Source organism: Myxine glutinosa, chromosome 1 (genome assembly GCF_964187855.1).
Source record: "Myxine glutinosa chromosome 1, kmMyxGlut1.1, whole genome shotgun sequence".
NCBI lineage: Eukaryota > Metazoa > Chordata > Myxini > Myxiniformes > Myxinidae > Myxine > Myxine glutinosa.
The window spans coordinates 388,953,604-389,015,850 of NC_136261.1; the positions used below are offsets into that span (position 1 = coordinate 388,953,604).

A 62,247-nucleotide genomic window follows, 5' to 3' on the forward strand; every position below is an offset into this window, starting at 1 on the left:
AACCCGATTATAAAGCAGTTTGGCCAAAATCGCGCCACAGGTACTCAATCGAAAGAAGGGACTAAAGCGATCGGATGAGAATGAAACCAAAGAATAAGGAGGAACAGGTATTTATTAATTATTTACACAAAACCAAAGAAAGAGAAACGAAAGTAATTTACAGAAGAGAAAGCAGATACACAGGGCAAGTCTTAAACAGTCTTAATTATGGAACCCCAGACAACACAAAGGACAGACCACGGACTTACACGACAAAGGGAATTGCAATGGTAGGGATGCGCCAGGGAGCGAATGGTCCAGGTCGATGGTAAGGGTGCGCCTGGGAGAGAAGGGTCCAGGCAGCGGTAAGCGTTGAGGTTCACGCTCCGGGCTCGAAGCGAACAGCAGCCGGCAGCTCCGCGTCTCAACAACCGGCGACAATAGGGCCCTAGAGGGTCTCGGTCTATTGCCGCAATACGAGCACCCTCTCACGTCTCCCTCTCTCTTCTCTGGTTTGGCTGGATCACTCATCTGCGTAAGCAGTCCCTCGCAGTCGCTTTTATCATTCGTGGCCGTATCAAGCCGCGGGCTGCGAGGGCACTCCTACCGGATCGCTCACCGCGGTGCTGGTTGGCGCTGGCCGACTCCACCTCCGATGACGAGTTGATGCCACGCCCGTGATCCGGCGGCTCCTCCCCCTTTTTCCTGTTCTTGGCCTCGTGCGCAATGGGGTTTTTGCTGCTGCCAACGACGTACCACAATTTGGAGAGGGAGAGCAAATGGATCGAATGGGGCCTATCTTATTTGATTAATGCAACGTAGAGTCAAACTATTGGAAACACAGCCTTACCTGAAACACATAATAATGAAATAACTACGAAGAGGGCCTATGGTTCGCTACGTGTTGTTCTTGGACTAATTAGGGGACGACCTTTGACCTTAACAAGAAATGGAGGTATTTACAAAGATAATTATTTACAAAGGGTATATTTACAACAACTTACAAAGTGCAGGGTTCTCAAAACCCCAACACAGCACCCTCATTCCTCCAGGCACGACCCGGGCCGAAAAAACTTTAACTTAATGTGACACTCAGATGTTGTTACCCTCTACGATTAACCTCACCCTTGAGTGCGACAGTTTTAAACACAATTAAGTATGTCCCCTGCTACATTGCATCCTACCGAACATATTCACACCCACAGGATAACCGAATTACGGAATTATTTTCAAGCTAAACATTTACGGTGGGGAGCATTATTTACAAGACACTATTTGTATTTACATGGCAAACCCAGGACCTGTCATTCTGGGAAGCAAAAAAAGAATCCTGTGGGAGGGAGGAAAAACATGCACTGCACTGCACCGATACACCACCCCCACATGCCCGGGGATGCAGAATTGATATTGCAATGCATCCCCGAGCATGCAAGCACCAGAAAAACACCAATAACAAGCACCATCCAGTGCACAGTCATACATTTCAATAAAAACAACACAAACTGTTGCCCGGTTCTTCTTCCTGCTCCCTCTGCTGGCCGATGTTCCTGATGTTGTTCTTTTTCTTCCTGTTGACTCTTGCGACGTGCTGCCTATTTGACAATAATAATAAAATGCACAAAACGTGTACAATTTTATTTATGGCCCACAGGGGCCAACTATGGGTGGTCCACCTGTAGGGCAAAAGGGGCCACCTCACCGTGGTCCGCAAGCCAACTCTTCCCAAGCCATCATGGCCGGTCCCAGCAGAGGGGCCAGGCCCCAACATGTGGGGTCCATATGGATGTGGTGCTTAGCCACAAACGTGTGGTCCATAAGGTGGTGCTAGGCCGCAAGTCGTGCGGTCCATAAAGTGGTGCATCGGTCCAGGCAGCTGGCAGCGGGAATGCGGGCACACAACTGTGGCTCCCGCACGCTTTCCCCTCAGTGCCCAGAGAGTACGGTCCATGGGTGGGGAAGGAGGACAAAGCAAAGTTAGCGGGGTGCAAGGGCGCAAGGGTACACATCAACACAAGGCAATGCAGAGGTGAGATGCGTATGGAGAGTGAGCGGAGAAAGCTCGTCCCTATCGTACATCACCCTCCCCCCCCTGTCACCTAATCTACCCTTGCCCCTTACCCCATATTTACACAACTCTACACATTTACAAATTCCGTCTCTACTGTCTCGTCTTCCCCATATCTCCCCTAATTCCAAATTCGTCCACAATCCCAATTCCTAACCAAATTTACCATCATTCAATACATCATCAATCCCTCTTAAGGAGGAAGAGATGGAATACCAAGCACAATGTCTCACCCACGTCATGATGCGTCTTACATCCCCAAAACATTTGCAACAAAAAATAACAAAACCATGGTATGTTGTGGAGTTATGTCACCCCAGGTGAGTGGATGCATATGGTGCGAAGGGTTTTTTAATCCTAACTACTTTCTAGATGACATTAACACACTTTACACTACCCATTGTCTTTCCCTGCAAAACCATTGGCCATCTTACTCTATGCGGTTCTAAAAACCAATTCCCACTGATCATCTGTGGCGCTCACCAATTTGAGGTCTCACTCCCTCGATTCAACTCCCTGTGCCTTTGCACAATTTCAGGACTGGGTCGTGTGGCGCTCCCAGCAGGTCCGCTCACCTGCACATCTCCGCCACTGTAGTTGCCTCCGAGCTTACCTGCTCCTTACCCTAATCTATTTACCTGGGGAAGGCCCTCTGGCGCTCTCCCCACTTGGTGCCCTCTCTGGCACTGGGCTACCCGGGTCCGTCCTCCGGATCCTCGTGCCCCATTTGCAACTCTACTGGCTCCCAGAGCCCACCTGCGGCCTCACCTGGCCGACATCCTCACAGTGGCGGAGTGCCCAATTAACCATACACACTAACAGGCCACACGCCCAGCCATTTCCACTTCACTAATGCACCCATCCAAACACCATTCTACCACACGCACCACAGATGCCAATATCCACCACAATTTACCTATACCCTCTACCAAACTCTTAAACTAGCCTCCCCGGGTATTCGTGAAGGGGGTCCATCTTCCCCATCCACTTCTTTCGCACCAACCTCTCCACTCCACGTATTCCACACTACTCACTCCACACCATCCATTCCATACTCCATGTATCCCAGACCATTCCTTTCATTCAACCATTCTCCATACACCTGTTCACTTGCACACCTGTTCACTTGCACACCTGTTCCATCACACCTGGTGCTCCCTGCACCCTCCTTCCTCCAGGACCATTCGCTCAATACAACTCACAATTGCACTTTTCACCATACGCTGCTCCATCACCTCCTTCACACACACTGCACCATTCACGAGCAGTGCCTCTCAATTCCTCATTTCAATATGCTCACCAGCAAGAACTTCCATACCCAATGCCTCATTCAATTAAAACCACAAACACACTGCATCGTCTAAGCTACCTACCCCCCTACTGAAACTCGCGCTACCCAGTCGCCCCTTATACTATTGCGCTCCCTCATCGTTATAATCCACGTAATCTATTCTACGTACCCACTACTTGTACAATGTCACTACTTAATTCTACAGTTACCTATGGTCATTTTTCTAGATCCTATCAATAACCTAACCCTCCCTGGCTATGTTTTCACTGCCATAACCCCATAATCTATAGCTCATGTGCCCGGGCTGATGGGAGGGATGGCAGAGTTACCATCCCTTTACCCATATACCATTCGCCAATCAAAGGCATAAAATTTCAACCAAATTCGCCCATCCAATTTTGCCAATCACATCTGCCAATCAATTTACCCATCAAATTTTGCCAATACAATTTCACTGCTGCTATCACCATCACATGTCCACTCACTTGAGCCTCTCGGTGCGTCGTTACATCATTAAAAACTCGGCTTCGCAAAGCCGAGCAATGAATTCGGGTGGTTTGGTCGCCTGCAGGGTGGGTCCGTCCGGCATTCGGTTCAGGGGAGGAGGTTTGGTTGGGCCGAGGTTCAAAGCACCATCCCTGCGCGGGGCCTTTCGCTCCCAAGCGTGATGGGCCAACCTTGCCCGGGTGGAACGCCGTCACCACAAGGGGGCGCCGCTCCGGTCCCTCCTACCTTCCCTCGGACCAGACCGGTCGCCTTGCCCGGCAAAGCCCAGACTCGACCGTGCGGGGCGGGGCCCGGCCCAGATCGTGCACGACGCTCCGAAGAGAAGCGACGCTGCACTGATCCCCGCCGGCTCCCGCAATACCCACAGCCCGGCACGGACCGAGAGCTCGCGTCGGTTAAACATCGGTCTAACCGCTATCCCGTTTAACGTCGATGCTCCCCAGACATGCTCACACCATGCGTTCCTTTTTACATTCACCAACCCCGGCGGCTCAGCGCCTCTCATAAATCCCATGCACTCCGTCACATCACTCGCTCGTGCATTCTCTCCCGCTCCATACTCCGGTCTACTCATAGCGCTCACCACACACTCTCGCGCACATTCTTGCGCACCCATTCTCCTCGCACACTCTATCATCACGCACACCACCGTTCCACACCTCTCCTCCGTTACGTCCTCCGTAACACTCACCATGAGTGTGCACCCCTGCAGATACACACTCACATGCTCCGGTGTGCTCTCCCGCACTCGCGCCACCAACAACTCACTCTTCGTGTCACCCTCCGTACACTCTGTTTCACACACACCCTCCTACGTGCATTCGCTCTCGCACCCGGTATCACTCCCATACTCTGTCACACTCACTCTCCGATGCACACTTTTTCCTCACAAGCACGCCATTTCCACTCACACCACTCACAAGGGACCCTCCACCAACACCCGGGTGCTTTCTTGATCCCAAGCGCGCGAAAATTCTTTTTGCGCCAAACATCCTCCTGCAAAATCTCCCCGCACAATATACAGCACGACTCACCTGGGCGCTTCTTCTCCTTAGCTCCAACACCACCTGCAAATATTCATTGGTGTTAATAAGCACAGCATCATGATGCGAATCCAGACTATGTGCATTTTCCATTTCTCCCTGCCGCAAGTGCTTTTCTACATCTGCGATCTCTCCAATTCCAATTTCCACTACTGCTTCGATTGATTCGGACTTAATTTCTTTTTTCTTTCCCTCGACGACCGCTGGTCCGAATAAAATTTCCTTTTCTACCTCGGTGGTCGCCGACTTCCCCATACCCCGGGTCGCGATTTCTACCCCCGGTCCAGTTACCTGTGCTTTGCTCCACCTCGCTTCTCCCGCGCTCCTCGAGTTGCGCTACCTCGTCGTGCACAAATGCGCCTCTCCGCCTGCCATGGCACCATGCGGTCTATGTTCTCCCCACATTTTTGTATGCGGTCACCCATTCTATTACAACACCCTTCCATTAGATTTCCCAATTCTTTCCTTTCCCGGATGGCTCTATCCCCCTTTTTTTCAGGAATGCTTGGAATTGTGCCAGGAGTAATTGCATGAACTCGTGCATTGCGGGCTCCGCAGCCGCGACCACGTGTGAGGTGCCGCCATCTTGTGCACCTGCAACCCCCTTGACCACACCTTCTTCAACCCCCTCTTCCATTACCCCCAATTGTTCCCTGGGGTCCTGGGTTGCCTCTAACTCCTCTTCTACCTCCCCTACCGGCATCCGATCACCTTGATCATCCATGGCATGACTTCAATTTAGGATGTTAAACAAAATTTCGGCCGCACATAATTTCGACCAATTTTTTTTAGGTGTTTTAAAATTTTGGTTCGGGCCTCAAATCCCACTCCCCGACACCAAATGTTACGGCCAATAGTACAATTGGTGTCCAAAATTTGGGCTAAATAATTTTAGTCCCAGGTTCGAGATCCCAACTCCTGACTACCAATTGTTACGGATCTGGGGGACGGCACTCCCGTTAGCAAGGGGGGGGGGGGCTAATCCCCCTGTCCTGTCAAGCTGGCCGTCCGACCGGTCCTGGGGGTATGACGTCACTTCCGGTTGATGGTAAGTAGGGTTGTAAGCCCAATTTGTCTTAATACCTAAGTACTACCGCCGGCTGTAAGCGAGGAAATACTCCCACCCGGGCCGCAGCGTGATTGGATTGCGCCGAGCGAAGCGAGCTGCGACTCAAGCCGTTACCAAGAGACTAAACCCGATTATAAAGCAGTTTGGCCAAAATTGCGCCACAGGTACTCAATCGAAAGAAGGGACTAAAGCGATCGGATGAGAATGAAACCAAAGAATAAGGAGGAACAGGTATTTATTAATTATTTACACAAAACCAAAGAAAGAGAAACGAAAGTAATTTACAGAAGAGAAAGCAGATACACAGTGCAAGTCTTAAACAGTCTTAATTATGGAATCCCAGACAACACAAAGGACAGACCACGGACTTACACGACAAAGGGAATTGCAATGGTAGGGATGCGCCAGGGAGCGAATGGTCCAGGCTGATGGTAAGGGTGCGCCAGGGAGAGAAGGGTCCAGGCAGCGGTAAGCATTGAGGTTCACACTCCGGGCTCGAAGCGAACAGCAGCCGGCAGCTCCGCGTCTCAACAACCGGCGGCAATAGGGCCCTAGAGGGTCTCGGTCTATTGCCGCAATACGAGCACCCCCTCACGTCTCCCTCTCTCTTCTCTGGTTCGGCTGGATCACTCATCTGCGTAAGCAGTCCCTCACAGTCGCTTTTATCACTCGTGGCCGTATCAAGCCGCGGGCTGCAAGGGCACGCCTACCGGGTCGCTCACCGCGGTGCTGGTTGGCGCTGGCTGACTCCACCTCCGATGACCAGTTGATGCCACACCCGTGATCCGGCCGCTCCTCCCCCTTTTTCCTGTTCTTGGCCTCGTGCGCAATGGAGTTTTGGCTGCTGCAAACGACGTACCACAGTTTGTAGAGGGAGAGCAAATGGATCGAATGGGGCCTATCTTATTTGATTAATGCAACATAGAGTCAAACTATTGGAAACACAGCCTTACCTGAAACACATAATAACGAAATAACTTCGAAGAGGGCCTATGGTTCGCTACGTGTTGTTCATGGACTAACTAGGGGACGACCTTTGACCTTAACAAGAAATGGAGGTATTTACAAAGAGAATTATTTACAAAGGGTATATTTACAACAATTTACAAAGTGCAGGGTTTTGAAAACCACAACAATATAATGAAAGTATTTTGGTTGGTCTGTAGGTTTTCAGACCAGTTAACTCCAATGGTTTATATTGGTTTATATTGTTTTTATATGGTTTTCAGACCAGCTGCATCTCATGGTCCCTGTTGGTTTATATGGTTTTCAGACCAGCTGCATCTCATGGTTCCTATTGGTTTATATGGGTTTCAGACCAGCTGCATCTCATGGTTCCTATTGGTCTATACGGGTTTCAGACCAGCTCCATCTCCTGGTTCCTATTGGTTTATATGGGTTTCAGACCAGCTGCATCTCATGGTTCCTATTGGTTGATATGGGTTTCAGACCAGCTGCATCTCATGGTTCCTATTGGTTTATATGGGTTTCAGACCAGCTGCATCTCATAGTTCCTGTTGGTTTATATGGATTTCAGACCAGCTGCATCTCATGGTGGTTTATATGGGTTTCAGACCAGTTGCATCTCATGGATCATGTTGGTTTATATGGGTTTCAGACCAGTTGCATCTCATGGTTCCTATTGGTTTTTATGGGTTTCAGACCAGTTGCATCTCATGGTCCCTATTGGTTTATATGGGTTTCAGATCAGCTGCATCTCATGGTTCCTTTTGGTTCAGTTGGGTTTCAGACCAGTTGCATCTCATGGTTCCTATTGGTTTATATGGGTTTCAGACCAGTTGCATCTCATGGTTCCTATTGGTTTATATGGGTTTCAGACCAGTTGCATCTCATGGTTCCTTTTGGTTTATATGGGTTTCAGACCAGTTGCATCTCATGGTTCCTATTGGATTATATGGGTTTCAGACAAGTTGCATCTCATGGTTCCTATTGGTTTATATGGGTTTCAGACCAGTTGCATCTCATGGTTCCTTTTGGTATATTTGGATTTCAGACCAGCTGCATCTCATGGTTCCTATTGGTTTATATGGGTTTCAGACCAGTTGCATCTCATGGTTCCTATTGGTTTATATGGGTTTCAGACCAGCTGCATCTCATGGTTCCTATTGGTTTATATGGGTTTCAGACCAGTTGCATCTCATGGTTCCTGTTGGTTTTAACCGAATCTGGTTCCTGTAGAAACTGATAGAAACCCACAGAAATGTCATACTGGTTTCAATTTGTTTGTTTAGGATTTTTGACCGGGGTTTCATTGAAATCGTTTTACTCCAATAACATGTGAATCACAGGAGGGATTTCAGCCAAACTTCCTGCAGGTGTGGTCTGCGATACAAAGATGAACCGATTACATTTTCAGTTCAACAGGTTAGAGGTCACGGGTCTTTTGAAAACCAGTTTCCGGATCATAAGTCCAGTTAGAATCATTTGTTGTTTTCTCTCTTCTCCTTATCCCTTTTTCCGATCTCGCGCTCTCTGTCACGTGACCTTTAGTGGAACAGTGGGTTGACCTGTAACTCGGGCGGAGGCAAATCCATTGCGGCATTCGCGTCAAATTCTGTTTTCCAGTTTGTATTGGGATGAATTTCCTCCTTGAATACCATGCATGATGTGTGTACTTTAAGTATGTTGTGAGTAATGTATGTTTACATGTTATACATGGTGTATTTGGTTTAGTATGTGTGGAAACTGGGTGGAAGGGTTACAGTGTCCTTTCTGAGTTTGGGAGGTTGCTGGTTCGAACCATCAATGCATTAATTGGCAGATCTCATGACACTATGTAAATGCTGTGTGGTGCAATTGCTGTTATTAGCAAACCTGGAACGAAGTTCAGGGGAGCTTATGCGATGGGCTTATGCGATGGGTCCGTCCGTCCGTCCGTCAACGCTTGAAACTTCTTCCTCGAAACAAATGATATTTATTGTGTTGTGTCTAAAGTTTGTTCTCGGCATTAAAAAAATTGGGGTCTAACGGGGACGACGGGGGGTCAAAGTGGATCCAGGTTTAAACCCCAAAATGAAACTCTGAAACTACACACACTATTTCAATGAAACTTCAGCACAACCTTCACCACCAAAGATTGTTCAAGGTATTATAAAAATTGAGGTCTGAGGAGGTATACGGGGTTGGGGAGGGGAAGGGATTGCCCCCCAAAATAGGTATTTTATTGTTTATTTGTTTAAAGTCTTATGATTATGTTAGTATCTGGTATACATGCTGCCCATGGTAGACATTAAACATGATTCTACACGCTGCCCTGTCTTCTAGCAAGCATTGAAATTGGTTTAAAATACCTTTAGTCAGTGCAGTGTACTGTTTATTCCACCAGGTGAGTACCAGGGGTATTACCCCTATTTTTATATTCTTGGCCTACCAGTAAAAAGCCCGTCAAAGATGACGGGTTGGAAAAGTTTATTCGAGGGTACTGTCTCGTGAGTGTGCAAAGACTGAAGCCTCGGCCTAGTGTCAGGTGTGCTTCCATCTTCTTTATTTATGAGACATCATGTAGATGTAAATTAACACTTTCTTCTCTGCGCCCAATTTTTTAATTTAATACTGACACTGTTATCCAGGTGTGGTTTGCACTTTGGGGCATGTTGTCATTCTGCCCTCCAAGTGAGGGTGCAGCTTGAACAATGGTCGATCTAAACCTTTAACCACGGAACAAGAGTACGAAATACACCAAATGTATGTACGTATGTATGTATGTATGTATGTATGTATGTATGTATGTACACGTATCGTGTATGTGTATATTTACAGTACATTCAGAAAGTATTCACACCCCTTGACGTTTTTCACATTTTGTTGTTGCAGCCTGAATTTAAAATGGATTAGATTGACCTTCTTTTTTTGTATCTGATCTTCCCATAATGGGCCATAATGTCAAAGTGCAATGCATTTCATGGAATATATTCATAAATTAATTAAAAATGAAAAACTGAATGCTAATCTAGCAACAGGACTGTTTATGTTTCACCCTCACAGTTGAAATTTGGCAACTTGTTACTATCCTTTAGTGGAATGCAATCCAAAAAGAGATCTGGTTTCGCCAAAAAAATTAAACCTCTTTTCAATATTTACATTGATTCAAATCGTGTTCATTCCATCGTTATCCACCCACGTTCAAACAAACCAACCAGTTCTGACAAACCCTAATCCGAGCAACAAGTTTCAAAATAAAACAAGTAAATGTCATCGCAAAAGGTTATCATTGGCTTTGACAACAAGTTAAACAAGTCTTTGACAACAAGTCCAACAAGTTAAACTGTTCACAGATGACGTGTTTGCATTCCTGTGCTGGCGTCACAAAACTGAATAAATAACGTGCCTCGTTTTCAGGATCTTCGAGTGAAAATCTTCATCACAAGCGTTAATTGTGGGTTCTGTTGCTCGATTTTGGAATCAACTTGTTTTCGACCAACAAGGGTTCATCAATATCTGTGGGTTTGTATAGAAGGATAAATGCTGGATAAGTGATGGTTCAGTTTAAAGGATACATTTGTTGGAAATGATTGTGGATATAGAAAAGTAGTTTCCTTCGTATCCATAGATCATCGAGCAGGTTTAACATAAATCTGGTTTAAACATGAGGGAAACATTTACCGGTAAAACAATGTCATGTTGTGTCGTGATTGTGATGTCTATGAATTCATCTCTTCCATAAGTAAAAATTCTGTACATTTTTGTTCCTCACCCTCAAATACTCATCCTGAAAGAGAAAAAAATAAACAACATAGTGATGTCCCTGTGCCTGCCCCCAGTGTACAGCTCTCCCACCCCCATCCTCTTCCCCCATTTATATGAAATTGATTAAAAGGTAACATGGGGTTAATATCAAGGAGAATGAATAAACTGATAATTTGAATTGATCGGGTGTGGATGAACCCCAGGCATGGTGGATTAACTGGTCTCCTGTGTCGAAGTTCCTTGTACTTCCTTTGTACAAAGAGACAATGTACAATTAACATGGAATTTAACTTGCGATTTATATATTTAAAAACAATGTACTCAGACACAAAATAAATAAAGACAAGATAAATGAACGAAAATCTGCCCCATGAGATGTGTTGGAAAAATAATGACAATTTCATCATATTTCATGAGAAGTTTTGAAATGGTATTGCAAGGTATGATATTCGTTTTGTTTTCCATATATTTTTTTTAGGTTGTTTTGTTTTTTTCCAAGTAAAGATAGTAATTGCTTCTCTCCTGTCTTCCTGACCAGCAGGTTCCACATCTCTGTTCGTGAAGAAATGGCCGCCGCCGATGTAGATGGTAAAAACGATCTCACTTTTGTCATCTGTTTGCAATTTTTTAAATCCCTGCTATATCTTTGGCCGAAGTCATCGTTGTTATCGGCAGCCGTTTCCATGCTTGCATGTGTAAGCCAACATTTATTTTATTTACTCATTTACAAGATCTCCAGATGAAGATCAATAATTCCTTCAGCATATATCCAGATCAATAAGTCTAAATAGCTGGAGCTCCAGATTTCTCCAGACATTCTGCGGAGTTCAAACGAGTAACTCCCATTCCATGGTTCTTGGTCTTTCATTTGCTAAAATCAAATGAGTTGTAAAACACAATATTCTTTACATTTTAAACACCCGTTCTATGGGATAGGGGAAGGTTTATTGCTGTTGTCGGGTTTGTTTCTACAATTAGTGCCCCAATTTTTAATGGTACCACAGAGTTTATTAGACCCCAAACCCCAGGAGATTCCAAGACGCCTCCCTCGCACCCCAAGTACTAATCCAACGTTTAGATAAAATATCTCACCTATTCAAATTTGACATATATGTAAAGAAAATATCGGAATCCACAAAAATCTTTTGATTTTCTTTAAACTCATCACAAACGAAAAAAAAATCGTCGAATTATGACGTCATAATTACGACACCAATGACATCATCGCTAACAACACCTATTCCCCATATGGAGTTCTTTACCATGAGCCAGCTTTCAATTTTTTCCATGAAGCGGTTTTGGAGATATAGAGGTGCAACGTTTTTAGGCTTTTCCAAGATGGCGCCTGCACCACGTGGACTTATAACGTCATAATTATCATTAAAAACAATTATACAGGAGGAGCCGCTCATATTCTGAAAATTTTCTGTCCATCGGACAAAGATTTGCAGAGGATTTTTTTTTTCATACCGTTCAGATCAAGGGCTTGTAGTTGTCGAATTATGATGTCATAATGAAGGCACCATTGACATCATCATCGACATATCTTATCTACCATGGAAAGTACTTGACAATTAGCCATGTTTCAATTCCTTCCATTGAGCAGTTTGGGAGATATAAAGGTGTAAAGTTTTTCCAAGATGGCGTGCATATCACGTGACCTATGACGTCATAATTATTAATAAAAAATTATACAGGCGGTGGCACTCCTATGGTGAAATTTCGCATCAATCGGACCAACGGTTGCCGAGAAATGAATTTTAAAAATGCAGACACATACGCCGCACGCACGGATGCACCCGAATGCCAAACACTGCTTTTTGCTTCGCGAGCGCAGAGTAACTAGAGGGTTTTCATAGAATACTTACCCTGCGCAATCCAACTTGTGGTGAGCCAACTCTTCTGTTTTTGAACATTTTTTTTTCTTTGATCCAAATGGCTGCCAGACAATGTGAGCAATGACATCATACATTTATATTCTCTAATATAATTGTTGCACAGATCATGCTCAATATATTTCAAACTGATCAGACTAAGCGTTGTCCCTGTCTTATTATGACGTCATAATTATGGCACCAATGATATAATCGTTAACAACACCTATTTCACAGATGGAGTTCTTTACAATGAGCCATGTTAAAATTTTTCCATGCAACGGTTTTGGAGATATAGAGGTGCAACATTTTTCAGTTTTTCCAAGATGGCGCCTGTACCACACGACCTATGACGTAATGATTATGATTATCATTAAAATATTCCAAAGGAGGAGGGGCTCCTCTGGTGAAAATTTCGCGTCCATCATACCAACAGTTGCTGAAAAAAGAATGAATAATGATTGGATGGATAAGTGTTGTATTTGTCGAATTATGACGTCATAACGAAGGCACTGATGACATCATGACGACCGATGACATCATTGACATATCTGATTCCCCAAGGGGAGTACTTGACAATGAGCCAGGTCTCAATTTTTCCATGGAGTGCTTTCAGAGATAGAGGTGTAACGTTTTTCCAAGATGGCGCCTGCACCACGTGACCGATGACGTCATAATAGTCATTGAAACATTCTACAGGAGGAGGCGCTCCGATGGTGAAAATTTCATGCCAATCGGACCAACGGTTGCCGAGAAAATGATTTTTTTTAAATGCAAACACCTCCGGCCCACGGCACACGGCACACGGCACACAACACTGAATGCTTAACTCCGCTTTTCGTTTCGCGAGCGCAGGGTCATAATATATTTATTTAGTAGCAGTTTACCCACTCCCCAGGTTAGGTGGAGTTTGCACATTATTTACTAAATGAAAGGTCTAAATGAAATGGTCTAGTGTAATATTTCCAAATTTTATGCATCAATGTGTCATGTACAGTGAAAAAGAAAGGAGGAAGATTGACAGTTTTGAAATGTGGTGTTCGAGATTTAAAATTTTTTAACTAGCATGGAGGCAAGAAAAACACAAATGTTATTCTTTCAGTCTGTGGAATTCTTCCACACAAAAACACCCCAACAACGAGACCTGATCAGCCAACCCCCTCTCTCTGTCTTCTTCCACCTCGTTTCTGCTCTTGCGCCCTCTGCCTTCTCCATGGTTTATTGAAGCATCGCATGAGCTGAAGATCGCTAAAGGCTACGGAGTGGCATCATTGGCTGAGGGTGCTGCTGTGCCCCTGATACAATGGCATCTGCTGGTTAGGGCAGGAATTAGGACCTGGCCATGGTGCCGGCGACAGCTTACCGATTCTTTATCGTCCAACAACTAATGTCAGCACACAGGATGCAATACCTATCCTCAGACAAGGTCACCAAGCAGGTCATCTCATAACAAATCTTCACAATGCACAACTAGAGAATGTAGCTCACTTCTTATATAATAAATTATATTGATGGTGAATTATAAATTGTTTATCAACACAAAGTTAATTCGTTTAACAAGGATAAAATCATTGAAATGAATTATTTGATGATTTGTTTGTTCCCGAATTTGCACAGATGCGGCTGCTGGAATTGATGACGTGGCCCTCGACGATGCGAACGGTAAGTGATGAGGGTGGGATCGTTGAGTGTTGTAATGATTGTGGAAATGAGGATTGATTAAATAATACTCGTCTTCATGTCTGTCTTTGATTATCGTGATATTTCCAAATACTCTGCTTTTCCATGCGCACCTCATGTTTTTCATTTTTATTCCATTCATTAATCTCTTGTCCCATATCATGTTAACATCATCGCTCTGTTCCACGTGGGTTCCCTCACTAGTTAGCTAACACCTCAGGTGATGATGAAATCGATATTAGATCTCACATCTCAATATTACAGTCACAAAATCCTTGTGATACAGCCCATGCTTGAGAAGCACCAGAATGGTGGTTTGCTTTTCGCATGAACCTTATTTAATTATGAATCAAAAGAACACAAAACAACTCAAGCACGAGTTCCTCATCTCGATGTTCATTTGGAAAATTCTCTTTCACTATCAGAGTACCCACCCTATGGGCGACCTTGTTCGAAGCATGCAACACGCTCTTATGACACATACCTTTATTTGGGTGGTGTATAGGCAACTAACAGCTGCCTCAATCGCTTCTGAAAATAAAAACAAAATAACCCGGGTTATGTGCATGAAGCAAAAACATGGCGACTGTTTACAATTCAAAAGACCTCACTTACACTGGAGAACTTACACTCAAAACTTACACTTACACTGAAAACCTGAAAACTTACAACTGAACAAAACTTACACTGAAAAAAAACAAACAAACAAAAAAACCTGGGGGCAGGAGTACTGTACATACTGTAAAGGGCATGGACTTGTAATACCCTCTCCCACCTTGAGGCGGCGCCACATAATACACATTTGCATTGAGAATTTGCACACCTCTCGCCCGCCCCCAAGACCACTGGCAAAGATAAAAACACGACTATGCACTAATTGGGACATGCTGATCCTACTATGTAGATAGTCTGGATGTAATCGAGACAGAACTGCAGGAGTAGCATGACAAACAAACAAACACACAAACAAAAACACCGGTCTGTGAGTTATATCAAGGATGTTCAAGCAACAGGGAAAACTCCACAAAATGATAAACAATATTATGCGGGGAAAGATCACAACATCAGAATATTTTATCAGAATTTCGAAGAAAAACTATTATATCTATGTATTTTTTAAAATGCATGTATGTTTTTTATTTTTTTGTATGTGCAAGATCGAGGCTCGAGTAAGAGCCAAGATTAATAACATAAAAACAAACTGACACAAAAGACATATGATCAATGGAGCGGGAGACAAGCTGGGGAAAGAGGGGGAAGCACACAAGTACAACAGGAGAGAACAGGGACATCGGGAGATCTGTGGGAGGGAGAGAGCTTGGGGGGAGCAGGCGTGGGAAGGGGGGTGGTGGTGGAGAGGTAAAAAAAACACATGGACACAGCTCGGACTTCCAGAAAAGAAGTCGGTATTTCAGAAAAGTGTATCTGGGGTGAATTAACGGGGGTAGAAAAGATCAAGGTTTTGGATGGGGGAAGATAAGAGATGGTGGTGAACAGCTGTTTTAAAGACCTGGAGGAAGGAGTGGGATTGAAGGGAGTGAGGGAGTTTGTTCCAGAGGCGGGAGAAAAGAGGATTGAAAGAGTGAAGGTGAGCAGAGAGCCTAGATTTTGGCAGATTAACCATAAGAGGGTCGCTGGTAGATCTTGTGCGACCTGCAGGAATATTTGGGGGACAGAGCACAGACAGAGCTGGGGGAACAAGGCCGGAGACGAGTCGGTGGAAGACAAAAAGACCACCAACCTGCCTGCGGTGAGTGAGTGAAAGGCCCTCGGAGTTAGCTTCATCGCAGGAGATTCCAATGATTCTGAAAGCTATCTACAGGAATTTCCAAACTTAGTTCACTCTGGATAAAGCATCAGCAACGACATTGTCCCTGGCCTTTACATGCTCAATTTCCAAGTTCAATTCCTGCAAAGCCAAACTCCATCTCATCAGCCTCTGATTTCCAACCCTTCATTTTTTGAATGAAGGTTAAGGGGTTGTGATCAAAAATCCAAAGCAAAGCAAATCTTCAGCACTTTTTGAAGGAGGCCGAGCTGAGAGCCAGGATTCATGGTGGTTGGGTGGTGATGCCTGGAAGTATTCACTGCATGGACGCATTTAGGGACGTGGGGTGTTACGGGTTAACCCGTGTAGGAATCTTGGCTCGGCTGCGCCTGAGCACTCAGTGCTTCCAACTCTTCTCTTGAACATAAAAATCATAATCACGGTTGCAGAGTCGGGTGCTGTAGTCATGTGAGTAGCAGTCCCCATCTTGGCTACCACAGTAATAGTCATCCCGCCGAGAGTTGCCAAAACAGCGCTGCTGCTGCTGGGAGCCTCCGTAGTAATCACGACTGCGGCCGCCACCAAAACTACTACTCCCAACCCGGGAGCCATCGCCACCCCTGAAACTACCTCCACGTTTTCCTCCTCTGTAGCCCCCTCGACGCCCATGGCCTGCCTTCTCTACTCATAAGGTCCGACCATCCAATACCTTGCCATTCAAATCCTTTTCTGCATCTTTGGCGTCCGTTGTGTTTTCAAATGTGACAAAGCCAAACCCTCTCGACGTTTGCGTCTCCCTGTGTTTTATCAGCAGCACTTCCAAGAGTGGTCCATATTTGCCAAAGATAGAGTCCAGAACATCTTCACTTGTGTCAAAGTTCAGTCCACCTACAAAGAGCTTGCCAACATTGCCTCCATCCATGACTTGTGTGTGCTGACACTTAGTTTCAGGGTACTCGACAAGAAGTGCCTGTGCAAAGCGTGACGTCAGTACCTTCTCCTTCTCTTCAGAGCGCTTCCTACCGAAAGCACGAGTCGCGGCACAGGATGGAAAGATACCCGGAATCTCCTCCTCTAACTGTGCGGTGTTATTTTCCAGACTAGGCTTTTCAACAAACATCGTATTACCAGAAACTCGACCACCGGCCAAATCATTCCCGATAACAAAAGATATTCCCTCTACAGGAAGAGTGGCTTGTAACCCCACAGTGACCGGTCCTGACACCAAATCAGACTTCAAATGGATGACATGAAGAGGAGCGTTAACACAGCCACCAACCCCCTGTAAAAGAACACTAACACCAGTTGCCGTCTTCTCTGACAATGGCAAAATCCCTTCAAGCATCAAAGATTGATGTGCTCCTGTGTCCCTCAATACCCTATCAGGTCTCTGGTTCGTTAAGTCTCCATCCAGTGACACAAACCCCTCTGAAATAAAAGGTATGTAACCCTCTTGAACAAGGTCGTTCTGTGATGCCGTAACTTTGGCATGGGAATCTTCACAAGGCACTGTCCTAGGACGATTTCTCGCATTGGCCAATGCATTCGGAGTTGCACTAGTATGACTCCACTCCTGATTTTTTCTTTTCAGGACGTAACATTGGGACATCAAATGCCCAGGTTTCTTGCAAAAAGCGCAAGTAGGCCCAGAGGAAAAACTCGTGGTCTGCCTCGCCCCCCCCCCCCCCCCCCCGGAAGATAAGTCTGTCTTGGAACTGTAGTCTTCTGATCCCTAAAAGTCGCGGTATCAGATTTGTCCCCATAGTCCTCTCAAGGCCGCCTCCATGAATATTTGTTCTCCGAACCTGATTTACCATAACTCCCCTGGCTAACTCTAGGCGGGAAGTTAGGTTTGTGGAACCCCATCCTGTGTGTCAAGGCATAGTCATCTGCCACTGTTGCTGCCTCATACAACTCTGGTCCTTTTTTTTCATCCAGTTGTACTTTAATGTCCACGTGGCCACACTGTTTGAATTCCTCCACCAAGATCAATTGTCGTAACAGGTTGAAGTCTTTCCCAATCTCCTTCGAGTCACACCACCTATCAAACATGGTTTCCTTCATTCTGGCAAACTCCACATGGGTCTCACTCTCCTTCTTCCTGGCATTCCTGAATTTTTGCCGGTAAGCTTCAGGGACCAATTCATAGGCTTTGAGAATGGTTTTATTCACTATCTCATAATCTGCACATTGGTCAATCGGTAAAGCCGAAAATATATCTTGAGCTTTACCCACCAGAACACTTTGCACTTACATAGTCCAGGACCCCACAGGCCATTTTAGCATTTGAGCCACTTTCTCAAAGTGTAAAAAAAACTTGGCTACCTCCTTTTCATTGAAGGGTGGAACCAGTCTCACGTGCCTACCAACATCCCAAGAGTTCTGACTAGTTGTCGAACGAGCCGGCATGGATACTACTTCTCTCCGTTCTCCCAGTAATTCCAGCTCCTTGAGTTTAAGTTCCTTCTGATACTCCATGTCCCATTCCTTTGACTCCCTTTCGGCTCTCCTTTCCTCTGCTCATTCCTCTACTCTTCTTTCTTCTTCAGCTCTCCTTTCCTCTGCTCTTCTCTCCTCGAGTTCTCGTTCCTGTTCTGCTCTTCTTTCCTCGAGTTCTCGTTCCTGTTCTGCTCTTTCCTTTTCTGTTTTCCTTTCCTCTGCTCTTTCCTCTGCTCTTTCCTCTGCTCTTCTTTCCTCGAGTTCTCGTTCCTGTTCTGCTCTTTCCTTTTCTGCTTTCCTTTCCTCTGCTTTTAACCTTTCCTGGCTCTGCAGTTGCATCGCCATTTTCCGGAGCTCCACATTTTCTTTTTCCTCGGGTAACCAATCCAAGGCTACCTCTTTTCATGTTCCTTGTCCCACCAGAGATTCTACCACCAATGTCTGCATCTCTGCTTTCTTCATATTAACTCGGACCTCCAAGTTAAAATATTTGGCCAATATCAAGAGTTCCGATCTTTTTAACGCTTGGAACTGTGCCTCATTAGCGGACGCCGCAAACTTTTCTGTGTCAAACACCATGGTGACTATCAGTTAGCACCTGTTAACCTTCACACAAAAATTTTCAAATTCTTTTGGAAAAATTTGGGATGAGAAAAATTCCAATTTTGGGAATTTTGGGAATGTTAGGGAATTCTATCCCAGACGAATGTTAGGGAATTTAATCCCGGACGAGGACTTGGGAATTTTGTCAGCAAAGACGAGCCCCCAATTTCTGTTACATGCTCCACCCCAAACCCCGGTCACGGTGTACCTCCGAGCCCCGAGAGGAGTCACGGCAGAAAGAAGTGTTATTCTGTATGTCAAAGATCAATGGTGAAACCACACCAATTGTTACCAACAAACAAATATTGTATTAAGGTCACACAAGAATAACAGTACAATAACAATAGTAATCAATTGTACAATCAATATATATATATATATATATCTCCTATGATGGTACCATCAGTATCGTACAATATAACTCACTGTGCTCCAAGTGGGTGAAAAAAGAACGATCCCCAATGTCTCTTTCCCGGCTTCAAGCCAAAGTCGATCCGCTCCAGTGATCTTCAGAACGATGTCTAATCGAGACCAGAATCCCGTTCGGATTGACAGTCACAGTCACGCGGCCAAAGCTGCGCAAAGGTGCCCTCAAGGCGACGGGGAAATCACACCCTCGGGTATGGACATTCCACGGCTCCCAATCGGCGAACCACAGATTTCCCACTCAAAAGCCACGTTACACATACACCAGGTTAATGTCTGGAGGTGGTGAAAATGGTTGAAGCAAGGTGAAAAACCTTGAGCGATGCGAACATCAGACGCGAGTCAAAATGGCCAACGGCCTGTTCTCGAGACGTAATGGCACTCTGATGATTCTCTTCGGAATCAACCTCAAAACCTGTCACGCAGGTTTATCTGTCACAGCGATAACAACTCTGTTGCAGGAATCCCTTTCCCAGGAAACCCCAAAGTTCACTCGTGAACCTCGTTCGCCAACGTTCGCTGAAGACCGCGAAGCAACTTGGCTTCTTGTCCGACTCACTCACTCCGCCTTCTCCTTCCTCTTCGTCGTTGTCCGGTTCCGGTTTCATTTAAAACATTAACTTTTTTACCTTTTGAAAATAATAATCTCTATTTCCCTCAAACGACAACAATAATAGTACATGGAACCAACAATGTCTACAGTGGATGAAAACCACAACAACGGAAGTGACGACTCCGTAACACTCATCACAAACTTTAAAAAATCGTCGAATTATGACGTCATAATTACGACACCAATGACATCATCGTTAACAACACCTATTCCCCATATTGAGTTCTTTACCATGAGCCAGCTTTAAATTTTTTCCATGAAGCGGTTTTGGAGATATAGAGGTGCAACGTTTTAAGGCTTTTCCAAGATGGCGCCTGTACCACGTTATGTATAACGTCATAATTATCATTAAAAACAATTATACAGGAGGAGCCGCTCATATTCTGAAAATTTTTTGACCATCGGACTAACAGTTGCAGAGGATTTTTTTTTTCATACCGTTCCGATCAAGGATTGTACTTGTCGAATTATGACGTCATAATGAAGGTACCATTGACATCATCACCAACATATCTTATCTACCATGGAAAGTACTTGACAATGAGCCATGTTTCAATTCTTTCCATTGAGCGGTTTGGGAGATATAGAGGTGTAAAATTTTTCTAAGATGGCGTCCATACCACGTGACCTATGACGTCATAATTATTAATAAAAAATTCTACAGGCGGAGGCACTCTATGGTAAAATTTCGCATCGATCGGACCAACTGTTGCCGAGAAATGAATTTTAAAAATGCAGACACATACGCCGCACGTCCAGACGCACCCGAATGCCAAACCCTGCTTTTTGCTTCGCGAGCGCAGGGTAACTAGAGGGTATTCATAGAATACTTACCCTGCGCAATACAACTTGGTGTGAGCCAACTCTTCTGTTTTTGAACATTTTTTTTCTTTGATCCAATATGGCTGCCAGACCACGTGAGCAATGACATCATAAATTTATATTCTCTAATATAATTGCTGCATAGATCATGCTCAATACATTTCAAACTGATCAGACTAAGCGTTGTCCTTGTCGAATTATGACGTCATAATTATGGCACCAATGATGTCATCGTTAACAACACCTATTCCACAGATGGAGTTCTTCACAATGAGCCATGTTTCAATTTTTCCATGCAACGGTTTTGGAGATATAGAGGTGCAACATTTTTCGGTTTTTCCAAGATGGCGCCTGTAACACATGACCTATGATATAATGATTATGATTATCATTAAAATATTCTAAAGGAGGAGGGGCTCGTCTGGTGAAAATTTCGCATCCATCAGACCAACAGTTGCTGAAAAAAAAGAATAATGATTACATGGTTAAGTGTTGTATTTGTCGAATTATGACGTCATAACGAAGGCACCGATGACATCATGATGACCGATGAAATCATTGACATATCTGATTCCCCATGGGGAGTACTTGACAATGAGCCAGGTCTCAATTTTTCCATGGAGTGCTTTCAGAGATAGAGGTGTAACGTTTTTCCAAGATGGCGCCTGCACCACGTGACCGATGACGTCATAATAGTCATTGAAACATTCTACAGGAGGAGGCGCTCCCATGGTGAAAATTTCATGCCAATCGGACCAATGGTTGCCGAGAAAATGATTTTTTTTAAATGCAAACACCTCCGGCACACGGCACACGGCACACGGCACACAACACTGAATGCTTAACTCCGCTTTTCGCTTCGCGAGCGCAGGGTAATAATATATTTATTTAGTAGCAGTTTACCCACTCCCCAGGTTTGGTGGAGTTTGTGCATTATTTACGAAATGAAAGGTCTAAATGAAATACTCTGGTGTAATATTTCCAAATTTAATGCGTCAATGTGTCATGTACAGTGAAAAAGAAAGGAGGAAGTTTGACAGTTTTGAAATGTGGTGTTCGAGATTTAAAAAATTAACTAGCATGGAGTGCAAGAAAAACACAAATGTTATTCTTTCAGTCCGTGGAATTCTTCCACACAAAAACACCCCAACAACGAGACCTGATCAGCCAACCTCCTCTCTCTGTCTTCTTCCACCTCGTTTCTGCTCTTGCGCCCTCTGCCTTCTCCATGGTTTATATCTCATGAGCTGAAGATCGCTAAAGGCTACGGAGTGGCATCATTGGCTGAGGGTGCTGCTGTGCCCCTGATACAATGGCATCTGCTGGTTAGGGCAGGAATTTGGACCTGGCCATGGGGCCGGCGATAGCTTACCGATTCTTTAACGTCCAACAACTAATGTCAGCACACAGGATGCAATACCTATCCTCAGACAAGGTCACCAAGCAGGTCATTTCATAACAAATCTTCACAATGCACAACTAGAGAATGTAGCTCACTTCTTATATCATAAATTATATTGATGGCGAATTATAAATTGTTTATCAACACAAAGTTAATTCGTTTAACAAGGATAAAATCATTGAAATGAATTATTTGATGATTTGTTTGTTCCCGAATTTGCATAGGACTGGGTGCTGCATTTGCTGACCTGGCCCTCGGCCATGCGAACGGTAAGTGATGAGGGTGGGATCGTTGAGTGTTGTAATGATTGTGGAAATGAGGATTGATTAAATAATACTCGTCTTCATGTCTGTCTTTGATTATCGTGATATTTCCAAATACTCTGCTTTCCCATGCGCACCTCATGTTTTTCATTTTTATTCCATTCATTAATCTCTTGTCCCATATCATGTTAACATCATCGCTCTGTTCCACGTGGGTTCCCTCACTAGTTAGCTAACACCTCAGGTGATGATGAAATCTATATTAGATCTCACATCTCAATATTACAGTCACAAAATCCTTGTGATACAGCCCATGCTTGAGAAGCACCAGAATGGTGGTTTGCTTTTCGCATAAACCTTATTTAATTATGAATCAAAAGAACACAAAACAACTCAAGCACGAGTTCCTCATCTCGATGTTCATTTGGAAAATTCTCTTTCACTATCAGAGTACCCACCCTATGGGCGACCTTGTTCGAAGCATGCAACACGCTCTTATGACACATACCTTTATTTGGGTGGTGTATAGGCAACTAACAGCTGCCTCAATCGCTTCTGAAAATAAAAACAAAATAACCCGGGTTGTGTGCATGAAGCAAAAACATGGCAACTGTTTACAATTCAAAACACCTCACTTACACTGGAGAACTTACACTGAAAACTTACACTTTCACTGAAACACTGAAAACTTACAACTGAACAAAACTAACACTGAAAAAAACAAACAAAAAAAAACTTGGGGGCAGGAGTACTGCATATACTGGAAAGGGCGTGGACTTGTAATACCCTCTCCCACCTGGAGGCGGCGCTACATAATACACATTTGCATTGAGAATTGGCGCACCCCTCGCCCGCCCCCAAGACCACTGGCAAAGATAAAAACACTACTATGCACTAATTGGGACATGCTGATCCTACTATGTAGATAGTCTGGATGTAATCGAGACAGAACTGCAGGAGTAGCATGACAAACAAACAAACACACAAACAAAAACACCGGTCTGTGAGTTATATCAAGGATGTTCAAGCAACAGGGAAAACTCCACAAAATGATAAACAACAAGTACAGATACATTCAAAGCACACTGCCCCCATGCCAAATAATTAAATATCCTACAGCGCGGCAATACCGCAGCGTAGCTCATAGAGGCTGCATTGGGAAGGAGAGGTGCACACGAATTGATTGATTAATTGTATAATTAAAATCAATAAAAGATTATCACAAAATATTTTCTTAATCAATTGGCTAATGGCACAACTAAACCACTCGTGCTTCATCCGAAGATGTATCTTTTAGAAATTTAATTAAATAACTCATTAATAAAGAATTAAATAATTAATTGATTAATCAATAAATAATTAATCGATTAATCAATAAATAATTAATCGATTAAATGATTAATCAATAAATCAAAAATATCCTTGACAGCCACATCACTATCATGTGATGATGTCCTCAATCATAATTGTGCCGAATCACACTGTCATGTCCAAATATTAGCTTCCCAGCTCAAAAGGTGCCTGAGATATTGGTCAAATGAGAAAGAAAATAAATAAATGATTAATAATGAAAATAAATAAATAATAATCATTAAAAAATTAAATTATTAATCAATTCGGTCAGAGAACACATAAACCACCACCATTTCATCAGAATCTGTAACTTAAAAAAAAAAAAATTGTCTCTTTTTTTTCTTTCTTTTTTTCTTTTTTTTGTGTACAGAGTCGAGGCTCGTGAAAGAGCTAACATTTATCAAACAAACAAATCAAACAAACAAGCAAACAAAGTATATAAAAAGGGGAGTGGTCGACAAGATGAGGAGAGAAGGGGAGGAAGCACACAAACACAACATTTGAGAGCAGGGACATCAGGAGATGTTTTTGGAGGGAGAGGGCCTGGGGGGAGGCAGGATAGGTATAAAACGCAAGGACACCAAGGACTTCCAGGAAAGAAGTCAAAAGTCACCTCAAAAAAAGTGGCTTTTGGGTGAAATTAGCGGGGGTAGAAAAGATGAAGGTTTTGGATTGGGGAAGATAAGAGATGGTGATGAACAGCCGTTTTAAAGACCTGGAGGGAGGAGTTGGATTGAAGAGAGTGAGGGAGTTTGTTTCAGAGGCGGGAGAAAAGAGGAATGAAGGAGTGAAGGTGAGCAGAGAGTCTTGATTTTGGCAGTTTAACCATAAGAGGGTTGCAGGCAGATCCTCTGCGACCTGCAGGTATATTTGGGGGACAGAGCCCAGAGAGAGCTGGGGGAGCAAGGCCGGAGAGGAGTCGGTAGAAGACGGAAAGACCACCAACCTGCCTGCGGTGATGAAGTGAAAGGCCCTCGGAGATAGCGTCATCGCGGGAGATTCCAATGATTCTGAACACTTTGGTTTCAACAGCATGAAGACGAGCTAGGTGTGAGGCAGGAGCACCAGCCCAGAGGGGAGAGCAGTACTCCATTGAGCTGCGGATGAAAGCCTTGTATGTGGTGAGGAGCTCAGGTGTGCCAAGGAAGGACTTCGCACGACGGAGGATGCCCAGTCGGCGACTGGCTTTGGAGGCCAGCTTGGAAATGTGGTTTTCCCAGGAAAGATCATGGCAGATAGTGAGACCCAAAAGCTTGAGTGACAGAACTTCTTGGAGAGGATTATTCAGAAAGTAGATGGGAGGGTTGTCCAGTCGGTCTTTTCAGAGAGACATCGTAAGAGTGTGAGATTTGTCAGGATTGAAAGACATGTTCCACTTGTTTGCCCAGTCTGTGATTTTGTCCAGGTCTGCAGAGAGTGAGGAGGCTGCAGACTGCCGATCTGAGGGATGAGTAATGGAGCGGCAGAGAGTGGAGTCATCAGCAAAGAGATAGAGAGGATTTTCAAGAGAGTCAGAGAGGTCATTGATGAAGACCAGAAAAAGCCCAGGGCCCAGAACACTGCCTTGGGGAACTCCAGCCTGAACAGGAAGAGGAGATGAGAGAAACCCATTCAGGGCCACACGTTGACGACGACTAGAGAGGAAGTCCGCCAGCCATGCGTGGAGATTTCCATGGATACCAAAGGAGGAGAGTTTGGTGAGCAGAGCGGGGTGCCAGACTGTATCGAAGGCACGTGATATGTCGAGGGAGACAGCTCTAATTTCCTGTTTGGCATTGAGGATACCGTCATTAATCGAATAATTAAATAATTAATTGATTAATTGATTAATGAATAAATCACAAATAGCCTTTGCAGCCAAATCACCTGGTTATTGGCATGTCCAAATATCAGCTTCGTAACTCAAAAGGTTCCTGAGTTAATGGTCAGAATAGAAAGGAAATTTAATTAATTAAATAAGCACTTAATTAATCGCTAATAATTAAATAAGTCCTCAATTAATTGATTAATCAAAAAACAAAAAATACGGTTTTTGAGAAAGGACTTGCTCACTATTGTGCCGAAATTTCAGCTTCCCAGCTCAAAGGATGGCTGAGATATCACCCGGAAAAACAAACAAACAAGAAAACAAACAAACAAACAGAGTGAAAACTGAGTACTCCCTTTCAGCGTGCGTCACTGTCGAGCCTCCTTCGGTGCCCAGCAATGACGATTTGCAATGCCTGGAGATGGCAAAGGAAAGGTGCAGTGTACAACAACGAAAGTGAAAACTGAGTACTCCCTTTCAGCGTGCGTCACTGCCGAGCTCCCTTCGGTGCCCGGCAAGGACGTTTCGCAATGCCTGGAGATGGCATAGGAAAGGTGCGGTGTACAATTAATAATGAAAATAAATAAATAATAATCATTAAAAAATTAAATTATTAATCAATTCGGTCATAGAACACATAAACCTCCACCATTTCATCAGAATCTGTAACTTTAAAAAAAAAAAGTTTTAGTCATTAATCGAATAATTAAATCATTAATCGATTAATTGATTAATTGATTAATTAATAAATCAAACATAGCCTTTGCAGCCAAATCACCTGGTCATTGGCATGTCCAAATATCAGCTTCCTAACTCAAAAGGTGCCTGAGTTAATGGTCAGAAGAGAAAGGAAATTTGATTAATTAAATAAGTACTTAATTAATCGCTAATAATTAAATAACTCCGTAATTATTTGATTATTCAAAAAACAAAAAATACCTTTTTTGATAAAGGACTTGCTCACTAGTGTGCCGAAATTTCAGCTTCCTAGCTCAAAGGATGGCTGAGATATCGTCCGGACAAACAAACAAACAAGAAAACAAACAAGAAAGAAAACAAACAAGTACACATACATTCAAAGTACACCGCCCCCATGCCAAATAATTAAATATCCCACAGCGCGGCATTGCCGGGACGCTTCCGGCGCCCGGCAATACCGCAGTGCAGCTCATTGAGGCTGCATTGGGTGGGAGAGGTGTACGCTAATTGATTGATTAATTGTATAATTAAAATCAATAAAAGATTATCACAAAATATTTTCTTAATCAATTGGCTAATAGCATAACTAAACCACTAGTGCTTCATCCGAAGATGTAGCTTTTAGAAATTTAATTAAACAAGTCATTAATAAAAAAATAATTAATTAATTGATTACTCAATATATAAATTAATCGATTAAATGATTAATCAATAAATCAAAAATATCCTTGATAGCGACATCACTTGGTCACTGTCCCCCTCTCTCCCCATCTTGTCTACCGCTCCCCTTGTTTTTTGTGTTTTGTGTGTCGGTTTGTCTTTTTGTGTGAATAATGTTAGCTCTTTCACGAGCCTCGATCTTGTCTACAAAAAAAAACAAAAAAAAACAAAAAACTGTCATGTCCAAATATTAGCTTCCCAGCTCAAAAGGTGCCTGAGATATTGGCCAAATAAGAAAGAAAATAAATAAAGAATTAATAATAAAAATAAATAAATAATAATCATTAAAACATTTAATTATTTATCAATTCGGTCAGAGAACACATAAACCACCACCATTTCATCAGAATCTGTAACTGAATTTGTTTTTATTTTTTTTAGTAATTAATCGAATAATTAAATAATTAATCGATACATTGATTAATTGATTAATCAATAAATCAAGAATATCCTTGATAGCCACATCACTTGGTCACTCATGTCCAAATATTAGCTTCTGAGCTCAAAAGGTGCCTGAGATATTGGCCAAATGAGAAAGAAGACAAATAAATGATTAATAATGAAAATACATAAATAATAATCATAAAAAAATTAAATTATTAATCAATTCGGTCAGAGAACACATAAACCACCACCATTTCATCAGAATCTGTAAGCTAAAAAAAAAAATTTTTTTTGGTCATTAATCAAATAATTAAATAATTAATCGATTAATTGATTAATTAATTAATTAATAAATCAAAAATAGGCTTTGCAGCGAAATCACCTGGTTATTGGCATGTCCAAATATCAGCTTCCTAACTCAAAAGGTTCCTGAGTTAATGGTCAGAATAGAAAGGAAATTTAATTAATTAAATAAGCACTTAATTAATCGCTAATAATTAAATAAGTCCTCAATTAATTGATTAATCAAAAAACAAAAAATAATGTTTTTGAGAAAGGACTTGCTCACTATTGTGCCGAAATTTCAGCTTCCCAGCTCAAAGGATGGCTGAGATATCGCCCGGAAAAACAAACAAACAAGAAAACAAACAAACAAACAGAGTGAAAACTGAGTACTCCCTTTCAGCGTGCGTCACTGTCGAGCCTCCTTCGGTGCCCAGCAATGACGATTTGCAATGCCTGGAGATGGCAAAGGAAAGGTGCGGTGTACAACAACGAAAGTGAAAACTGAGTACTCCCTTTCAGCGTGCGTCATTGCCCGGCAAGGACGTTTCGCAATGCCTGGAGATGGCATAGGAAAGGTGCGGTGTACAATTAAAAATGAAAATAAATAAATAATAATCATTAAAAAATTAAATTATTAATCAATTCGGTCATAGAACACATAAACCTCCACCATTTCATCAGAATCTGTAACTTTAAAAAAAAAAAGTTTTAGTCATTAATCGAATAATTAAATCATTAATCGATTAATTGATTAATTGATTAATTAATAAATCAAACATAGCCTTTGCAGCCAAATCACCTGGTCATTGGCATGTCCAAATATCAGCTTCCTAACTCAAAAGGTGCCTGAGTTAATGGTCAGAAGAGAAAGGAAATTTGATTAATTAAATAAGTACTTAATTAATCGCTAATAATTAAATAACTCCGTAATTATTTGATTATTCAAAAAACAAAAAATACCTTTTTTTATAAAGGACTTGCTCACTAGTGTGCCGAAATTTCAGCTTCCTAGCTCAAAGGATGGCTGAGATATCGTCCGGACAAACAAACAAACAAGAAAACAAACAAGAAAGAAAACAAGTACACATACATTCAAAGTACACCGCCCCATGCCAAATAATTAAATATGCTGCAGCGCGGCATTGCCGGGACGCCTCCGGCGCCCGGCAATACCGCAGTGCAGCTCATTGAGGCTGCATTGGGAGGGAGAGGTGTACACTAATTGATTGATTACTTGTATAATTAAAATCAATAAAAGATTATCACAAAATATTTTCATAATCAATTGGCTAATCGCATAACTAAACCACTAGTGCTTCATCCGAAGATGTATCTTTTAGAAATTTCATTAAATAAGTCATTTATAAAAAATTAAATAATTAATTGATTACTCAATAAATAATTAATCGATTAATCAATAAATAATTAATAGATGAAATGATTAATCAATAAATCAAAAATATCCTTGATAGCCACATCACTTGGTCACTCATGTCCAAATATTAGCTTCCCAGCTCAAAAGGTGCCTGAGATATTGGCCAAATGAGAAAGAAAATAAATAAATGATTAATAATGAAAATAAATAAATAATAATCATAAAAAAATTAAATTATTAATCAATTTGGTCAGAGAACACATAAACTACCACTATTTCATCAGAATCTGTAACTTTAAAAAAAAAAATTTTTTTGGTCATTAATCAAATAATTAAATAATTAATCGATTAATTGATTTATTAATAAATCAAAAATATCCTTTGCAGCCAAATCACCTGGTCATTGACATGTCCAAATATCAGCTTCCTAACTCAAAAGGTGCCTGAGTTAATGGTCAGAAGAGAAAGGAAATTTGATTAATTAAATAAGTACTTAATTAATCGCTAATAATTAAATAACTCCTCAATTTATTGATTAATCAAAAAACAAAAAATACCGTTTTTGACAAAGCACTTTCTCACTATTGTGCCGAAATTTCAGCTTCCTAGCTCAAAGGATGGCTGAGATATCGCCCGGACAACTAAACAAACAAGAAAGTAAGCAAGAAACCAGAGTGAAAACAAGTACACATACATTCAAAGTACACCGCCCCCATGCCAAATAATTAAATATCCTGCAGCGCGGCATTGCCGGGGCGCCTCAGGCGCCCGGCAATACCGCAGTGCAGCTCATTGAGGCTGCATTGGGAGGGAGAGGTGTACACGAATTGATTGATTAATTGTATAATTAAAATCAATAAAAGATTACCACAAAATATTTTCATAATCAATTGGCTAATAGCATAACTAAACCACTAGTGCTTCATCCGAAGATGTATCTTTTAAAAATTTAATTAAATAAATCAATAATAAAAAATTAAATAATTAATTGATTAATCAATAAATAATTAATCGATTAAATTATTAATCAATAAATCAAAAATATCCTTGATAGCGACATCACTTGGTCACTGTCCCCCTCTCTCCCCATCTTGTCTACCGCTCCCCTTGTTTTTTGTGTTTTGTGTGTCGGTTTGTCTTTTTGTGTGAATAATGTTAGCTCTTTCACGAGCCTCGATCTTATATACAAAAAAAAAAAAAAAAAAAAAAAAACTGTCATGTCCAAATATTAGCTTCCCAGCTCAAAAGGTGCCTGAGATATTGGCCAAATAAGAAAGAAAATATATAAAGAATTAATAATAAAAATAAATAAATAATAATCATTAAAACATTTAATTATTTATCAATTCGGTCAGAGAACACATAAACCACCACCATTTCATCAGAATCTGTAACTGAATTTTTTTTATTTTTTTTAGTAATTAATCGAATAATTAAATAATTAATCGATACATTGATTAATTGATTAATCAATAAATCAAGAATATCCTTGATAGCCACATCACTTGGTCACTCATGTCCAAATATTAGCTTCTGAGCTCAAAAGGTGCCTGAGATATTGGCCAAATGAGAAAGAAGACAAATAAATGATTAATAATGAAAATAAATAAATAATAATCATAAAAAAATTAAATTATTAATCAATTCGGTCAGAGAACACAGAAACCACCACCATTTCATCAGAATCTGTAAGTTAAAAAAAAAAATTTTTTTTGTCATTAATCAAATAATTAAATAATTAATCGATTAATTGATTAATTAATTAATTAATAAATCAAAAATAGGCTTTGCAGCCAAATCACCTGGTCATTGGCATGTCCAAATATCAGCTTCCTAACTCAAAAGGTGCCTGAGTTAATGGTCAGAAGAGAAATGAAATTTAATTTATTAAATAAGTACTTAATTAATCGCTAATAATTAAATAACTCATCAATTAATTGATTAATCAAAAAACAAAAATTACCGTTTTTGACAAAGGACTTGCTCACTATTGTGCCGAAATTTCAGCTTCCTAGCTCAAAGGATGGCTGAGATATCGCCCGGACAAACAACCAAGAAAACAAACAACCAGAGTGAAAACTGAGTACTCTCTTTCAGCGTGCGTCACTGCCGAGCCCCCTTCGGTGCCCGGCAATGACGATTTGCAATGCCTGGAGATGGCATAGGAAAGGAGTGGTGTGCAATTATCACAAATTATTTTCTTAATCAATTGGCTAATAGCATAACTAAACCACTCGTGCTTCATCCGAAGATGTATCTTTTAGAAATTTAATGAAATAAGCCATTAATAAAAAATTAAATAAATAATTAATCGATTAAATTATTAATCAATAAATCAAAAACAAGGACACATACATTCAAAGTACACCGCCCCCATGCCAAATTATTAAATATCCTACAGCGCGGCATTGCCGGGACGCCTCCGGCGCCCGGCAATACCGCAGTGCAGCTCATTGAGGCTGCATTGGGAGGGAGAGGTGTACACTAATTGATTGATTCATTGTATAATTAAAATCCATAAAAGCTTATCACAAAATATTTTCTTAATCAATTGGCTAATAGCATAACTAAACCACTAGTGCTTCATCCGAAGATGTATCTTTTAGAAATTTAATCAAACATGTCGTTAATAAAAAATTAAATAATTAATTGATTAATCAATAAATAATTAATCGATTAATCAATAAATAATTAATCGATTAAATGATTTATCAATAAATCAAAAATATCCTTGATAGCCACATCACTTGGTCACTGTCATGTCCAAATATTAGCTTCCCAGCTCAAAAGGTGCCTGAGATATTGGCTAAATGAGAAAGAAAATAAATAAATGATTAATAATGAAAATAAATAAATAATAATCATTAAAAAATAAAATTATTAATCAATTCGGTCAGAGAACACATAAACCACCACCATTTCATCAGAATCTGGAACATTAAAAAAAGATTTTTTTTTGTCATTAATCGAATAATTAAATAATTAATCGATTAATTGATTAATTAATAAATCAAAAATAGCGTTTGCAGCCAAATCACCTGGTCATTGGCATGTCCAAATATCAGCTTCCTAACTCAAAAGGTGCCTGAGTTAATGGTCAGAAGAGAAAGGAAATTTGATTAATTAAAAAAGTACTTAATTAATCGCTAATAATTAAATAACTCCTCAATTAATTGATTAATCAAAAAACAAAAAATACCGTTTTTGACAAAGCACTTTCTCACTATTGTGCCGAAATTTCAGCTTCCTAGCTCAAAGGATGGCTGAGATATCGCCCGGACAACTAAACAAACAAGAAAGTAAGCAAGAAACCAGAGTGAAAACAAGTACACATACATTCAAAGTACACCGCCCCCATGCCAAATAATTAAATATCCTACAGCGCGGCATTGCCGGGGCGCCTCTGGCGCCCGGCAATACCGCAGTGCAGCTCATAGAGGCTGCATTGGGAGGGAGAGGTGTCCACTAATTGATTGATTAATTGTATAATTAAAATCAATAAAAGATTATCACAAAATATTTTCTTAATCAATTGGCTAATACCATAACAAAACCACTCGTGCTTCATCCGAAGATGTATCTTTTAGAAATTTAATCAAATAAGTCATTAATAAAAATTTTAATAATTAATTGATTAATCAATAAGTAATTCATCGATTAATCAATAAATAATGAATCGATTAAATGATTAATCAATTAATCAAAAATATCCTTGATAGCCACATCACTTGGTCACTGTCATGTCCAAATATTAGCTTCCCAGCTCAAAAGGTGCCTGAGATATTGGCCAAATGAGAAATAAATAAATAAATGATTAATAATGAAAATAAATAAATAATAATCATAAAAAAATTAAATTATTAATCAATTTGGTCAGAGAACACATAAACTACCACTATTTCATCAGAATCTGTAACTTTCAAAAAAAAAATTTTTTTGTCATTAATCGAATAATTAAATAATTAATCGATTAATTGATTAATTAATAAATCAAAAATATCCTTTGCAGCCAAATCACCTGGTCATTGGCATGTCCAAATATCAGCTTCCTAACTCAAAAGGTGCCTGAGTTAATAATGGTCAGAAGAGAAATGAAATTTAATTAATTAAATAAGTACTTAATTAAACGCTAATAATTAAATAACTCCTCAATTAATTGATTATTCAAAAAACAAAAAATACCGTATTTGACAAAGGACTTGCTCACTACTGTGCCGAAATTTCAGCTTCCTCGCTCAAAGGATGGCTGAGATATCGTCCGGACAACCAAGAAAGAAAGAAAGAAAACAAGAAAGAAAGCAAGAAACCAGAGTGAAAACTGAGTACTCTCTTTCAGCGTGCGTCACTGCCGAGCCCCCTTTGGTGCCCGGCAATGACGATTTGCAATGCCTGGAGATGGCATAGGAAAGGAGCGGTGTACAACAAACAAGAAAGAAACCAGAGTGAAAACTGAGTACTCTCTTTCAGCGTGCGTCACTGCCGAGCCCCCTTTGGTGCCCGGCAATGACGATTTGCAATGCCTGGAGATGGCATAGGAAAGGAGCGGTGTACAACAAGTACACATACATTCAAAGTACACCGCCCCATGCCAAATAATTAAATATGCTGCAGCGCGGCATTGCCGGGACGCCTCCGGCGCCCGGCAATACCGCAGTGCAGCTCATTGAGGCTGCATTGGGAGGGAGAGGTGTACACTAATTGATTGATTACTTGTATAATTAAAATCAATAAAAGATTATCACAAAATATTTTCATAATCAATTGGCTAATCGCATAACTAAACCACTAGTGCTTCATCCGAAGATGTATCTTTTAGAAATTTCATTAAATAAGTCATTTATAAAAAATTAAATAATTAATTGATTACTCAATAAATAATTAATCGATTAATCAATAAATAATTAATAGATGAAATGATTAATCAATAAATCAAAAATATCCTTGATAGCCACATCACTTGGTCACTCTTGTCCAAATATTAGCTTCCCAGCTCAAAAGGTGCCTGAGATATTGGCCAAATGAGAAAGAAAATAAATAAATGATTAATAATGAAAATAAATAAATAATAATCATAAAAAAATTAAATTATTAATCAATTTGGTCAGAGAACACATAAACTACCACTATTTCATCAGAATCTGTAACTTAAAAAAAAAAAATTTTTTTTGTCATTAATCAAATAATTAAATAATTAATCGATTAATTGATTAATTAATAAATCAAAAATATCCTTTGCAGCCAAATCACCTGGTCATTGACATGTCCAAATATCAGCTTCCTAACTCAAAAGGTGCCTGAGTTAATGGTCAGAAGAGAAAGGAAATTTGATTAATTAAATAAGTACTTAATTAATCGCTAATAATTAAATAACTCCTCAATTTATTGATTAATCAAAAAACAAAAAATACCGTTTTTGACACAGCACTTTCTCACTATTGTGCCGAAATTTCAGCTTCCTAGCTCAAAGGATGGCTGAGATATCGCCCGGACAACCAAACAAACAAGAAAGTAAGCAAGAAACCAGAGTGAAAACTGAGTACTCTCTTTCAGCGTGCGTCACTGCCGAGCCCCCTTTGGTGCCCGGCAATGACGATTTGCAATGCCTGGAGATGGCATAGGAAAGGAGCGGTGTACAACAAGAAAACAAACAACCAGAGTGAAAACTGAGTACTCCCTTTCAGCGTGCGTCACTGCCAAGCCCCCTTCGGTGCCCAGCAATGACGATTTGCAATGCCTGGAGATGGCATAGGAAAGGTGCGGTGTACAACAAGTACAGATACATTCAAAGTACACCACCCACATGCCGAATAATTAAATATCCTACAGCGCGGCATTGCCGGGGCGCCTCAGGCGCCCGGCAATACCGCAGTGCAGCTCATTGAGGCTGCATTGGGAGGGAGAGGTGTACACGAATTGATTGATTAATTGTATAATTAAAATCAATAAAAGATTACCACAAAATATTTTCATAATCAATTGGCTAATAGCATAACTAAACCACTAGTGCTTCATCCGAAGATGTATCTTTTAAAAAATTAATTAAATAAATCATTAATAAAAAATTAAATAATTAATTGATTAATCAATAAATAATTAATCGATTAAATTATTAATCAATAAATCAAAAATATCCTTGATAGCGACATCACTTGGTCACTGTCCCCCTCTCTCCCCATCTTGTCTACCGCTCCCCTTGTTTTTTGTGTTTTGTGTGTCGGTTTGTCTTTTTGTGTGAATAATGTTAGCTCTTTCACAAGCCTCGATCTTATATACAAAAAAAAAAAAAAAAAAAAAAAAACTGTCATGTCCAAATATTAGCTTCCCAGCTCAAAAGGTGCCTGAGATATTGGCCAAATAAGAAAGAAAATATATAAAGAATTAATAATAAAAATAAATAAATAATAATCATTAAAACATTTAATTATTTATCAATTCGGTCAGAGAACACATAAACCACCACCATTTCATCAGAATCTGTAACTGAATTTTTTTTATTTTTTTTAGTAATTAATCGAATAATTAAATAATTAATCGATACATTGATTAATTGATTAATCAATAAATCAAGAATATCCTTGATAGCCACATCACTTGGTCACTCATGTCCAAATATTAGCTTCTGAGCTCAAAAGGTGCCTGAGATATTGGCCAAATGAGAAAGAAGACAAATAAATGATTAATAATGAAAATAAATAAATAATAATCATAAAAAAATTAAATTATTAATCAATTCGGTCAGAGAACACAGAAACCACCACCATTTCATCAGAATCTGTAAGTAAAAAAAAAAAATTTTTTTTGTCATTAATCAAATAATTAAATAATTAATCGATTAATTGATTAATTAATTAATTAATAAATCAAAAATAGGCTTTGCAGCCAAATCACCTGGTCATTGGCATGTCCAAATATCAGCTTCCTAACTCAAAAGGTGCCTGAGTTAATGGTCAGAAGAGAAATGAAATTTAATTTATTAAATAAGTACTTAATTAATCGCTAATAATTAAATAACTCATCAATTAATTGATTAATCAAAAAACAAAAATTACCGTTTTTGACAAAGGACTTGCTCACTATTGTGCCGAAATTTCAGCTTCCTAGCTCAAAGGATGGCTGAGATATCGCCCGGACAAACAACCAAGAAAACAAACAACCAGAGTGAAAACTGAGTACTCTCTTTCAGCGTGCGTCACTGCCGAGCCCCCTTCGGTGCCCGGCAATGACGATTTGCAATGCCTGGAGATGGCATAGGAAAGGAGTGGTGTGCAATTATCACAAATTATTTTCTTAATCAATTGGCTAATAGCATAACTAAACCACTCGTGCTTCATCCGAAGATGTATCTTTTAGAAATTTAATGAAATAAGCCATTAATAAAAAATTAAATAAATAATTAATCGATTAAATTATTAATCAATAAATCAAAAACAAGGACACATACATTCAAAGTACACCGCCCCCATGCCAAATTATTAAATATCCTACAGCGCGGCATTGCCGGGACGCCTCCGGCGCCCGGCAATACCGCAGTGCAGCTCATTGAGGCTGCATTGGGAGGGAGAGGTGTACACTAATTGATTGATTCATTGTATAATTAAAATCCATAAAAGCTTATCACAAAATATTTTCTTAATCAATTGGCTAATAGCATAACTAAACCACTAGTGCTTCATCCGAAGATGTATCTTTTAGAAATTTAATCAAACATGTCGTTAATAAAAAATTAAATAATTAATTGATTAATCAATAAATAATTAATCGATTAATCAATAAATAATTAATCGATTAAATGATTTATCAATAAATCAAAAATATCCTTGATAGCCACATCACTTGGTCACTGTCATGTCCAAATATTAGCTTCCCAGCTCAAAAGGTGCCTGAGATATTGGCTAAATGAGAAAGAAAATAAATAAATGATTAATAATGAAAATAAATAAATAATAATCATTAAAAAATAAAATTATTAATCAATTCGGTCAGAGAACACATAAACCACCACCATTTCATCAGAATCTGGAACATTAAAAAAAGATTTTTTTTTGTCATTAATCGAATAATTAAATAATTAATCGATTAATTGATTAATTAATAAATCAAAAATAGCGTTTGCAGCCAAATCACCTGGTCATTGGCATGTCCAAATATCAGCTTCCTAACTCAAAAGGTGCCTGAGTTAATGGTCAGAAGAGAAAGGAAATTTGATTAATTAAAAAAGTACTTAATTAATCGCTAATAATTAAATAACTCCTCAATTAATTGATTAATCAAAAAACAAAAAATAACGTTTTTGAAAAAGGACATGCTCACTATTGTGCCGAAATTTCAGCTTCCTAGCTCAAAGGATGGCTGAGATATCGTCCGGACAACCAAGAAAACAAGAAAGAAAGCAAGAAACCAGAGTGAAAACTGAGTACTCTCTTTCAGCGTGCGTCACTGCCGAGCCCCCTTTGGTGCCCGGCAATGACGATTTGCAATGCCTGGAGATGGCATAGGAAAGGAGCGGTGTACAACAAGTACACATACATTCAAAGTACACCGCCCCATGCCAAATAATTAAATATGCTGCAGCGCGGCATTGCCAGGGCGCCTCCGGCGCCCGGCAATACCGCAGTGCAGCTCATTGAGGCTGCATTGGGAGGGAGAGGTGTACACTAATTGATTGATTAATTGTATAATTAAAATCAATAAAAGATTATCACAAAATATTTTTATAATCAATTGGCTAATCGCATAACTAAACCACGAGTGCTTCATCCGAAGATGTATCTTTTAGAAATTTAATTAAATAAGTCATTTATAAAAAATTAAATAATTAATTGATTACTCAATAAATAATTAATCGATTAATCAATGAATAATTAATAGATGAAATGATTAATCAATAAATCAAAAATATCCTTGATAGCCACATCACTTGGTCACTCATGTCCAAATATTAGCTTCCCAGCTCAAAAGGTGCCTGAGATATTGGCTAAATGAGAAAGAAAATAAATAAATGATTGATAATGAAAATAACTAAATAATAATCATAAAAAAATTAAATTATTAATCAATTTGGTCAGAGAACACATAAACTACCACTATTTCATCAGAATCTGTAACTTTAAAAAAAAAAAATTTTTTGTCATTAATCGAATAATTAAATAATTAATCGATTAATTGATTAATTAATAAATCAAAAATATCCTTTGCAGCCAAATCACCTGGTCATTGGCATGTCCAAATATCAGCTTCCTAACTCAAAAGGTGCCTGAGTTAATGGTCAGAAGAGAAAGGAAATTTAATTAATTAAATAAGTACTTAATTAATCGCTAATAATTAAATAACTCCTCAATTTATTGATTAATCAAAAAAAAAAATACCGTTTTTGACAAAGCACTTTCTCACTATTGTGCCAAAATTTCAGCTTCCTAGCTCAAAGGATGGCTGAGATATCGCCCGGACAACCAAGAAAGAAAACAAACAAGTACACATACATTCAAAGTACACCGCCCCATGCCAAATAATTAAATATGCTGCAGCGCGGCATTGCCGGGGCGCCTCCGGTGCCCGGCAATACCGCAGTGCAGCTCATTAAGGCTGCATTGGGAGGGAGAGGTGTACACTAATTGATTGATTAATTGTATAATTAAAATCAATAAAAGATTATCACAAAATATTTTCATAATCAATTGGCTAATCGCATAACTAAACCACTAGTGCTTCATCCGAAGATGTATCTTTTAGAAATTTAATTAAATAAGTCATTTATAAAAAATTAAATAATTAATTGATTACTCAATAAATAATTAATCGATTAATCAATAAATAATTAATAGATGAAATGATTAATCAATAAATCAAAAATATCCTTGATAGCCACATCACTTGGTCACTTATGTCCAAATATTAGCTTCCCAGCTCAAAAGGTGCCTGAGATATTGGCCAAATGAGAAAGAAAATAAATAAATGATTAATAATGAAAATAAATAAATAATAATCATAAAAAAATTAAATTGGTAATCAATTTGGTCAGAGAACACATAAACTACCACTATTTCATCAGAATCTGTAACTTAAAAAAAAAATTTTTTTGGGTCATTAATCGAATAATTAAATAATTAATCGATTAATTGATTAATTAATAAATCAAAAATATCCTTTGCAGCCAAATCACCTGGTCATTGGCATGTCCAAATATCAGCTTCCTAACTCAAAAGGTGCCTGAGTTAATAATGGTCAGAAGAGAAATGAAATTTAATTAATTAAATAAGTACTTAATTAAACGCTAATAATTAAATAACTCCTCAATTAATTGATTATTCAAAAAACAAAAAATACCGTATTTGACAAAGGACTTGCTCACGACTGTGCCGAAATTTCAGCTTCCTAGCTCAAAGGATGGCTGAGATATCGTCCGGACAACCAAGAAAGAAAACAAACAAGTACACATACATTCAAAGTACACCGCCCCATGCCAAATAATTAAATATGCTCCAGCGCGGCATTGCCGGGGCGCCTCCGGCGCCCGGCAATACCGCAGTGCAGCTCATTGAGGCTGCATTGGGAGGGAGAGGTGTACACTAATTGATTGATTAATTGTGAAATTAAAATATATAAATGATCATAAAATATTTTCATAATCAATTGGCTAATCGCATAACTAAACCACTCGTGCTTCATCCGAAGATGTATCTTTTAGAAATTTAATTAAATAAGTCATTTATAAAAAATTAAATAATTAATTGATTACTCAATAAATAATTAATCGATTAATCAATAAATAATTAATAGATGAAATGATTAATCAATAAATCAAAAATATCCTTGATAGCCACATCACTTGGTCACTCATGTCCAAATATTAGCTTCCCAGCTCAAAAGGTGCCTGAGATATTGGCCAAATGAGAAAGAAAATAAATAAATGATTAATAATTAAAATAAATAAATAATAATCATAAAAAAATTAAATTATTAATCAATTTGGTCAGAGAACACATAAACTACCACTATTTCATCAGAATATGTAACTTAAAAAAAAAAAAAATTTTGGTCATTAATCGAATAATTAAATAATTAATCGATTAATTGATTAATTAATAAATCAAAAATATCCTTTGCAGCCAAATCACCTGGTCATTGGCATGTCCAAATATCAGCTTCCTAACTCAAAAGGTGCCTGAGTTAATGGTCAGACGAGAAAGGAAATTTAATTAATTAAATAAGTACTTAATTAATCGCTAATAATTAAATAACTCCTCAATTTATTGATTAATCAAAACAAAAAATACCGTTTTTGACAAAGCACTTTCTCACTATTGTGCCAAAATTTCAGCTTCCTAGCTCAAAGGATGGCTGAGATATCGCCCGGACAAACAAACAAGAAAGAAACCAGAGTGAAAACTGAGTACTCTCTTTCAGCGTGCGTCACTGCCGAGCCCCCTTTGGTGCCCGGCAATGACGATTTGCAATGCCTGGAGATGGCATAGGAAAGGAGCGGTGTACAACAAACAAGAAACCAGAGTGAAAACTGAGTACTCTCTTTCAGCGTGCGTCACTGCCGAGCCCCCTTTGGTGCCCGGCAATGACGATTTGCAATGCCTGGAGATGGCATAGGAAAGGAGCGGTGTACAACAAACAAGAAAGAAAGAAACCAGAGTGAAAACTGAGTACTCTCTTTCAGCGTGCGTCACTGCCGAGCCCCCTTTGGTGCCCGGCAATGACGATTTGCAATGCCTGGAAATGGCATAGGAAAGGAGCGGTGTACAAGAAACCAGAGTGAAAACTGAGTACTCTCTTTCAGCGTGCGTCACTGCCGAGCCCCCTTTGGTGCCCGGCAATGACGATTTGCAATGCCTGGGGATGGCATAGGAAAGGAGCGGTGTACAACAAACAAACAAACAACCAGAGTGAAAACTGAGTACTCTCTTTCAGCGCACGTCACTGCCGAGCCCCCTTCGGTGCCCAGCAATGACGATTTGCAATGCTTGGAGATGGCATAGGAAAGGTGCGGTGTACAACAGAGTGAAAACTGAGTACTCCCTTTCAGCGTGCGTCACTGCCGAGCCCCCTTCGGTGCCCAGCAATGACGCTTTGCAATGCCTGGAGATGGCATAGGAAAGGTGCGGTGTACAACAGAGTGAAAACTGAGTACTCCCTTTCAGCGTGCGTCACTGCCGAGCCCCCTTCGGTGCCCAGCAATGACGATGTGCAATGCCTGGAGATGGCATAGGAAAGGTGCGGTGTACAACAGAGTGAAAACTGAGTACTCCCTTTCAGCGTGCGTCACTGCCGAGCCCCCTTCGGTGCCCAGTAATGACGATTTGCAATGCCTGGAGATGGCATAGGAAAGGTGCGGTGTACAACAACCAGAGTGAAAACTGAGTACTCCCTTTCAGCGTGCGTCACTGCCAAGCCCCCTTTGGTGCCCAGTAATGACGATTTGCAATGCCTGGAGATGGCATAGGAAAGTTGCGGTGTACAACAAGTACAGATACATTCAAAGTACACCGCCCCATGCCAAATAATTAAATATGCTGCAGCGCGGCATTGCCGGGACGCCTCCGGCGCCCGGCAATACCGCAGTGGAGCTCATAGAGGCTCCATTCGGAGGGAGAGGTGTACACTAATTGATTGATTAATTGTATAATTAAAATCAATAAAAGATTATCACCAAATATTTTCTTAATCAATTGGCTAATAGCATAACGAAACCACTAGTGCTTCATCCGAAGATGTATCTTTTAGAAATTTAATCAAACAAGTCGTTAATAAAAAATTAAATAATTAATTGATTAATCAATAAATAATTCATCGATTAATCAATAAATAATGAATCGATGAAGTGATTAATCAATAAATCAAAAATATCCTTGATAGCCACATCACTTGGTCACTGTCATGTTCAAATGCGGGCGACGTTTGTGTGAACAGAAGAGAAATGAAAATTGTGGTCAGAAGATAAATGAAATTTAATGAATTAAATAAGTACTTAATTAATCGCTAATAATTAAATAACTCCTTAATTAATTGCTTATTCAAAAAACAAAAAATAGCGGTTTTGACAAAGGACTTGCTCACGACTGTGCCGAAATTTCAGCTTCCTAGCTCAAAGGATGGCTGAGATATCGCCCGGACAAACAAAAAAACAAGAAAGCAAGAAAACAAACAAACAAGTACAGATGCATTCAAAGTACACCGCCCCCTTGCCAAATAATTAAATATCCTACAGCGCGGCATTGCCGTGGCGCCTCCGATGGGGTTTTGCAATCGTGTGTGTGTGTGTGTGTGTGTGTGTGTGTGTGTGTGTGTGTGTGTGTGTGTGTGTGTGTGTGTGTTTAGCCGGGCTGTAACTTTTTATCATTTGAGCTTTTGTCATCGATTTTTTAACAAAACTTTATTTTGAGAACATGGATAAGACAAATTAATAATTTGGTCAAAGGTCAAGGTTGCATGAAATTGCCAATTTTCATCTGATTTGTCGTGAAATTGTGTCTAAGTCTGAACCCAGGTGTCATGCGACTTCTGTCCACTGCGTGGCAGTTATAAGATCTCGGACATTCAGCGCTACGAACATTCCTGTGACATTTATTGTATGTTATGTAGGTGCATAAATAGATGGTACGTATAACCACTTTGTTCAAGGGTTGCTTGTGCTCGTTTGCAAACCCATTACTGATTCCGATGAATGCTGAATATTGATATGATGTTTGCTGGTTTTCTTTACAGGTATTGCTAGAGATCGATTCAGAATTAAACTCACGATCTGAGACAATGTTGTAACTCTGGTTTTTACAACATGATTGATCTGAAATTTAAAGAATTTGCATAGCACGTCACTGAATTGGCTCACTAATCAAAAGCTACAAGACGATTGTTTTTTTTTAGATCAAAAGGTCAAAGGTCAATGCTACATAAATCAATTTTCATTTTGTATTTTTTTTTTAGCTGTTTTCGTTATTTTGAGCATACTGGAGAAGAAGAAGAAGACGTCTCCATACCGACAGACGTGGACGGGCTTTGCATTTTCAGAAGCTTTCTAGTTCTTATATTTTACTTTGGTCGGGCTTCCATTAATACCCCTTGATATCCAAAATTAACCCGTTGTGGGTAATTATCCCCTGCTCTCGTCTAGACGATCCAACCAGGCCGCGGTTATCAAGGTGTGGCTCGGGTAAAGATTATTAAAACTTGCAAATGTTCACATAATTTACACGTTTAATTTCCTGATAAATACTTGATGTGTAGATATGATATCTAAGCGATAGTTTTGTAGTAAAATGTGATTGATGAAGTTTCTACAAAGGGATGATTGTGTTCGTTTCCGTCCATTTGTCTAACAAAATCCACGGTGCCGTCTGTTCGTGTCCGCATGCGCAGCCCCCCCGACAATGGACCCCAACACCGCACATTTACAGCTGAAGATCTCCGAAGATGGGCTGACGGTGACACGAATGAATAACCCAGAGGGAAACGCGCCCCAGGAAGACCCTCGCCGGTTTTCCCATTTGATTCAAGTTGCCTCTCGTGAAATGTATTCCACAGGTAGTCACTACTGGGTGGTCGATGTGAGTTCGTGTGCTTCCTGCAGATTCGGAATCTGTTCAGAATCGATGATACGGAATAGCACAACACATGAATCAAGGTTGGGTGAAAACGACAAGTCGTGGTGTATCGAGAAAAGAAAGACAGGGGAATATGTCGCATGTGACGGCAAAGAAAAGAAAGACCGGAACAAGTTGGTAGATTCCGGACAGTTTGCGCTGTTGTTGGATTGCGATGAGGGAAAGTTGACGTGTGTAGGGAAACGTGGGCAACCGTACGTGTTCAATATCCCCAAGGGCATTAGAGTTCGAGCCGCTTTGGCCATCCTTGATGGTCCTCTTGCTCGTAAAACCGTGCGGTTCTGTCCGTTGTTACCTTAATTATGATTTATAAAGCTGGTGATTATGATCACAATCACGATTAATTTACCCAGCGCTCGCGAAGCGAAACCTGGGTTCGGCATTGGGTTGCGCACGTACGTGTGGCATGTCTGCATTTATATAATTCATTTTCTCTGCAATTATTGGTTCGATTCACACGAAATGTTACTATAGAAACGCCTCCTTCTGTAGAATTCTTTAATTCATAATTATGACGTCATAGGTCACGTGGTACAGACGCCATCTTGGTAAAACGTTACACCTCCATATCTCCGAAACAATTCAATGGAAAAATTGCAACGTGGCTCATTGTGAAGTACGCCCCATGTGCAATAAGATGTCAATGATGATGTCATCAGTGCCTTCATTATGACGTCATCATTCGTCAAGTATAACGCTTTATCGGATCAGTACGAATCTTTTTGTCTGCAATTGTTGGTCTGATGGACATTAAATTTTCACCATAGGAGTGCCTCCTCCTGTAGATTATATTAATGTTAATTATGACGTCATATGTCATGTGGTACAGATGCCATTTTGGAAAAGCTTTGCACCTCTATATCTCTGAAACCACTCCATGGAAAAAATTTAAACATGGCGCATTGTCAAGTACTCTGCATGGGGAATAAGATGTTTATGATTATGTCATGGGTGCCTTCATTATGACGTCATCAATCGATATGTATGATGCTTCATCGATCAGTTTGAAATTTATTGAGCGTGGTCTATGCAACAATTATATTGGAGAATATAAATTTGTGATGCCATCGCTCACGTGGTCTGGCAAGCACTGAATTATTAATGGGTGTTTGCTATTACCAATAATCCTGGGCAACAATAACTCGTATATTATTTACTCATATAATTCTGATCTTTTGTTAAGTTTCTTATACGCATGATTTTTGGGGTACTTCCTCTTCCGGTGCACTGTTCAATACAGCTCCTCTTGCAACCAACTGTACCTGGCTCGTGGTTATTTGTATACGTGCTCTTCCCGTGGTTATTACTTCACCTCGCTCGGTCCCGATCTATCACATGGTGGCAGTGGTGTTCAACTTTTAAACCAACCCGACAGGATAAGAGCACATTTTCGTTGACGGTGCCCTAACCCTCGCGACTCGCGTGCTTCAGGGAAGACGCCATTTCCGACACGTTCTTCGAACGATTTCTTTTTGCCGACATACGCACATTCTCCCATGACCAGCATGGCTAACATGTCCGGCCGCCATTGAACCACCTAGAATGGACTGGTGGGCCCCAGACCTGCCCTCTGCATTCGCCGCTTTTAAGCAGTATGCTGAACTCGTACTCAGGGGATCTCTCGCTGGAATGAGCCCAGAAGAACAAGTAACATACATCCTACTGTGGATAGGACAGCAAGGCCTCCACATGTACAATTCGGGGGACCTGTCCGATGATGATCGCAACAACCCAAGAAAATAAGGGAGAAGTTCACAACACATCTAGAGCCGAGGACCAATTTCAAACTCAATAATTTCCACCTACAGAAGTATAAACAGGAACCTGCTGAATCCATCGATGAATTCATGACTAGATTACGGCTACAGGCTCAAAAGTGCAGATTTGACACCACGAAAGAGCTGGAAGACCGTCTAATCCAATTGAACAGCTAATACATCGGCACCAGGCACAAGTAAGTCCAAGAAACATTGCTAGGCAAGGACAAAACACATCACCACTGATAATTCCATACCTCCTCCAGCCGCTGTCCCATACACATGCGGGACGAAGTGAAGCGCGAGCTCGACGAGATGGAAAACATTGGGCGTCATCACTAAAGTGTTTGAACCTTCTGATTGGGTATCTAGCCAAGTCTACCTACACAAGGAAACCTAATGGTCAGCTTCGAATATGTTGAGACCCGAAGGACCTCAACAAGGCCACCAAAAGGCCCCACTATAATACCCCAACGCTGGAGGGAATTCCACCAAATTCCCACAATTCATCTGTATTCTCCAAGTTGGATGTGGCATGGATAATGGTCGATCGAGTCGGACGATGAATCCAGCATGCTCACGTGCTTCAACAGCCCTTTCGGCCGTTATCGCTTCCTCAGGCTGCCATTCGGTCTCAACATGAGCCAGGACGCATTCCAACATAAAATGGATGAGATACTGGAGCACTGCCAGGGTGCAGGAGGCATTGCTCATGACATTATTGTCCATGGCCGGACTAACGAGTAACATGACATCAACCTCCATCGCTAAAACCTAGCCGAATTTTTAAGTGATTCTTCACCATTGAGTGATATGGCCAACCAGGTGGAGGTATGTTCTCTACTGAGTGCCGTTCTAGTTCTGGAACCTTCCTTCTCTCTCTCTCTCTCTCTCCCTCTGAAGCTATCATACTTGTCTGCTTCATCATTTCCTTCAATGGCCTCGGATGTTTATTCGGCCCCAGCATTGGTGGCACAGGTGCAGCCCCAGCTAATGATAATGCCCCCGGCCTTCAACTGCATAGGAAAGAAGAAGATCCTGACCCAATTCCTGTATCTGTACCTGACCCTGTATCTTATTTCGTCAACTCTTCAATAAAGACACAAACTAAACAAATAATGTTACCAGATGGGACACCCAGCTTAACATTCATCTGAGGGTCATAATCTGTGATGCAACGCCCGCCCTGCGAAAAACCAATCGGACAGTTTATAGTCTGGTCGGGAATCGAATCTTGGCTAGACAGGTTAAAGGTAGGTGTTCTACCTCTATATACACACACAGTCTTTCGTTTGAACGTACTTGGGATTTGAATCCGTCCCGATCGCGCATGCGCAGAGAAGCGAGAAAAAAATAATTTACTCTGCCTTCCTGTCACTCAAACCAAATTGAAAATCATTCCAAACAGGACACTTCCTGTTTTTAATGACGTCATAATAGACACATATGACAGTACAAATAACTAATGTACCGTGTTAGAGAGGGACATAGGATGGTGTCATAGCGACTGGGAAAATGGCTGTAAAACCCGGAATTTTTTTTATTTGTATGCCTTCAAACTTCTTTAAGCCTTTATTTGAATTGAATTATTATATATACTTATTGAGACTGTGGAACAAATCGCCTTCATCATACTTCCACGACCCATGCATTACAATCGAAGAAGAAGAAGAATAATGCATGGATTTTCCTTGAATGAGTCGGAAGGAGAACAAGACATTTTAAAATGCATTTTAAAGCATTTTCTTTTTCATTGTTATTAAAAACTTTTAAAGGAAGAAACGTTTTATTCAATTAAGATTCAATTTTCTGGTTACTCAAAAGGAGAAGGGATAGAGAACGAAGGGGGAAGAGTTCGGTTTTTTGAAGAATGTTTAATGAATAAGAAATGAATTTAATAATTTAATAATTAATAATAAATAATGAATTAATAATGAATACATTTAATAATGAATGAATGAATGCATGAATGAAAATAAATGTTTTTTTTAAAGAATTTGAATGAAGGGGAAGAGTTCGGTAACATGGGAGATAGAGTTCGGTTTTTTTGTTGTTGGTGTTTTCAGGGATGTGTTTGGGTGAAAGGAAAAAAAATACACCTGGAGATGTTTGCTTACCCCCTCATCAATTACCATCCCCAGATCCCTCTGTTGTGTGACACGCTCCAAGATTCTCCCTTGCTCCACTATATTGGGATCATTACTTATTGCGAATGGACCAAAACATTTCATGGACCAAACCATTTCATGTAAATAGAGGGGGGGGGATTGTCACCGTACTCGCACCCACGTACCCACGTACCCACGTACGGGCATTGCACCCACGTACGGGCATGCCCTAGTTACTTAAAATGACTGCAGATAAGCCGACGAGGGGAAGTGCAGTGCTATACCTCAAAGAACGATAGTAAGAACTGTTTCGTACCTTGCAGACAGGTATTTGTCTGCAGATCATGCAAACAATCACTGGAAAAAAATCACATTCCTTTTGTGAGGTGAAGAGTTTTTTTGTAGTTTGTATTTTTTGGAGCGAGGAGGGGAAAGGATCAATATCAGGGATCAAAAATGACAATACGTGGAAGAGAAGTAGAGAAAAAGAACAACGTAGAGTTAAAACAGACAAGAAGCAAACTGAACCGAAGACAATTTTACCAGGGACACGAGTTTGACAATTTAACAACTGGGTCCAGTTTGGTACAGAATATTAGACCAAAGCACAAACAGTAACAAAGAGACAAACATCTACATCTACAATCATATAAAACACTGTCTGTTTGTGTGTTTCTACAGATGTCCATCCACCTTCGTGACGACAATTTGAGTCGGGTTTAAAGGCCAATCTTTAAACACGAATGTGTGTTCACTACACGATGTATTTTTGAAGATAAAACAAACTCGAAAAACATTTTCCATAAAAGAGTAATTATGTCTCTTCTTTTTGAATTGTAGACAGTGACGAGCAAACCGAGCCTCAAATGCGGTCGAGAAAAGCGTTTAAAAAAAAAAAAAAAAAAAAAAGGCGCAGGGAGGTGAAATTCGTTGCACGTGAGGTGCAATGAGCGCGCATAGTAAAACGAGTGTTCATTTACATCCATATGAAGTCTAATAACTAAAGGAGATAGAAGCACACCTGACGCTAGGCCGAGGCTTCAGACATTGCACGTTCACGAGGCTGCACCGTCAAATAAAATAAACTGTTCCAACCCGTCATTTTTTACGGGCTTTTTACTCGTATTATCAATAAAACATGACGGATCTGGGAAACTTAGCTTTGATGAGTTGGAGGGAGGAAGTCACAAACCAGCGTCACACTTTTTTTTTTTTTTTTTTTTTTTTGTATACAAGATCGAGGCTCGTGAAAGAGCGAACATTAATCACACAGAAAGACAAACAGACACATAAAACAAATAACATCGGGAGCGGTAGACAAGATGGGGAGAGAGGGGGAAGGACACAAACACAACATTTGAGAGCAGGGACCGAGAGACATGGAGACATCGAGAGATCTGTGGGAGGGAGAGGGCTTTGGGGGGGGGGCATGTGAAGGAGGGGGGGGGGTGGGAGAGGTATAAACAGATGGACACTGCCAGGACTTCCAGGAAAGAAGTTGGAATTTCAAACAAGGTGGATCTGGGGTGATTTAGTGGGGGTAGAAAAGATCAAGGTTTTGGATGGGGGAAGATAAGAGATGGTGGTGAACAGCTGTTTTAAAGACCTGGAGGGAGGAGTGGGATTGAAGGGAGTGTGGGAGTTTGTTCCAGAGGCGGGAGAAAAGAGGAATGAAAGAGTGAAGGTGAGCAGAGAGCCGAGATTTCGGCAGTTTAACCATCAGAGGGTTGCTGGCAGATCTTGTGCGACCTGTAGGAATATTTGGGGGACAGAGCACAGAGAGAGCTGGGGGAGCAAGGCCGGAGAGGAGTCGGTAGAAGACAGAAAGACCACTTACCTGCCTGCGGTGAGTGAGTGAAATAGCTCAGAGATAGCTTCATCGCGGGAGATTCCAATGATTTTGAAAGCTTTGGATTCAACAGCATGAAGCCGAGCCAGGTGTGAGGCAGGAGCACCAGCCCATAGGGGAGAACAGTATTCCATTGAGCTGCGGATGAAAGCCTTGTATGTGGTGAGGAGCTCAGGTGTGCCGAGGAAGGACTTCGCACGACGGAGGATGCCCAGTCGGCAACTGGCTTTGGAGGCCAGCTTGGAAATGTGGTTTTCCCAAGAAAGATCATGGCAGATAGTGAGACCCAAAAGCTTGAGCGACAGAACTTCTTGGAGAGGATTGTTGAGAAAGTAGATGGGAGGGTTGTCCAGTCGGTCTTTTCGGAGAGACATAGTAAGAGAGTGAGATTTGTCAGGATTGAAAGACATGTTCCACTTGTTTGACCAGTCTGTGATTTTGTCCAGGTCTTCAGAGAGTGAGGAGGCTGCAGACTGCCGATCTGAGGGAAGAGGAATGGAGCGGCAGAGAGTGGAGTCATCAGCAAAGAGATAGAGAGGATTTTCCAGAGAGTCGGAGAGATCATTGATAAAGACCAGAAAAAGCACAGGGCCCAGCACACTGCCTTGGGGAACTCCAGCCTGAACAGGAAGGGGAGATGAGAGAAATCCATTCAGGGCCACACGTTGACTACGACCAGAGAGGAAGTCCGCAAGCCATGCATGGAGATTTCCATGGATACCATAGGAGGAGAGTTTGGTGAGCAGAGCTGGGTGCCAGACCGTATCGAAGGCACGTGATATGTCAAGGGAGACAGCTCTGATTTCCTGTTTGGCATTGAGGACCTCCGTCCATTGTTGAGACAGCAGAAGCAGCATGTCCAGAGTAGAGTGACCTGGTCTGAAACCAAATTGATGATCAGAGATCAAGCCATTGGAGAAGAGGAAAGATTTCATATCCGAAGCAATGATGGATTCCATGACTTTGCTGATAATTGGGAGCAGGCTGATTGGTCTGCAGTTGCAAGGATCTGTTTTTGCACCTTTTTTGTGTAAAGCGGTAATGTTAGCTGATTTCCAGGATGCTGGCAGATGACCTTGAGCAAAAGATAGGGTGAAAAGAACAGAGAGAGGGTGAGATAGAGCGGCAGAGCAGGATTTTAGGATCGTGGGCTGATGCCGTCTGGTCCAGTTGCAGAATCAGAGTCGAGGTTTGACAAAAACTCCTCCACCTTGTCAGGAGAGAAGGACACAGAGTTCAGGAGCAGTTGGGTTCGACTGGGAAAGGTGGGAACAGAGAGAGATGGGTTTGGGACTAAGGATTTTGAGGCAAACACAGAGTTGAGGCATTCGGCTTTGTCACGTGCGATGTCAACTGTGTGGCCATTTGAGGTAAGGGAGGGGATGGAGGGGGAACAAACACCAGAAACGGATTTGACCAGATGCCACCAGGATTTGGAGGAAGGAGACAGGTTTGAGAGTTCATTCTTGAGTGAGGAGAGATAGTGCTTCCTGGCACTCCTGAGGGTAGACACACACTTGTTCCGAGCTTGGTGGAAGGAACTGAGATTGCCTTCAGTTGGATTAGCCTTCCAAGAGGCAAAGGCAAGTTGTTTCAGGGCAACTGCCTCACCACAAGATTCAGTGTACCATGGACGGGAGGAAGGGTAAGACAACTGAAGGCGAGATGGGACAAATCTGTGCATGAGAGAGATCAGTTTGCTTTGGAAGAATTCCCAGGAAGAATTGATGTCAGAGGCAGTGGAGATGGGAGACCAATCCAGACGATTGATGGTTGCTTGAAGACCGTCCCAGTCGGCCTGAGTGAAATGCCAGACTCGTCGACGCTGAGGAGGCTCTCTGAGAATGGCCAGAGAGATGTCCACTTTGACAAGCACATGATCAGAAGAACCGATTGGAGCAGAAGAAGAGCAGCAGACATTAGCAGGGAAGTTTGTCATAACCAAGTCGAGAAGAGAAGATACTCCATTGGCTGAGATCCGGGTCGGGAAATTGACAGATTGTGTCAATCCCAGTGAGTCACAGAAGTCCTTTGCTGAGGTGCCATGACTGGTGAGAGAGGAACCCACACCCAACCAGGTGGCATGATGACAGTTGAAGTCACCACATATGAGGAAGAGAGAGTTGGGATGAGTGGATAGAAGTTGGTCCATGTTGTCAGACAGTGAAATGTAGATGGGGTCATCACTGTTTGGGGGACGGTACAGAACACATATGAACAAAAGGTGGGAGCGGAGAGGAAGCCGTAGCCAGAGGTACTCCTGGGGGTGAGGAGGAAAGAGGGCAGTGCAAGGAGAGTGAGGAAGAGAGTTTTTGATAAAGATAGCCACCCCACCACCAGGCCGAGGCTCAGGTCTATCATACCGGAGGAGGGAGTAACCAGGAAGAGATATTAAGGAATCAGAGACATCTTGAGGGAGGAAAGTCTCTGTTAAGCAGATCAAGTCTAGATTGTCAGAAGCAACCTGTATGGAGAGATCAGTCAGGTTTGAGCGAAGGCCCCGGATGTTTGAGGTCCATACCATTAATGAAGAGAGAGGAGGAGCATCAGGTACAGTACAGGGGAGGGGAGGAGTAGGGTAAGATGAAGGATGAGAGGGGGAGGTAGGGAGAGCAGTTGATAGTGTGTCAGATATTGCAGAAGAGTTCCAAGAAAGGGAAGGATGAGGAGGATGAAAGGTTTGATGGTGAAGGGATGAGGCACAGTGAGGGGTTGTATGAGGGGGGGGGGGGCAGAGGAAAGTAGAAGGTTTGGGGGGGTGGAGGTATGAGATAGAAGGGAGACGAAGTGGGGAGGATGCAGCTTGGAGGAGGAGGGGGGAGGAGGGAGAATTGGAGAGGAATGGTATGGGGGGAGAATTGAATGGGAGGGGTTGGGGGGGAGTTTTGAAGGGGAGGAGTGAGGGGGGAGTTTAGGAGGGGAGGGGCAAGGGGGGAGTTTAGGAGTGTAGGTGCAAGGGGGGGGATTTGGATGAGGGGGATTTGGATGGGAGGGGCAAGAGGGGAGTTTAGAAAGTGGATGATTAATGAAAGACGAACATTGATAACAAATTGGGTTTGTTGTGATTTTCAAGTTAGCAATCCGATTCAGAACGATGGAGGAGGGATGGAATGAATGTGAATTTAGACCATGTAGTGAGGGAGACGTATAAGATATTGAATTTCTTTTTTTTGAAGTGGAATGAGTTGGAGAGGAAATTGGGAAAAGCCTTTTAAATAGGAAGAAAAACAGCGTGTTGTAATATACCACTGAATAAAACACAGAAGGGGAAAGGTTAAACATATTTAAATAATATTTAAACAGAACTGTGAACAATCTTCTATGCACAAAATACCAACGGGGGGAGAGCCGAGAGGGACCACCACGAGTCACGTGAACAGGGCAAACGGTGGATGGCAAGGAGATAATGGGGGCGGGGCGAACAGCACACCTGGACAGAAAATACAGGATGAGACAACAGTACACGTGGAGAAAGGAAAATAAATGTTTTTGTTTTTTTTTGTTTGTTTGTTTTTTTGTGTGTTTGTTTTTTTTGGGGGGGGGGGGTGGGGTTAGTAGTTTGGGGGTTCGTAGTAAGGCTTCACATGGTACACTGCACCTCAATGTTCTTTACCATTAGTTGCAAAGCACTTATCAGACAATTTACAAAACATAGAGGAACTATATCTGAATTTCGGTTCTGACCCTCATGACCATCCATTCGGAGCCAATGTCCTTGTTCCCCTTTGAGCCTCAAGTAGATTTTAATCTGCCATATAAGAGAGCTGTTGGTCTGTCTGTGTGTGTTGCCATTTTTCTGAGATGGCTGAACGGATCTTCATCAAACTTTTAGAGGTTCATCAGTGAGTGCCTGGGAGTGTTTTAGATTTTAAAAAAAATTGAAAAAAGGTTCGTTTTTTTCGATTTAAAAAAAAAAAAAAAATTTTTAAAAATTAATAAATTTAAAAAAATCGATCGATAGTGCCTAACCATTTTTTAATTAATGACAGTTATATACAAGTACACTTTCGCATAAATAAATACAAAACAATCACCAGACATTTGAACACAAATAAATAAAACGATTCCGGAAGTGTACGAAGTTAGTAGTAAGGCTTCTTCTTCTTCCTGATCGGTATCACACTTAACTCAGAAACGTGATGAATGGCACATTCACCAGCATATATTGAACGAAAAGGTGAAATTATGATTTGACATTTGTGATGGATTCTGATTTGGATGCAATTGCTTTTAGATTATATTTTCTCTCGTTTCAAACATGTTAATGTTTCTTTTTTGCTTGAGCAACGCTGGGTACTCCAGCTACAAACACTTATATACTTTACTCGGCGTACAAATACAAATACAACTTTGTCTGGGGGGTAACATAGGCTATGTGGCCGCAGCTTCATTCGGGGATGTGGGGGACCAGGAGAGGGGCGTAAATTCATCATGTAAATGTGTTCCGTGTAGCGCCACCTGGTGATGGTGGCAGAGGGTATTACAATTTACTTTTTACTTGGACAACACTGAGTTGAGAGGGTATAACAATTTCCTTTTTTTACCTGGGCAACACTGAGGTTAAAGCACTTTTTGCACGGGTAAATTATTTCTCCTTCTCATCCCCCCCTACCCCAAAATGGAGGGGTCTGTCAAAGCCACCCACCCACCCCCATACCCCCCTCCCCCCCCCAAAGATGTATATGTCGTATATCATTCCCCTCCCCTCTCGCATAAATAAACACAATGTGTGAGTGACAGAATGTGGTCATGCTTCTGGACCAAACGTCATTCTATGTGATTTCCTTGTACATGAAGAATGAACCATTCGAGTAGAGAAATAGGTTGTTTTTTTTATCGACACTAAATCAGAAACATTATTCACTGGTGGGGGCACCCATGGGAATCCCACGTGCATGGACGTGTGTGACATTTGGACATTTTCATTTCGATGCTGCACATTCAGTTTTACAAAATGGTTACTGGCAATTTATCAGATCCACAAATGATGTAATCTACACAATTTATTTACTTCTGATAACATGTGAATGCATGTGCTTGCACAAGGGAAATACAGCTTAAAATGTGTCATTACATCTCATGTAAAATGTGACTTCAAGAGCTCAAATCCTCTCCCTTCCCGCCCCCATCACGCACACTGCACCGGGGAGTGGGTCACACACAAACGGGGGAGTGGGTCACACACACACGAAGGGGAGTGGGTCACACACACAGACACACACGGGGTGGGGGGGGGGAGTGGGTCACACACACACACGGCGGGGGGGGGGGGGGCGAGAGGGTCTCACACACACACGGGGGGGTGGGGGGAGTGGGGGTTATTACACACATGGGGGGTGAGGGGGGAGTGGGGGTTATTACACACACGGGGGGGGGGGAGGTGGGTCACACACACAGGGGGGTGGGGGGGAGTGGGGTACACACACGCGCACACACACACACACACAATAGGGGAGTGGGTCTCACACACACACACACGCCATGGGGGAGTGGGTCTCTCTCACACACACACACACACACACACACGGAAACTCGTGCGAAAACAAAAAACATTTTTATTAAAGATTTCACGATTTTATTTCCTGTAGCGATGAAACGCATTTTCTTTGGGCGGAGTATAATCGCTCCGAACGAAACAGGCATTACCTGGTTTCCTTTGCTTGAGTTGTAATCAAAATGTACCTTTGTTTCTTCAAAAAGTAATTTATGATCGAAGACGTGTTGATTCAGTATTAAAATGCACATCACAGGCCGATCGTAGGCCTATGGAGCCCATGATTCTTCTTCATTTTTAAACTTGAATGTTTCGTTAACTTTTGGCTTTTCAAAGTAAAAATAGATTAAAACCAAACGTTATTAATAAATATTGTATTCCGTAGTTGGTTTACATTATTATGTACATTTTTGAAGTGCTGTATTGTTTAATTCTATGGTTGGTAAAGAGTTGACTCACTTAAAACAAAGTGAGTATCGGGGATATGGAAAAAACACCTCGGGGATATGGAAAAATATAAATCGACTTCGGTTCGATCCCGAGCTTCAGTATGCAGTCGCTGTACTTTTACTAAGTAATAATAAAAATAACGAAGTCCTGGGAACGTTCTCTCCTCTCCTTTTCCTCTCCTTCCCTCTCTTCTTTCATTCTCTCATTCCTCTCTCCCATTCTGCCCTCTCCTTCCCCGTGCCCACATAACAGTCCACACATTCAAAACGGCTGTTGGAATATATGTCGCCGATTTTCTCAACTTTAGCTGAAACTGAGACTTGAACCATCCCAGCGACTGTGATGGTGAATTCGTCGAGATAAAGCCATGAGGGTGACTCAATGAACGGCCTTTATGTTACAGGCCTTTGAAAATACATTTTGTTCTATAAACGGCCACTTTAATCGAATTGTATTCGTTTTTTGCAACCGAGTCTAAAACCATGTTAGCGACTGTGAAAAATGAAATGAGATCTCGAATTAGAGTTTAAATAAAACTGTGTGAGAGAGTAAGAGACCGCGAGCCTAACAAAAGAGGCCTCAATGCTATGCGAGTAAACAACATGGTGGATATTTGTTTTTGAAGCTCTTCCTAGACCGGGTTTAGCCACACCCTCAGACAGACTCACAGAATCACCCACGGAGAATATAATATAGATTCTCTCAAACACTTGAATCTCCTGAATGATTAATCCATTGAAATGCACACTGCAAACAGGTCATCACGATATGGTAATGAAATTGCACATCATTTACTGTAAAATACACCAAATGAGATAATATACAACATTATAAAAGAGTAAACACACACAAGTAAAGGTTTAGCTTTTACATGAGCCTTGACTTTGTATGCAATATATATGTATATGTAATAGGCGTAGGTGATTCTGTCCATCTGTCCGGGGGTGTGGCTTAGTCCGTTTGCAGCGTAGCTCCACCCATAGCTCCACCCATTCTTGGAGAGGCTTCATGTAAACAAATATCCACCATTTTATTACCTCGAATGGCTTTGAGGCCTGTTTAGTTAGGCCCATGCTGTCTTTCTCTCTCACACAGGTTTATTTCAATCCTAATTCGATATATCATTTCATTTTTAACAGTTGCTAACATAGTGTTAGACTCAGTTGAAAAAAAACGGGAAGAGAATCCCAAGAAAGTTTCCGTTTATAGAACGAAATGATTTCTCAAAGGCCTGTAAACTAAAGCCCATTCATTGAGAGTCACCCTCACAATTTTATCTCGAATTCACCATCTGATTTAATTTTTATCGATGGTTTTAGACTCGGTGTCAGAAATAATTGAGAGCATTCACGCACACACGGGAAATTGCCGAGATATATTTATAAAAATCGCGCCACGATGATACACGAAAATACAGCGCCTAAAATAACATTCGGGGAAAATGTCAACATATATTAAAAATTCGCTTTTTCTTTTCCGTTTAGATATATTACTTTAACCTTTTACGAGTCGGCACAAAAACGACATATATATCTTCGTTCTTTCTTATTTCATTCAACATTATTATCCGGAAGTAAAATATGTTTCAGGAAATTGCCGAGAGATATTTCTTGTTTTTTTTATTATTAGTTATGTGCGCATACACTTTAAATAGGTTTGGTTGAAATCTTTAATTTTCACAATGTAATTTACTTGCCATTTGTCATTTGATAACAAGCGTTACGCCTAGGTCCCCCATCAGTGAAGTGATGCGAGTTGACAAAGTGGAAGACGCAAGGCGGCCATGTTGGATTTTGACATGGCGACCCAATTTTCAATAGCGTTCTCCCTTTTGCGTAGATACACCCACACACCAGATTAGAAGTTGGTACTTCGCTTATTTTTCAAGATATTCCACTCACAATGTTCAGACATACATGGCGGCGGCCATCTTGGATTTTGACGTGGCGAACCAATTTTCAATAGCGTTCTTCCTTGTGCCTAGATACACCCACACAACAGATTAGAAGTTGGTACTTCGCTTATTTTGCAAGATATTTCGCTCACAAGGTTCAGACATATATATGGTGGCGGCCATCTTGGATTTTGACGTGGCGACCCAATTTTCAATAGCTTTCCTCCTTATGCCTAGATACACCCACACACCAGATTAGAAGTTGGTACTTCGCTTATTTTTCAAGATATTTCGCTCACAACGTTCAGACATATATATGGTGGCGGCCATCTTGGATTTTGACGTGGCGACCCAATTTTCAATCGCTTTCTTCCTTATGCCGAGATACACCCACACACCAAATTAGAAGTTGGTACTTCGCTTATTTTTCAGGATATTCATCTCACAAGGTTCAGGCATACATGGCGGCGGCCATCTTGGATTTTGACGTGGCGCCCCAATTTTAAACAGCTTTCTTCCTTGTGCCTAGATACACCCACACACCAGATTAGAAGTTGGTACTTCGCTTATTTTTCGAGATATTTCGCTCACAATGTTCAGACATATATATGGTGGCGACCATCTTGGATTTTGACGTGGCGACCCAATTTCCAAGAGCTTTCTTCTTTATGCTGAGATACACCCACACACCAAATTAGAAGTTGGTACTTCGCTTATTTTTCAAGATATTCATCTCACAAGGTTCAGACATACATGGTGGCGGCCATCTTGGATTTTGACGTGGCGACCCAATTTTCAAAAGCGTTCTTCCTGATGCCGAGATACACCCACACAGCAGATTAGAAGTTGGTACTTCGCTTATTTTTCAAGATATTCAGCTCACAAGGTTCAGACATACATGGCATCAGACATACATGGCGGCGGCCATCTTGGATTTTGACGTGGGTTGCATTCACACACCACATTCAAATGCGGTCCTTCGCTTACGCACGCACGCACACCCGCATGCACGCACGCACGGACGGATGGACACACAGACGGAGGGGAAAACCATAGTCCCCCTTTTGCTCCGCTGTGCGACGGGGGACAATTACGAGACACTTCCTCTTGAGGATCGTGACAATTCATGCTTTGCGTGGAAACTTCCATTTCCAAAATGAATGCGACGGTCGATGAAGAACGCAGACTTGAACAGGATGTAGCAAGAAAACGAATGAGACGGGCGAACGAGTCCGTCGACGAACGTCAATGCAGACTTGAACAGTATGTAGCAAGAACCGCACAGAGCCCGCACGAGACGGGAGAACCGCACAGAATGCTGCTGCAACAACGATGAGGAGGGTTGGAGAGGAGCGAGGGGTTGGAGAGCGAGGTGCTAGGGGTTGGAGAGTGAGGAGCGAGGGGTTGGAGAGTGAGGTGCGAGGGGTTGGAGAGCGAGGAGCATGGGGTTGGAGAGCGAGGAGCGAGGGGTTGGAGAGCGAGGAGATAGGGGTTGGAGAGCGGAGAGCTAGGGGTTGGAGAGTGAAGGGCAAGGAGTTGGAGAGTGAGGGCCGATTGGAGCGGAGAGTGAGGGCCGATTGGAGCGGAGAGAGTGAGGGGCGATTGGAGCGGAGAGTGAGGGCCGATTGGAGCGGAGAGGAGTGTGAGGAGGTATTGGAGAGGAGTGTGAGGAGGTATTGGAGAGGAGTGTGAGGAGGTATTGGAGAGGAGTGTGAGGAGGTATTGGAGAGGAGTGTGAGGAGGTATTGGAGAGGAGTGTGAGGGCTTGGAGAGGAGTGTGAGGAGTTGGAGAGGAGTGTGAGGAGGTATTGGAGAGGAGTGTGAGGACTTGGAGAGGAGTGTGAGGGGTTGTAGAGGAGTGTGAGGGTTGGTGAGGAGTGTGAGGAGTTGGCGAGGAGTGTGACGGGTTGTAGAGGAGTGTGAGGGGTTGTAGAGGAGTGTGAGGAGGTATTGGAGAGGAGTGCGAGGAGGTATTGGAGAGGAGTGTGAGGAGGTATTGGAGAGGAGTGTGAGGAGGTATTGGAGAGGAGTGTGAGGAGGTATTGGAGAGGAGTGCGAGGAGGTATTGGAGAGGAGTGTGAGGAGGTATTGAAGATGAATGTGAGGAGGTATTGGAGAGGAGTGGGAGGAGGTATTGGAGAGGAGTGTGAGGAGGTATTGGAGAGGAGTGTGAGGAGGTATTGGAGAGGAGTGCGAGGAGGTATTGGAGAGGAGTGTGAGGAGGTATTGGAGAGGAGTGTGAGGAGGTATTGGAGAGGAGTGTGAGGCGGTATTGGAGAGGAGTGTGAGGAGGTATTGGAGAGGAGTGTGAGGGTTGTAGAGGAGTGTGAGGCGTTGGAGAGGAGTGTGAGGGGTTGGCGAGGAGTGTGAGGGGTTGGCGAGGAGTGTGAGGGGTTGTAGAGGAGTGTGAGGGGTTGGAGAGGAGTGTGAGGAGGTATTGCATAGGAGTGCGAGGAGGTATTAGAGAGGCGTGTGAGGAGGTATTGGAGAGGAGTGTGAGGAGGTATTGGAGAGGAGTGTGGGGAGGTATTGGAGAGGAGTGTGAGGAGGTATTGGAGAGGAGTGTGAGGAGGAGTGGCATTGGAGAGGCGTGAGGATGGAGAGGAGTGAGGGGTCACATATTATGTGAAATAAATAAATTGTGTTCATTACACCATTTTAACCATTTTGTAAAATTTAATGTGCAGCATGTAAATCAAGATGTCCAAATGTCACACACGTCCATACCTGTGGGATTCCCATGGGTGACCCCACTAGTATATGTATATTACTATGATGTAAACCTTACTTAAACTCGAACTTGGGAAACCCAAGAGAACAACCAAATTATCCAAATCTGATTGTATAATTGTTACATGATGAGGTGTGGTGCCATGGTTACTTGATGAGTTGGGATATAATATATACATCATGGGTTATGGTACAATTGTTACATGATGAGGTATGGTACCATGGTTACTTGATGAGTTATGGTACAATGTACAGGTAGTAGACAAGAAAAAATAGAAATAATGAGCGATACCAAGTAAATGGGTAAATGAGGGATACCAAGTATATTGAAATCAATGGCTTCCACACAGGTGTGGGTCCACGTCTTCATTAAGCAAATAACATCCCAGCATGCTTCGGGTCATGTATAACGATGCTGCACAGACCTGATTGCCTATAATTATGGCAAGCATGGCTGCAAGAAGAGACCTCATTGACTTTGAAAGAGGGGTGATTGTTGGGCCATGTTTGACAGGACCTTAAGTGAGAAAGACAGCTCAACTTGCGGACGTTTCACGAGCAATGGTCTCTAAGGTAACGTCGGCATGGAACTTCAAAGGAAAGACATAAGCATCTGGAGATCTCGAGAGATCTTGGAGACGGTGGCAGGGGTTTTCGACGGTCCACACGGTCTCCACGTTTTTCAAAGTTAAGTCTGTTCACAATTGTATTTTGTCGAAACTGTATTTATCGTTCGGTGTGTGAACTTATAGTGTCCCCCTTGGAAGTTTCTCGGTGTTTATCTTTCATAAATTAATCGTTTGTTTGCCGCGTCGCGAGCAAGGCCTTGCAGCCTCAGGCTTCCCCAGTCGAAGGTTGTTCCTTCGCTGTTTTGCTAGCTTTTTTGATTTCCCCTTCTCCACCAAGCTTCACCAAACATCTACTATTTGTCTAACGTTGTAACCCTCACCCCCCCCCCCCCAAAACAAACAAAAAATAATAATAATTTTTTTTTTCCCCTTTCTCCTCGTGTGCTTTTGCCTCTGCCCACTTGCGCTGTCTCGCCCCGCCCCCATTTTCCCCTTGCCTTCCACCTTTTGCCCTGTTCAAGTGACTCGTGGTCGTCGCTCTAGGCTTCCTCTCCCCATTGGTATTTTTGTGAATATAAGATTGTTCTTCACAGTTATGTTAAAATATGTTTCAACTATCCCCTTCAGTGTTTTATTCAGTGGTTTATTACAACACGCTGTTTTTCTTCTTATTTAAAAGGCTCCTTTCAATTTCCTCTTCAACTCATTCCATTTCAAAAAAATATTCAATCTCTTTTGATTCCAAATCACTCCATGCTCTAAATTCTCATTCATTCCATCCCTCCTCCATCGTTCTTAAACGAATCGCTAACTTGAAAATCACAACAAACCCAATTTGTTATATATGTTCATCTTTCATTAATCATCCACTTTCTAAACTCCCCCCTTGCCCCTCCCCTTCAAATCTCCCCCCCAACCATCCCTCCCAAATTCTCCCTCCTCCCACCTCCTTCTCAAAGCTGCCTCCTCCCCACTTCCTCTCCCTCCTATGTCATACCTCCACCTCCCCCAACCTTCTAATTTCCTCTGCCCCCCTCAAACAAACTCTCACTGTGCCTCATTCCATCACCATCAAACCTTTCGTCCTCCTCATCCTTCCCTTTCTTGTAACTCTTCTGTAATCTCTGACACACTATCAACTGCTCTTCCTACATCCCCCTCTCACCCTTCATCTGACCCTACCCCTCCCCTCCCCTGTCCTGCACCCGATGCTCCCCCTCTCTCCTCACTAACGGTATGGACCTCAAACATCCGGGGCCTTTGCTCAAACCTGATTGATCTCTCCATTCAGGTTGCTTCTGAAAATCCAGACTTGATCTGCTCAACAGAAACTTTCCTCCTTCAAGATGTCTCTGATTCCTTAATATCTCTTCCTGGTTACTCCCTCCTCCGGTGCGATAGACCTGATCCTCGTCCTGGTGGAGGGGGGGCTATCTTTATCAAAAACTCTCTTCCTCACTCTCCCTGCACTGCCCTCTCTCCACCCCACCCACAGGAGTACCTCTGGCTACGGCTTCCTCTCCGCTCCCACCTTTTGTTCATATGTGTTCTGTACCGCCCTCCAAACAGTGATGACTCCATTTACATTTCTCTGTCGGACAACATGGACCAACTTC

At 41.6% G+C, this 62,247-nt stretch overlaps 1 protein-coding gene across 1 annotated transcript; it reads left to right on the top strand.

Annotated features, from left to right (window-relative positions):
* The first annotated feature begins 10,317 nt into the window (after positions 1 to 10,317).
* Positions 10,318 to 45,036, top strand: LOC144889569 (tripartite motif-containing protein 14-like). Its single transcript, XM_078770278.1, has 4 exons — positions 10,318 to 10,414; positions 11,203 to 11,249; positions 14,153 to 14,197; positions 43,536 to 45,036. Exons 2-4 carry the CDS (start codon positions 11,228 to 11,230, stop codon positions 44,078 to 44,080), a joined length of 612 nt encoding a protein of 203 aa, XP_078626404.1. The 5' UTR covers positions 10,318 to 10,414; positions 11,203 to 11,227; the 3' UTR covers positions 44,081 to 45,036.
* Positions 45,037 to 62,247: the final 17,211 nt, after the last annotated feature.

Bases quoted from the DNA above. Each gene is read 5' to 3' on its own strand.
- LOC144889569 (XM_078770278.1), top strand. From the start codon at position 11,228: ATGGCCGCCGCCGATGTAGATG. The intron at 11,250-14,152 runs GTAAAAACGATC...GAATTTGCACAG, and splicing joins GGCCGCCGCCGATGTAGATG to ATGCGGCTGCTGGAATTGAT. The intron at 14,198-43,535 runs GTAAGTGATGAG...CCGCATGCGCAG, and splicing joins GGCCCTCGACGATGCGAACG to CCCCCCCGACAATGGACCCC.